The sequence below is a fragment of the Saccostrea cucullata genome, unplaced genomic scaffold, assembly GCF_032062105.1.
Source record: "Saccostrea cucullata isolate Sc308-1 unplaced genomic scaffold, CSIRO_AGI_Scuc_v1 ctg231, whole genome shotgun sequence".
In the NCBI taxonomy this organism is placed as follows: Eukaryota; Metazoa; Mollusca; class Bivalvia; order Ostreida; family Ostreidae; genus Saccostrea; species Saccostrea cuccullata.
In genome coordinates, this window is record NW_026926599.1 from 104646 (window position 1) to 165593 (window position 60948).

The window sequence follows — 60948 nt, forward strand, 5'->3', positions numbered from 1 at the left end:
AATCATGCAAACACTTTAACTGCTTGATGTCCAGGAGTAAAGAAGAAGATTTTTAAAGATTGCATTAATTTTAGAGGTTTTTGCCCCACCCCAAGGCCCCAGGGGACAGGGACCATGAAATTCACGATTTTTGTTACCCTTTACCCATAGATGCTTTGTGCTTTGGTTGAAATTGGTTCAGTGGTTGCAGAGAAAAAGCTGAAAATGTTCAAATGTTAACGGACGACGCGCAACGCACGACGAAGGACGAAAAAACAGATAGCTAAGATGTTAAAAACATGAACTCAAACTAAACGAATTTTATTTCAGAATTTATCTTTTTTAATTAATATGAGATAACATGATTACTAAACAAACACTTTCCTTTTATATGACAACCATATCTTAATATTACTGAGAATAGAACAATTCAATTAAAACAATGAATATTCATTTTTTATTATTAGTTATTGACAGAGTCAGGTGTGTAGGTTATTTTAAAAGAATAAAATAGTCATTGACTTAGCTAAATTTGAAAATAATAATCAGTGTCAATCACATTTTTTTTTTTCAAAATCCTAATTATTGATTGTAACAGTCTTAAAATGTTCGCTGGAAACACTTCCTGATACATGTATATTCCATGAAATTACTACCAAGAATTCAGCAACCCTGCAGTCATGCAGACGAACACAAACATAAATGCACAAATGTAACAAACTTTCTTTCAACAATTTCTAAAAAAAAATGTTTAAAAAAACATCCTATTCATATTATGTACCAATATTGGTTGAATTACGTTGGACCTCTACAAGATATTTCTTTTAACTTGCATACTGGTAATTTTACAATAAGGAAAATAATCTATTTTGCAGGTTCAATTGAAAAAAGGATCGATATCTTTTAAAACGTGAAATAGATAAATTACCAATAGGCCGTATCACTCAATGAGATCTTAGGTCTACTGGTGGAAGACCAGACGCGATTTTACGATGGTAAGTCGTCCGTTTGTTTCCCTGACTTTCTGTCTGTAAACAGTTTTTCAAAATGTTACTTATCCTGCAGTTTTGATCTGATTTCAATTTAACTCGGCAATCATCTAGATAACACTGAGATAGATGACTGTGCATCGGTTTTAGATTTTGATGAACAGTGTTGCCATGGTACCATTACATAAATTTTATGTATACTTTTAGAATCTGTATTCTCCTACAGTTCTGGTCTGCATGGTTTCAATTTTACTTGACACACGTGTAGACTACACTATAAAACATAATTCGGTATATTGGGTTTTGATATCCATGAGAGTTGAAGCCATGATTACAAAAAAGAACTTTCTTTGAAATATTTCTTAAATGCCAATCTTACTAAAAGTTTTGGTCTTATATTATTATGCATTGGCATGCAAGTAGCTAACACTTAGATACATAATTCTCTTATATGTTTTTTTTTTATTCTATGAGGCTTTTTCTGTGGTTATTAGGAATAAAAAAAACATGAGATATTTTCAAAATGCTTATCATCTTATAGTTTTAACGTTATTGCATTACACAGTGGCATAGAAGTAGTATACACTAAGATACATAATTCTGTGTATCGGTATTTGATATCAGTGAACGAAGTTTTTATGTAATTGAAAAAAATCTTTGAAATATTTTTTTTAAAAAAGCTTCTGTTTTCTTAAATTTTGTCTTAAATCAGTACATCGTAGCACACAATGAGACGATACTATTATTATTATTTGTTTTTGATTTGGATGAAGAGTGTTTCCGTGGCTACTAAAAGCAGAAATATCTTTGAAATATTTTCAAAATTCCTCTCCTCCTAAACTTTCTGTCTAATTTTAATCAAACGTTGTTTACAACTAGACAACATTAACAGCGAGCGTTCTGAAGCGATTCTTGCATAGCGAGCTCAATAGATTGGAATAGATAGAATATATTAGAGTGAAATCTGAACATGAGTCAGGCAATTATTTTGTGAAACAATCCCAGAATTCCTTTACTTCCCAATTTCCTTTGCACGAATAAATAATAAATAATAATAAAGTAAAGCATAAAAGGCTTCCAGTTTGTAAAAATATTTCAGAGAAACAAAATGTAACTCTCAACTTTTCAACCACCAGGTCTTTAGCTTCAATCAGACGCTCGGCTGTCTCTGTAAGCCCCAACTAGCTCTGTGACGTCGTATGACGTCACGAGATATCTCGTGCGGCTTGATGTTTGAAGTTGCTTATCAGTTTTCAAGTGTTGTTGATGGTACAACTGCGCTCGCCCCAACAGTTACACCGTAAAACATATCCATAATTCTTTGAAGTCGATGAACAGTTTTAACCATTGTTACAAACAATAGAATTGATTTGAAATATTCTCAAAATCCTAAATATAGGCAATAATTCTTGCCAAAAAGACTAGTTCGTCATATTTAAAAAAATTTGTTGTTCCAAAGTTTAATTAAAATGTTTTTGTTTAGAATATGAAGTAATCAAGCAGCAATGGAGTTGCACAGGGACAGGAAATGTAGAGATTATCGCTTCAACGATGAGTGTACTCTTGATTTACATAAAAAATGCAAGGGCATAGACATTTTGTTAACAATTTGTTATATTGTTAACAATATTCAATATTGATACAAGTCACGTGACAAAGAGCAGATACGTGCGACATAACTGTTAATAACTACGGCCTAGCTATATCACATTTTATACAGGTATTCAGTTGCTTCGTTAATTTTTTTTTTCAAGTAGTAATACATATTAAAGCAAATGTCACATTTTCCATATCGGTTCGTAACAAAGCCGAGAGCCCTTTTTTGACTAAACTTGCATGAATAATACATCTAAGGTTGTACACTACCAGATGTGCTTCGGATGCTGAATCTGACTAATATTTTCCAGTTGAGTGAAAAGGTTTATGTTTTGGTGCAGGTCTCATTTCCAAGTAACTGTAAGCCCTTTCTTGACAAAACGTGGATGATACATCCAAGGATGAACATTACCAGGTTTGCTTCGGATGCTGAATCTGACCTACATTTTCCGGTTCAGTAAACAGGTTAAAAGTTTTTGTGCAGGTTTCATTTCCAAGATACTATGAGCCTTCTTAGGATGCATACTACTAGATAAGTGAACAGATTAAATTTTTTGATACAGGATCTATTTCCAAATAACTATTACCTATTTAATGATTAAATTTGCATGAATGATACATCTATGGTTGCATTCTGCCAGGCTGGCTTTAGATGCTGAGTCTGACGTATATTTTTGTTGGGATGAGTTAAGAGGTGAATTTTTTACGCAAGTTTTATTTCTAAGTAATTATTAGTTCTATGTTGTGCAAACTTGCATGGCAAACTTGCCCAAATGATGCATCAAGGGAGAAAAAATCTCAATCAAGCTTCAGATGCCAGATTTTAATCACATTTTTGTGATAAAGATCTAGTTTGCAGCTTTTCTATATGCCTGTTCCAAAGTATCAGATCAACATTGTATACATATTGCATTTTTAATTATACACTTTTTGCTTGGTAATTGTGTGAATTTGCCTTATTTAAAGACAACATTTGTTGAGATAAACTCTGTAATCTCTAATTACCTATGTTAAATCCACGTTTGAATGCTTACTGTTTTAGTTGTAGAGTACCGTCCATGCTAAATTTTTAATGTGGGATCTAAATTAATTCTTATTTTGTCAATTGCATCTTTATTTCCGGTACTCTACAATGACTGTCATCTGACTGAAATGACTGTCTGCCCGAAATTTGAATTACTTATTTGTAAAAATGAATTTAAGTGACAAAAATGTTTTTCTTACATTTGTATGTTAAGTACTTTGAACCAACGTCATGTCCTCTAAACTTGTATTTTATTCGCTCTTTAGCTTATTGGTTAATATGAACGTTCCTTGCCATGATAGCACAACAACGTTGGACGAAAATTGGTTTTAGGTTCTTAGGGGAGCAAATTTGTTCATGCGCAACTTGATTTTTAAATAAGCTAAATTATGAACTCTACTCAAAATACTGAAAAATACTCTTCCTGTATCATCTCTCTAATCATGTTATGTGGAGAAATCCACTGAAATCCTGGACCTTCAAACGCCAACGTTACGTAAAATACTGACGGATTACACTTCCAGTGCTTCAATCAAAAAGGAATGTACATTGTGCATTTAAACATGAAGTCTTTTTTTTACCAAAAATTTCAGAACTACGAACTTTGCTACATAATCGAAGGCCACAGACATAGCAGTCAGTGAGTCAAGGCTAGATTATTTAGTATTTGATGTGGAAATTAATATTGAAAATTATCATTCTCCACGACGTTATCGGAATAGAACAGGGGGTTGATTTTTTATATATAAATAACAAGTAATCCTCCACCCAGCTGGAAGGTATAAACAACGATAAAAACCACGAGTCACTCTGGATTAATCTATTTCTACCAAAGACCAAACCAATTCATAATTGAGTGTGCTAAAGACAACCTTTCTTGTCCAGTTTTGTGGAGTATTTTGAATATAGTCTTTAAATGGTACATGTACGAGGTGACTGCGAAAACATTTTAACGAGATTATAACATACATTTTAGAATTTCAAATAAGAACAATATTCCTAAATCATATAAAGTTAAAGATGTTTTGTATCATTTTGACCTAAATCATTTTATAGATGAACCCATAAGAACAACAGACTGAACCTCAATTATATGATATAATTGACCTTATCATTACCTACAAATAAAGAAAACATTTCCCAGTGTGGAATCATACCCATTGATCTGAGTTAGTTCACGAGAATCTCAAAAGGTCAACTTTAATAACATCGACTAATTACTATACGGATTTAAAGCATGGAAGGCTTTTCAATATACATGTACTCTCAAAATGGTCTTAGATGAAGTAGCACCGGCCAAATATGTAAGACTAAAACAACGAACTGAACTGTGGATAACATCATCCATCCTCGAAGAGATACTTTCCGTTATTCATTCTGAAAAACAAAACAGGAAGAACATTACAAATGCTTCTGCAAAATCAGAAATGAAATACAAAGAAACGTTAGAGCGACAAGGTCTAGTAAAATCGAAGAAAATCAGACTAATTCGAAAATATTATGGCAGACTCTAGGAGAACTTGGTCTTAAAATGACAGGATAGCAGGAATGCTAATCCTTATTCTAACCCTTACCCTGCAGCTTTTTTCTCAATGTGTAAATTCTTAGAAACTTTCGATATTTAGTTTTGCCAAATATCCATTACATATTTTAAATTATTGTTTTCTTTCTTTTATTTATCTATTTATTTGCATCCTGCATTCAATAAACTATATAAAAATAGATGTAGATCGATACCACTCGTATTTGATAGGTTTCCTTTAAAATTTATTTTATTATGTACTAAAACATAAATGGATTAGCCAGGAGGCATAGCCTATATAATCTCTCTCCACAAGAATAAGACATGCAATATTTACATATATAATCAATAAGATATACTTAGATAACACTAAATTGATGGGAAATAAAGCAGATGTTAATGAATACCGGCTTATGAGCAAATGAGCGGGAACAAATGTTAAGTGGGGGAATACAGCACATTATATATGAAGATAGTTCGTCCTCTTATTGCTCAAGTGCTTCATTATCTGTAATTCTAAATGTTCCATGTGGTGTTTTGTACGAAAGCCCTGAAGGTTCATTCGAGATTCGAGTTTCAAAATATCGAAATTCGAGTTTCGAGATTCAAGATCCAAAGTTACCAATCAAAAGCGGGTTTAACATTTGATTACCCCCCCTTTATTACATTTATGTTTATTTTACTATCAAGAATTCGTTTAATATAATCATACCATATGGGTCGTTTGGTTGAATTATAATGGAAGAGAGAATGTTATTAATATAAAGAGGATATTTAAATGTTTACTGGATTTTGGATCGGCAAGATATACGTCAATTTATATTATAGCTTCTTGAATATTAAATAGATTACATATATCGGAGTATATATTTTTTTTGAATTATCTACCTACTGAACGTACATTTTATGTATTTTCTCTATAAGGAAATACACAGGTACTTGTGGATAGGACCCCCCCCCCTCGATATTAAACCTCAAGGCTTTATAACATTTAAGCATTTTTAAAAATCTTTTACAAAAAATTCATGTGTAAAATTAAAAAATATGCACGTGCCATTTTTAATTTAATTAAGTGTAATCAAACAGATTAAATAATTTCGTGTATAAGATATAAGATCGGGTATCCTCGCAAACTGTTGGTCCGGAGTTAACACGTGGCCCTTGGTCCAACAGCATCGTGTTTACCCCTTGCTTGCAAGGATGAAGATAGGGTAATATCTCATAGAATTATTGATTAAAATACGAGTGCCAAAAGTGTAAAAAAAAATGCTTTATTTTGAATGTCTGAATGCAGACAAAAAAGGACATGCAATATGATGATATTAACTAAAGCCTTTTTTCTTATACAAGTTAGGAGTTATTTTAGGTACTGTTATTCATATTCGGAGATTCAACTCAATACGTTTTGATTTCATATCTTATGCAAGCCCATCATGGGTGCAGTTCATGCTAACAACTTGTTGTAAAATCATAAATTAATAGATATCTGATTAGGAAAAAGCAGAAAATTAAAACCTACCAACAACCATTAACACAAAGTATAAAGTAAGTTTTTTAACCTTTATTCATGATTTTAATGTTATAAAGAACCACGCCTCAATTACCCATCTGCACATTCTAAAACAACCAACAGATTTTGATCTGACACCTATTTTGGGTCTCACAATCCAAAAAAAGGATTCTGACAATATCATCATGTGGAAGGCGGGGGTATCACTTAGTGAGCTCATAGCTCACGTAACTCTTGTTTTGAGTGTGTATGATTTGTAAAGAAGTTTTTACGTGTAATATTGTGCGAAGTATATATAATGGAAAGGACTGGTCTTACATTAATTTTTCATACTTGTATTTTTCTTCAGTATGACTGATTGATTGTATATTGTTTAATGTCACTCTGAAAAATTTTTTCACTCATATGGAGACGTCACCGTATGCCAGTGAAGGGCTTCAAATCTAGACTTATACATATGTACTAGGCACTTAGGACCATTGAGCAGTGAGGGTTCTTTATCATGCCAGAATGAACCATGACAAGGGACGTACGTTTTTAAGGTCATATCCGAAAGACCCGTGACTTTCACTTTTGGTGACGAACGCTTGGTGAAGTAACAGTCACTGCCTTTTGTTTACGTCCTAGGTATGAGGCGGCGCCGAGAACGAGAATCAAACCCGGGTCTCCCAACCACAAAGCGAACGCTCTACCACTAGGCTACCGTGACTGGTGCTTCGGTATAAAGAAATGTTACTAAAATAGAAAGCATTGTTCTGCTTTTGAAATTAAACTATCTAAAAAATATACACAGAGCTGAGTAAAAGGATGGAATGAAACAAGATTTAAACTGAGGTACAGTGAACACTGAGCAACCACGTTATAGCACGCCTCCCATATAATTATATTGATAAATGCTTTGTCTTGGAGACCAGGCAAAGAGCCGCAGATCAAAATGTGAAAGACGAGGTGCAAAATTGCATAATTTAAAAAAATCTGTTAAAACATCATTAAATTTTATCCAGAGGTATCGAATGAGTTGCAAAATAGTAATGGCGTTTTTTATGCCACTACAATCTCAACTTCAGTCCCTAAGGAGTCATTATTCTATGGGGGTCAGTTTTCTTCACTTTGAATAAACAAATAATATACAATTATTGCTGGTTTTTGAGGTCAATACAATGATTTAGCCATCTGAGGAGTACAATATTCACCGAGCCCGAAGGGCGAGGTGAATATTGTACTTCGAAGATGGCTAAATCATTGTATTGACCGAAAAAACAGCAATAATTGTTTTATTATATGATTCATTGATAAAATGATACAGCTCAGTAATTGTTTGCATTTTAATAATTCCTAGCCAAATACAATAGAGAAAAGGATTTTAAATGTTAATAAACCTTACCAGTCGAATCAACTTGAAATGTTTTTATAAATTTATTTTAGTATCCATGAAAGAAATATATAATGTCAGTCTTTTTTATAGATAAATTTTGAAAGGAATGAGTATTATCAGGGAAAACTGACTGCCAAAATATAAAAGAAAAACTTGTTGTTCAGTAAAAGTGTTGGGGGGGGGAGGGGGGCTTCCCTGCATCCCCTCTTTCCACCCGCACCTAAAATATATATTTGCTTATGTTTTGGTCACATGTAAATAAAAACCATAGTCGTTTAAATAGCTTTTTTAAACAATATGTTTCAATTTGGAATTTCCTAATCTATTTTTAGATCAATGTAGAGGAAATAAAGCCTTGTATTGACTTGGAACATCACATGCAGGTCAATACAATGTAATATTTTTCTAACATAGTTTGATCTCAGCCAATCAGAGAGATGGAAATTATTCAATCATATAATAATATGGATGATGACGTCTTTTCTATAGACCAAAGGGTAATTTTGGACGTCGAATTATGTCAAGAGGTAATATTTCGACCTTGAAAAAAGACCCACGGCCATTATCCTATTGGGGCCATTTTTTGTCTTTACACCGGCTTTTTGGTTGCAAACAGATAAACTGAGAGCCCATGGTGCAGTAGCTGGCACAAAAAAGAATCCCTCACTGCTTAATTACATGCCGTTAGTGCAAAGTGCAGAGTAAGTTTCGCTTAACTCTGCTGTAAAGTGGTTGCTTTACAGAATGAATGAAAAATTCTAGAAGTGTCATTACATTGTATAATTGTGTTCAGCAGTTGATCAAACAAGACTATCAACAGTCTTGTTTAAAGTCATCATTCCGTAAGTTCTGTGGTCGAAACCATTATCTTGTCAGCAAATTCAATTTATCATTGAGTCAAATGCTGGCTGAAGTTTTTCATACTTATTGTTAGTCCAGTATTTACACACGACGGATTTTTTTCGCTTATTTCCCGATCATGACAAGGAGAATACGGCAGATGTGACCTGTCGGCAGAAATGCTCACTCCTTCATGGCACCTAATCCCATATCTTTAGAAGGTCCGTGTTTTCTCTGCAAAATAAGAAGAAAATAAAAATGTAGGATATTGTTGATTACACGGCTGTATTCCATTTGAAGAACGCGTCCTGTCTTTGATTGGTGCAGATTAAAACGAAAACATTTAATTATGAGCTCATTTCCATTTCATTCCAGACTTTATACAAGTATTGACTTTTGATGAGGTCTTCAAGTGACCATACAGACCTGGTCCAGAATTGGTTGACCGAAGCCGAAGGCAGGTCTGTATAGTCACTAGTAGACCGAATTCAAATGTCAATAACCGTTTTATTAAATAATCAGGAATTTTATAACACTTTTGACACTTCAATCTTGTCTCCATAAAAAAAACGCCCATAATATAATTGTCACGACTTATTAATTAACTTCTAGTAGTTAAAAATTTAAAACAATATCATTTGACAATAAATACTCAACCATTTACTTTCAAAAGCAATTACTCTCCTTGGTACTGGCGTCTGACATGTTTACATTCACACTGACACACATCGTTCACGGAAGCTCAGTCGGTAGAGCGCTCGCTCTGTGATCGGGAGGTCGTGAGTTCGCATCTCAGCCGACCGACCTAATCGTTAAAATGGGTAGAAACTGTTCCTTCGCCATTCGCACGACACTTTGAAGTGAAAGTTGCGGGTCCTTCGGATGAGACCTTAAAAATCGAGGCCCCGTGTCAGCAGCAGGCGCTGGCACGATGAAGATCCCTCACTGCTCAATGGCCCTGAGTGCCGAGTAAAGGTCAAAATTTGAAGCCCTTCACCGGCATACGGTGACGTCCCCATATGAGTGAAAAATTCTCGAGAGGGACGTTAAACAATATACAAACAATCACACCGACACATGGTTTGAAACATTCAATCTGATTGGTCGAAAGAACTGTAAGCAAATCTAAGGTTGGTCATGAGGAAAAACCCGAATTAACCCCCAGAACGTCATATGAAGTGAACTCACTCTGAGATACATCTCAGGAACAGACGTCTACAGCAATCAGTGGGCACCAAAATTCCTGATCATTTAATCATAACTTATATTACATTTTTCAGGAATTTTTTTTTCTTCATCAACGAAACTTGTTAATTTTAAATCTTTCAATGACATTTTTATAATTGATTTTAATCCAAAATTATGCATACAATTTTATCAAGGAGCAATAAATTACAAGGGAATTGTCGACGCAATCGCTTGATATAACCCTCATTTCTTCTTTTATTTTATTTTTATCATTATTTTTTTTTTAAATCTTGATAGTTGAAGGTTATTGTTTGTCGTATGATAAAATGAGGTCATTTTTTCTGCAATATCTCAGACATATCTGTGGTGACCGAAATTGTACTTGAAATCTGTCATATATCAGTTTTTTTACCTGATATGTAAAAAAGGTAATGTCAGATATAATTTACATAACGTGAAAACATGATTACAGTTATAAGAAAAAAAATAAAAATAATATTACCGCAAAATTATTTTACAGTCTATCAAAAGATATATGAACGTGAATCAAATATTTTTAAAAAATGCTAATTGAATTCAATTTACATTTCCACTAATATGTGATATTGTTCATGTGCACAAAAATTGTTGTCGATTTGCAGTTGGACAGAAGACAGCTGGCGTAGTGTTGTGGTCGAGGACTTACTGATATGTCAGACAAGCAGAACATTAATCATTACTTTAATATTTTTGTCTGAAAATCTACTTTACATGAATAAAAAAGCATGTGGTGACTCCGTAGCATTTTGCTTGGAGCCACTTCAAGCGGACTTACCTCTTCAATTGAACAGACAGTAGTGTCGCTGAATTCGAATTTCTTAGAATTAATTACATTTACGGCCATGCTCCCTTTTTAAAGAGTACCTTGGAGTCTATTTGTACATTGTACATTGTACTCCTTCTTTCAAAAGATATTCAATAGAGTAACTCGATGGCAGAATTTCTATAATAATTTTGATAAGAAATAATTTCAAAATTTTCTCTGTGAAAAGTAGCTAAAACATTTTAGCATAGGAATCGATTTTGTTCAGGGGAAAACTATCACTGAAAATAAAGATCCCGGTTGTATAATATTATGAAGATGAAATATACAAAAAAATTATATAATATCAATTTAAAAATTAAATGAAGAGTTGGAGAACCTTACAATTAAGGTTTACATGTATAAACACTCCGCTCACTCATATGAAATGTTTATATTATTCTAAAGATGTTCCAAAAAGAACAGTATTTGTAAGGTATGAAATACAGAATTATACCATTGTTTGCAAGGCAATATTGGACAGCAAAGAAGGTTAAACTAAAATTAATTAATTAAATTAAATTAAATTTATTAAGGAATGCTAGATGATTTTAAGAGTTATCTTTCTTATCAGAGTATTGGAAAACCTCAAAATTTAAAGGTGCTGTATTAAATTGGCAATGAATATGTCACTCCCACTTGCCTACATATTTTCAAGGCAGTTACCTTCTAATTGATTGACGTTCGCTATCAGTCCCCTGTTGAGCTAAACATTTATAAAGGCTTGTTTTGTTGCAATACAATTCAAACCCTGCTCTCTGAAAAATAACATCAAAAAACTGTAAAGCCAATTGGTTAATTTTAGCATTCGAAAGGTATGTCTATTTCGTAAGTCTTATAATTTCAATTATTTAAATTGAATATAAATACTTGATTTTTTCATACAATTAAATTACCTCAATGCAGTGCACTATACATATGGAATTTCTTATTTTTTCCATTGACATGATATTGAGCGTGATTCAATTATTTATTATAAAGGCATGATAAGTTTTATAGCATTCTTTTCACAAAAAATACGACTGATATAAAATAGTATATTTCTAATTGTTTTAATATCGGTTTTCAGAAATATTTTTTATAACAATTTTCTATATCAATTACTATGTAAAAACTGTATTTGGCCATGGAAATTTATGGAGAAGCCTCTTCCCAACCGGGGTGTTCTACACCGCAAACTGACCGAGACGTTTTCGTAAAAGATTACAAGAATTTTAATTAAACCTTAGATGTCATCTCTTTGGCTTCAAGTATTTAAAAAAAAACAGTGAAATGTAACATTTTCTCCAGCTATTGCAAGCACATGAACTATTTTAAATGGAGGAGGAAGGGGTATAAGAATAGATGCTAGTTAGCTAAACAAAACACTTACTGAATATTCTTTAACGAATGTTCTTACTCGAAAATCCTACTTTGAGATGGGAAGGACAATTTTTTTTTTCGAGAAAAATATTTATTTGGAAAGATATGAAGATTGTCACTATATTGTAATAAAAAGTTTGAGAATAGGGGATGTGGATGAAAGCAGTCTTTCAGTGAAACTTTACTACAGTAAAATCTTATGTTTAAATAAATTAATAGGCCGGTCTTTCTAATGGAAAGTGCCTGCAACAATTCTTGTGAACATGTGTACGATTCATTTAAGATTTTTTATATGCTACTCAGAAGGAGAAATGAATAGATCTTTTTACTTTGGACTTTATGTCTGTTTGTTTGTTTGTCTGTGAGTGTGTCCGCATGTCTGTCCGTTGGATTTTTCGACGCAGTTTTCCTCGAAGCAATTACTTATCTCAGATGCTTGAAGTGTCAGCAAATTCTAAGTTAAGGCATATAATAATCATTATTAATTGACTCTGATGTCAATTTCCTTTTAATTCATGCCCCTGTTTGTACCTAATCCATACCACACTATCCTAAGCAAATACTTAGAGCAGTCATATTCAAAAATCGTAAGATAAATTTATAAAAAAAAAAAAAAAAAAATAGAGTGTCCAATATCTGTATAAAAAATTAAAGTGTCCAATATCCGTAAAAGTACTAAAGAGATTAAAACTTGTTTTTAAAATATAATAAAAGGCTTAGACACACAATTTATAAGTCATATGCATTTTTAAAAAGAAAAATTTCAAGCTTTTTCTTAAAACTTCCAACTGAATCATAATTTTTTTAGTACAAAGGCAGGGAGTTCCATAAAGTAGGCGCCGCTCTATCAAATCGTCTATTCCCATATCCCATAGTCCTCGTTGATGGCACCACTAAAGGACTTGATTATTCAGAGCGTATGCTACGAGAAGGTTTGTACGGCTCGATCAGTTCACTAATATAATTTTGTAGATTGTCTGTGGAGTGCTTTGAATACATAAACATGAGCCTTTAATCTAGTATCTCATTATGTTCGCTGTTTTGTTGTAAAAGTTCAAATTCCTTGAATTTCCGCATCTAAAAAATCGACAAATTTATCCGACAGATTTGATGCATTTTTACTTGTTGGTAAAACAGTTTTGGATTAATTTCTCATTAGTTTGCTTGCAAAGCTGATTACTGTTTAATCGTTTCCATACTATTAATTTGGATGAAAAATAGGCTGTTTGCTTGGCGAAAGTAAAGCGCTGTATTGTAAACACTTGTCTATGAATAACTCTTATGCACCGCAAAACTCGAAAATCTCCATATTCCAATTTGCGTTTTTCACGTTTTGTCTGTATCCATGCGTTTGAATATCACTTAGTATTCAGTCGCTAAACAGTGTTTGGGTGCGAGGCGGGGGAGGGAGGGGGGGGGCTAGTTCACAACAGAATTTCACACACGATCGTAATAAATATTCTTTACATCGATTAAAGGTGATGTACAGGGTGTCCCAAAACATATGTTACACTTTTAAACCGTTATAAAAATTTTATGCCTCAAGTTACAATTATGAAAATTAAAATATATAATAGCATTGTTATAATTTTTTTTGTAAAGCATACCGTTGCCACAATTTCCTTATTAATCAACAATATTTTTTTCTTTAGAATAACATATGTCATTTTACAACATGTTCCAAATGACGTCCATTGAAATGAAATTGTTTGAACTCAATTTCTGAAGTTTTTATTTACCAAGCTGAAAATATAACATATATTCTAGCAGTTTAACTTCAAATACCTTCACAAACATGTAAATTAGTATTCTGTTGAGGACTTTCATAACAAGATGTTGTTTTGTTATGTCACTAATGACTAAAGTATCAATTTAAGACCAATTGTAAAGTTTTACAATTTCTACCAGCTCTTCACAAGAAGGTTCCATATCAAAATATGATGACGTCATTAGGACATCATAATTACCTGACTCTTGAATAGAAAGTTCATTAAAGTTTGTCAGATAAAATGTATGCTGATACATTAGAATTTGACAAAATATTTTTGTGAATGCTATTAATTTGATAAAGTTATAAGTGATTAAAAGTGTAACATATGTTTTGGGACACCCTGTATGTAATACATGCTCAATTGAAAAATTCAGAGGACTTTAAAAATTGTAGACGTTCATTTTAAATTCTTATACCGTATAAGTAGAATTTTTAGCGAAGATCTTATTTTGGCATTATTAGCGAGGATGCAGAGATCGCTAAAAATGAATATCGCTAAAAATTAATTGCGTTTTATTTGCAATAGCTTATTTAATGTGCATTTTAAAATCGCTAAAATTACACCAAGCTAAAAATAAATTACCAGTTTTTAAGGACAAATCGCTAAATTTGCGTCTCGTTAAAGTTTCCACTTATACGGTAGTTCATTGATGGCATGGTTTTCCGTTTCCGTTGAGAAACAACACCGTATTGATTCTTTTATGATCACTATATGACATTCTTTTGGAATAACTAAATAAACTTTCATCGACCGCCGGAGGATGTTTTAAAATCTTTTTCGCCTCTTTGATTACGTTTAGAAAGCTTTCAAACTCCTCGCTACTTCGAAAAAGATTTACTGACCTCTTTATTGTTTACATGTAGTTGATACTCTACGAGTCCTTTATTATATACCTAATGTGTATCACCCAATTTTACTGTTGAATTTACGCTATCACGTGACGTCGTGATCCGATTTTCCAGATCACCAACATGTTGTTTTCTGAATCCATATCACCACTCTCTGAAACTGATGACGTAGTACGCAGAAATATGACGTTATTTTTCTTGCGCGTTAAAAAGTCCCTTGTTATTATGCTTTGTTTTATGGATAAATGTTATGCAATTGATCTCTGAGGTTTTCTTTTGCTATATTTTTCTAGTTATGATGTGGTATATAATAAATTTATCATTATAGCAGTAACTTGATCCGAAGAGCCGTATCACGTCTCGTTGACAGGCGCGGATCATCAGATCAAACTCGACGCTTCGCGTCTCGTTAGATCCGATGATCCGCGCCTGTCAACTCGACGTGATACGACCCTTCGGATCAAGTTACTGTTATAATAATATATATTTATCATCTAAAGTTTCGATATTTCTGCACTCGCAAGCATGATTCGTCTGTCGTTCGTTGTTTTCAAGTAAGATCGGACGCAAGCTTTTATTGACGTCAAGTTTATTCCGGTTCTTTCAAACCGCAACTGACGTTTTGAGAATCCTACGGTGAACCGTACGCGCATAATTTCCACGCATGTGGCATTGCTGTTGTGTTACCCGTTGTCACATGTGTCGCTAAGGCTGAGGGTAATAGAACAGATTGTTAACTGAGTCTAAACCAATCAGATTTTAGTACATTGCATTTAACTTGAAAGTATAATAATATATATTGTCAGTCTGTGCTAATTGATGTGTACAGACTTTAACAATTAAACACTCCCGATGAATCGTAAACATTGCTAATAACATAGCTCGTGTCCTGTTTACAAAAATGATTTATGTTTCACGGGTGTATTTAATTTGTAAAACTCTGTATTGAACACTGAGCACGGACTGACAATGCTAGTGAGGGTGTTTTACTTTCGAACATTTCTCCTTATTTTTTCTGGTTTTTTTTTCTGTTTCAATACACAGCAGAATTGTCATTTTTTTTTAAATATTAAGAATATTTTGTGAAAGTGCAAGGATGTGTCAATCCAACCCGTCCAAAAACTCGAATTTTCAATAACTTCCAGATAAGGATATATACATAACGAACAGTATTAAATCTCAGAATTCATTAAATAATACAAAATAGGAGCAGGGCAAACACTGACTTCCGAAACATAAGAGTTGGGATCGGGTGCCATGGAGGAATGAGCATCCCTTGCTGACCCGTCACACCCACCGTGTGCTCATTCCCATGATCAGGAAATGACGGAAGAATTCGTCTTCAATTCAGTGTATAAATAATGGACTAACAATTAGTATGAGATGACTCAATGATAAATTATATTTGCTGACAAGGTCATTGTATCGACCATAGATCTTACGAAATGATTACTTTAAACGAGACTTCTGATATTCTTTTTTCGTTAACAATTGCTTGTCAATAATTTACATCAATTTAGAAATTAAAAAGGTTTAAAAAGAAATTTATTATATGTTCGAGTGAAATGCTATTGCAATACATAAGTCTTAATATTAAAATATTAAACAGAAATATTGAGAAAATATGAATTTCAAATCTTTGTCTATGCACGTTAAAGATATATGACGTATGAGTTCAGATAACCAAGATTTTGCAAACAATTTTATCCAGAAGCAATTTTATACATTAAAATTATCTGCGCAATCGCCTAATCTATATTCTCTTTTTCTTTAATGATTATTTTTTTTTCATTTGAATTAACTGTTTTTCTTATGATTAAATGAGATCAGCCTTTTGCCTGAAATATGTCATGCACAACCTTATACAATATTTACTTAAACGGGTGATGTGGGATAGTATTTATCTAATTGGCATTAAATTACTTTCACTTCTATACAAAATATGCTTTTGTTGAAACAAAATACTATAAAAAAAAAATAGGGAAATATTTAGAATGTCGGTCAGTTTATCATTCCCTAAAAGCCCTACCTAGCCTTATCAAAAGTTTTCGACGTGTCAAGACATTCATACATGTACAAAATTCTTTCTCAATTTTTCAGTACATATTTTAGTCTGAATCTAAGTAGAACATTGTAGACTTCATGATTGCATGCATGCAATAATTTTTCTGATCTATCCTATTTCTATGGGTTGAAATATAAATTATCTCTATCCGTAAAATCATTTTGAATAATCAAAATATTTACATTATAAGTAAAATTTTTATTATATGTACATTTAGATAAAATTATAATGTGTCTTTTGAAACCTTCAACACAAGAAAAAATTAACCCCACTAATTGATAATTAAAAAAAATTGTGTTTTTTCAATAAATTTCTTTTGAAGGCCCTGAAACCACTCCCAGTCTCGTTTGAAGCAGATGGTAAATTGAAAAAAATTAAATAATCTTTGCTTATTTTCTTGATTACAGAAACTGACATGAAGCACCAAGGGATCTGCACGATCATAATCCCTATTATGATATCTTTTTTGGAAACTGAAAGATCGAGTGTTGCTGCATGCAAAATATCTGAAGTAGATGCTTTCATACATCATCAATTATTTAAGGACCTTATGCAGGAAGGAAGCGTCCAACTTGTTTATATTAATATAAGTTCATCTTCATTCCAAAATATGTCTCTAAGTGAAAAAGAATGGAACAGAGTTGTTGACTGGATATGGGTGACAAATGAATACAAACACTTTTTATCATATCCGATAGATATTGACATATTCACGTTAGGACTAATGGAAGATAATGACCGATCTTTAAAATTAAACATTAGTATAGATGATATATCAAATTGTATTAATCAGACATTGTGGATTCAAGTTTTTGAATATTTGTTCAAAACATGCAATGTTTCTGAAGGGTATTTTTGCCATAGATATTTTGAAAATCAAGATTGGAAATTAACTCTATTTTCTTTATCTCATGCTGCTATTGGTTATAGATTTCATTGCTACCAAAACAATAATACAGCTGTACCTATAATTGTTGAAAAGTCTGCTGTTATTTACATTACTATTGCAATTATTTTGCTTCTTTTTTCTTTCTATCCTTTGATTGTGTCGAAATCCTCACACGAGACTACAGTACAAAGACAACTAAGTGTATACACTGAAGCCGATTATCCATATACACCTCGTCGTATGTTACTTAATATCATGTTCAAAACTGGTGAAGTAGTACATGCAGAAAACATCTCACGAGGGCAAAAACGTGCGAATAATTTTTATAGTAGTGCTCGCTTATCTCTGTTGATTACTATAGTGATGGGTTGTGCATTTTTCGCCAAAATCATTGTAATCTGGAACTGCAGCAATTGTCTTCCACCAAATGCTCATATTTACAAGGAAGTATACGTTACGGATGGAGTTGTTGATGGCAACAAATTTTTATTTATATATCCCATTTTAATTTCTACATTTTTCAGCTTCATATTCTTAGTTTACTTTAACAACTATATATTATTAATTTCAGAATTTGATGATGAAATTCTTGTTATAGACTTTTTGTCGATTAAATTCATCCGTTGTATACCTGTATCAAATTATCTCAATCACAACGAAGAATCTGAATCGATAACGACGCAAGTTGTGCAAAGGTTTTCGTTGATGTGTTCTCTTTCTTTTTGGTGTAAAATTTACCTATTACCACTCATAAATGTATCGAAGCCTACATGCCTTTTCTATTTTAAGGTTCTATTTTCTCCTTTAATTTTTTTGTTTAATGTAGTTTTAGTAATTGTGTTTTCTTCACTTCCAACATTTAATCATATGTATTGTCTTGCTTTATCGTATGTTGTTCTCTTCTTCCCAAACCGTTGTAAGGGTTATATTAAAAACCATGTGTATGCTTTATCAATAGCTATCACTTTGATTACATTACTTTTGAGATTTGGGAGTGTGATATAGATTGGAATGAGTTTTTTTGTGCAGTTTTTAATTTATTTCATTATTGTTGGAATACCACACTTTTACTCAACACAACTTCACATTTTCCTTTTTCTAACAGCTATGTTTTCTTATATGAGCAAATTTTTCCTCGAATTCTTTGAACTTTACCGTTTGTTGCTTAAAAAGATCATAGAATTAAAAGGGACTAAAGAAATATCTATCAGAGATTTTGATGCAATTATAAGATATTGTTGTCCTGTTAAAACTGAATTGTTTTTTCTGTTTGCAAAGGTATTACTGACTTCATCTCTCCTTGTTATTATGTATCTTACGTTAACCGAAGTTAATTTTCTCGACAGTCAAAATTCCTTTGATTTAAACACATTCTTTATGTATGTATTTATACTACTTACCCCGGGAATACTCGAAATTTTGTTTTTTGAAAATAATGCTGATAAAGTAGAAAGAATGCATTATGACTTGGACGAACAAGTTAGATTGTTAATAAATGTACAGGAATCCGAGGAGAATGAACAGAACACTCAAGATAGAAATGAAGAGCTAGACGATGATAATTGTTCCTGTGATATAAAGTCCTGGTGCAAACAATTATGCCTTTGTTTTTGTGGATGTTTTGAAAGTCCGTATGATGGAGATGGAAAATGTACATATTGCTATAGCTTAAAAGAGGTATTAGACAAGGATAATCATACTTCATACCAAAAAATCCATTTTGACCTATGTAACAGACAAATGAATCATCAGGATGAATATACGCCCATATCACGAGTTATGTAAAATTCCGAGCATTGGCTATGGTACTTTTCTTTTTTTCTTATACAATATTTCTCGTTAAAAATTATCAATACGGCTATGTTTATCTTTTAAGATTTGCAATTATTTTACATTCTAAATATTTTTTAGCATTCTTCAAATATTTTTTACCTTTGTGATTTTTCTAAGTATTCTATCAATATATTGGGAAATATTCCTCAGAAATTGTATAATTTAATTTATTTTTCTTTAATGAAATGGTTCGTTGCAAATTTGGGTTTCCATTATAAATCGACCAACTAGACATTGAATCAATCCATAGAATGAAAAAAAAAAGCATTTATCACGGCGGTTACAAAAGCTACAAGCATTTTGTAAACATTAGAGATTCTTTTTTTTTTTTGTTAACGCAAGTGACATTGTTTGATTTTTTTGTTATTTATTTAAAATGATTAAAAATTATGTAATCTGTATGTAAAATGATGATTATTATAATGATAAAAACAATAAGATGACGCTGTTTTTATTGTAAAAGGATTTCAGAAAAATAAAAGTGATTTTATGCATGCTTTGTATTATGTAATATCTTTTGGATAGATTGTGCGTTTCAATATTGTATCCTGAATGAAACAGTTGAGCTTTAGTTAATTGGTGTTGTAATGACAATAAAGACTTATTATTCTAAATACCTCCTTTTTATTCATATGTACATAAAATATTTAAATTACAATTAAATAGATTTTTACCTCTTTTCAAACTTTGAAAAATGTGACTCAGTGAACAAGCCTATGTAAATTCAGCTCTAAGAAAAGTTACATATGGCAATACTTGGTTCACAGTTCAATTTTTTCAATACAACCCAAAAGTCTCTGTCGAGATTGTATCTCTACTCTGTCGAGATTGTATTTCTACTGGTTGTTACTAAAAACAAAGGATCGGAAAGGAAGCCATTGTCATCAAACCAAAACTGTAGAAGGAGTAGGGTTTTAAAAGAATTTTATAGTCATTTTTATTTTTAGCAGCACTGTCCATCGAATTAAAAAAACATGCAGCCACTCAATAACTAGTATGTATCACAGTGTAGTCTACTTGTGTGCAAGTTTCATTGAAATCAGATCAAAACTCGAGAAGTAGCTTTTAAAATGAATTTTACATAAAATACTATTTTGGTAATCATGGCAACACCGTTGACACACTCTTTTATATATCTTAATGAGGTTTACGTATATGGCATGTTATATTGAAATCAGACCGAAATTCTAGGAATATCCAAAAAAAAAGAATAAAAAAGTTTCACATAAAATATAATATAATAATGATATAAAATAATGTAATAAAATAATAATAATACAATAAAAAAACAATAATATATTTTTGCAATCATTGCAACACCGTTCATCGAAATGAAAGACCGATGCATTCTTTTATGTAAATTGGTGTGGTCTACTTGTGTGGCATGTTATATTCAAATCAGACCAAAATTGTAGGAAAACCCTAACAAAAAATATTATATTTTAATGCAATTATTCTGTAAAACACTTTTTGATTGGCTAATGACTGATGTTTGAAGCAGTTAAACGAGCATTAACGAGCGAGAAAGCTTTTTCATTGTGACGTCATAATAGAGCGACGCAAAAACACAATGTTCCGTGACGTATTTATTGTAACAAAATTCATCAAAATCAGAAAATAAGACGTAAACAACCATCAAAATGCATGGATTGCATTAGAATAGGAATAACAGATCTTTTAATTTGGTATTTGCGACGGTTAATGCTGATTTAACGGTCGCAAATATCCGTTTTACCGGCTTCGCTTACGCGTCGCCGGTAAACTCAGTTTGCGACCGTTAAATCAGCATTAACCGTCGCAAATACCATATTAGAAGATAGTTATTCCCTATGTTAACTATAGTTAACAAAAGCTTACTATATATAGTTAACTATAGTAAATCAAAGTGTCAAAGTTTTCGTCAAAGTTTTTTAAAGTGTTACTCAGGGCCTATGAGTAGCGAGGGATCTTTTACGTGCCAGCACCTACGGCGACACAGGCCCTCGGTTTATACAGTCTCATCCGAAAGACCGGTCTCCACGTCCCAAAGTGATTCAAACCCGTGACGTAATGATTGACTCTTGACTTCGCGACTCTAGAGCAGACGCTCTAACCACTGCGCCACGCGGGCGACTAATTTCATATATGAAGGAATAAGTTTGTATAAAGTTTTCATTTGAATTCAAAATATAATTTCTTCGAAAAGCAGTCACTTTGACATATTCCAAAATATACATACTATCATTATTTTAAGGCTGTATATTTGGTATCAAAATTGGAAAGTGGTTAAATGTCAATAAATGTCAATAGATGCCAGATTTAAAGGTCTGAGAGTGTATGTTTTTGACGACGGTTTCCATGGCAACGGAACGCCTGATCAAATCAAATTATATATTTTTAGATTATATTTTTAGATTATATATTTTGCCTTATTCCTCTCCATAGTAAAGATAAGCAGTTTCTGAGAAGGGGCCTTAAATGGCTCTTACCATTGTATACTTCTTTTTGATAAAGTTTTTCAAAGTGTTAACTTTTTCGCCAAAGTTTTTTAAAGTGTCACAATTATCACTACAGTAAATCAAAGTTTTCAAAGTGTCAAAGTTATTACTATAGTTAATTATAGTAAATTATAGTTTACTAGAGTTAACTATAGTATTTGCATTTGTTAGTGTATATAGGAATTTCACAGAAATTCCTACAACGACAACGAACAGTATCCAATATCAAAGTCCATAAAACAATACAAATTTATAGTAGCCTGTAAATAAATTGTATTTGCTGACAAGGTAATTGAATCGACCCTAGATCTTACGAAATGATGACTTTAAACGAAACTGCTGATATTCTTGTTTCATCAACTTGTTTGTCAATAAATGACATCGTTTTAGAAATTGTTCATACGTAGAACGTGCTCTTACGTGTCGAATCAACTGATATATACACTCTCCGTATGCAGGTGATGAAGGTATATTGCTGCATAAGTAAAGGAAATTCGCGATTGAAAAGTAAAAATCGTCACATGCACGTTTTTCATATAGCTTGGTTGTTAGGTTACCATTAACGTCTCTTTCAAGTAAAATATCCAAGTATGAAACAGATGTGTCAGAACTCTGTGGTATCGATCTTTTACCTCAAGCTCTTCTGGACATATCGTATCGATGTAGAAACTTAAGGTAAATTACCATTGTTAATTAACAATACGTCGTCGAATACCGTCGATATATCTAAAAGTCGAGTTGAAGTCACAAAAAGTGCTTTCTTCTTTTCACACATAAGATTTTGCATCAATTCTGCTTCATTTGAACACAAAAATAGGATCTTTTTCTTGCCAGAGCCTACTTCGACACGGGACCTCTGTTTATACGATCTCACCCGAAGGACCGGTCTCCACTTCCCACAGTGGGATTCATACACGTGACGTAAGGATCAACTCTTAACTTTACAACTCTAGATCAGATGCATTGACCATTGCGCCACACGGGCGAGTTTAGACCTTGAGACCTTAAGGCTAATGTTTCGCTATCAAGAATATGTTCAGAGATAATTTCCGGTACCGTATAGTCTTGCACATTTCACTATTTTCCACATGTCAAAATTTTTCGTTGCACTTTATCCCATGTTTCCCCTTTCTCGCATGTGACATCTTTTTGTATCCCACAGTTTTACGTCAGAATGGGTTTTGAGATAGCGTAATGAAGTACAAATATAGTAAAAAGTGGAATCCTATTATAAAAAAGTTAAAAACAGTGTAAAACATTATTTGTGGTGTATAAAACAAAATATAAAACATAAGATGAAAAGAATGTCACATGACTTGTTATTGGATGTGATTAAATTGCAACCAACTCATGTGCTGTTATCTTCTTGCCAAGGCTCGGGGATATTTAAAATATACAACACAGGTTTGGCTTTCCAGAAAGCCTGAAATGTCATCTCTTTGGCGTCTTTAATGACACAGAATAAACAGTGAAGTATAACTTTTTTTCAGCTATTTTTTTCTATTTATTTAGAGAAGGGTGACAGTTTACCTGAACAATTTTAGATAAAGAAAAATAGTATAATCATCAAACTTCAAAATTCTATGTTGCGTATATTATAAGCTAGAAAGGAAAAAAAATATTTTAACAAATTTATTTGGGGAGTACATGACTATACAGTGTGGATAACGGAGGGGGCTTGTAGTAGACAAATATAACAGAAACATTTGATTGAAATTCTAGTTTAAAATTCATTTTTAATCCACATGAGCTGTTTTCAAAAACTAAGTGTAAATGTATGATCCAAAAGAAAAATAATTTTAATTTCCAAATACATGTTAATTGAAATTTATTTTGATATAATCTTACCCCTACTATATAATCTTATGACACTGGTAAAAGAAATATGTAGAAGACATTTTTTTTCAGGAAACGTCCATCTTTTTCAAAAGGGGGATGTCGAGTCAGATCATGCTTGGTACCAATTAATTTTAGAATGACGAGAGATTCCTTTGTTTTGTCTTCAAGGAAAAATGTTTGACAACTTCCTTATTCATTTACGACATCATTAAGCCCCCCCCCCCCTCACCGCACACATATAAATTATATTATATAAATTATTCCAAACAGAAATCAGACATTGACTCCTTCATATTCCCTTTAAAGGCTGAACAGAAAATTCTGATTCATACATTAATTTCAAATTGATATTGAAATAGTTTGCCTTCTGTGTCAATTAGTACATGTATAATAACGTATATTCTAGAGAAGGCGAAGTGGATTTAAAATGAATTTCAGACAAGATTCAATCCAATGTTTTCTCGGCCGTTAGTGCCGAATTGTACCCGCCAATTCCATTGTATTTCATTAAAGTTTTGATTGTAACAGATAGAAATGACATACCGGTAAGTTGCATATCTCCAATCTTGTCAGTTAATGTTCTGCGGTCTTGAAATATAAAATGTTCTTTTACTCACTTAGCTTATCCAAGGAAATAAAGCACACATGCTTTTGATATTAGGTCATGTAAGTAGTAACATTTATAGATGCTATCAACTAAAACTAAGTGTTTACAAATTATCTGGAAAAAGTTCTCATTTGGAAACCCCGAACTTACAGCTGTTTTCGGAATATTCAGTTTTATGTCATTAGTGATCCTCCGAATTCACGTGCAGTGCGTATCTAGAAACATCATGTATATACAATTAATTCCCGATAAACCACCACCTTTTGATATTTAGAAATCATGGCGGTATCACGAATTTGGCAAGGAATTGGATTTTCCATCTTCTGGAAAACCAGAAGTAGAGGTACCGTTCTTAGAAAAACCATTAAACGTTTCTGTTCTTATTATTACATGTACATGTATATAAAACTTATTTCTGATTAAAAATACTTCAATTTTTTCATCAATTCGCTATAAAACAATATGTGCAGTTATGGAAAAAAGACAAGTACATGAGTATGCATTTAAATCTTCAGTTTTGCTATTGAAAAAAAAACCATGCTGGGTCGATCGTGGCGGTATAGCTAAAATGGCGATGAATCGAATGGCGATAATTCGAGAATTGACTGTATATTTTTTTGCTTTGTCATTAAAACTTTTCTGCATATTAAATAAAAACAATCTCGTATAATTATAATTTTAGCATTATGTTTCAATAGTATTATAGGAGAATTGATTTGATGTCTTTCTTTTGCCATTAATGCAATTCATACTGCCTACGGAAAATGATTGCAAGTTCTTTAATTATAAACATGAAAACTAATTAAAAAGAATTGATTAGACATGCAAGAAAATAGTCATAAAGATTCTTTGTGATCTTATATTAACTTTAATCTTCCAATGTCTGGATTTTTTTATGGATATTGATGTATAAGTATCCGCTAATAAGATGTGCTTTTAATTTCTGACGTTGCTTTACTCTTTTAAAATACATTCAATCGCTTAATCAGACTTGTATCATTTAAAAAATATTAAAGAGCCAAATAATTTAAGTTTTTATCATCAATCCATATCAATCAATGTGATTACTTCTACATGAATAAATGTTTTAAAATTTGACATTGTTTTAATTTCTGTGAATTCTTGGATCCACGCCTCGGCCGCAGAGGATCTTTACAGTCGCTCTGACCAAGTTAGAAGATTTTATCGAATATCTGATCATCATTTATGTATAGCCAAGAAGAACATATAGTGTACATGTATATTTTTATGAACCCTTACCACCTAGGCGACGTGTGTCTGAATATCTATGATTTCTGTGCAGCTGTTCTTTCTCAATAAAAAGGCAGATCAGTTCATTGTTTTCATCTCGATCTATATGTAGAAAATCGCATCATCATCAAACTGACCAGACGGTAATCCTCGGGTGGCCTTGCGCTTTTTGTATGATGGAGTCATGCAGCCGAGGATTGCCGATTGATAACTGGCAGCTTCTACTGCATGCACTGCGAAGTCACATCCGGAAAGCAAACTTAATGCGTCATCTCGTGAGAGATGACAAATATGTTAACAACTTCCAGTAATTTTTTGACAATTGTTTTTTATCTCTCTGACTGAAGAGCTCATAATTTTCAAAGGGAGATAATTCAGTTTTAAAATGAATGTCTGCTATTCCTCATATTCATAGACTGAATACCAACAAGCTAGGTTTAGAAACACCTTTTACAATTAGATATCTTTATTTCTGTAAGTAACATGAATTGATGTAGTGCATTTTCTTAAAACATTCCCAATTTCTTTTTAAAGAAAAATTCAATTTTAGACACCGTTTCCGTGGTAACTGCTCATCCTTCATATGATCTCACTATATTTTTTGAAGTTGTTTATCATGTTTATGTGGTTAATATTCCAGCTAAATATGAAGAAAAGCTGTGACTATACATGCCAAAAAAGTTTAATGGTGACAGAGAATGGGTATTACCACTTAAATACATGTAATAAATAAATAGCAAATCACAGGTCAAGACTATAAACGTGCCAAGCTAGAATTGAAGACAAGAATATGCAATTTCAAAGACGTTTTAATTAGATTACATAAAGTCACAAAGTTTACAATAAATCAAAATGACCGTGTAGTTTTATTTCCAAATAAAACTAAGTTTGAAAAAAAAAGTTAATTTTCAAAGTTTAGGAGTGACATTTTCTTACAGTTGGTCTGCGTCTCTGTTATGAGATTTACTACTCTGAGGTTGGTACCATTCTTCTATTTTAGTCAGCTCCTCTTTCTTTCACATATGTCCATTTTCAAAGGCACTGGTGTATGGCAACACCCGTGCCAATGCAAACTGATGAGTGCTGGTCATATGTGTATTATATACCTAATGTACATATGCATGTATATCACTCACTTTCACTGTTGAATTTACGTAATAACCTGACGACGTGACTTTCCGGATCAGCACACTGTAGTTTTCTGAACCAAATCACCACTCTCTGAAACGTCTTATGTAGTACGCAGAAACGTTATTTTTCTTGTGCGTGAAATGACCATTGTTGATAACTTAAACTATTATACAATTGATGTTTAAAGTTTTATTTTGGTGCATTTAGATAGATATAAGGGGGTATATAAAAAAATTATTGTAATAGTAACTTGATCACGTCGAGTTAACAGGCGATATCACCCAGAAATTATAATGTATTCTTGGAGATAAACAGATTGTCTTCTGTTCAAAAGGATAATCCAATAATCCATTTTCGGGTTTGATTGGTTTAATGTTTGGAATTTTTGACCAAATTCCATTACCCGCATTTACAGAATCATCACATTTAAATATATTGGTCCTTAAGACGCTATGTCCTCGGAAACATATGTCATAAAAACAATATCACTATGAAAGAACGCAGATATAGAGACATAATTAATAAATATACACATGGAGAATATAAAATTGATAATGCGTACAATGTCATATTGCATATCACATATAAATTAAGATTAGTGTATACGTCAATTTTGCTATAAGACATGGCTATAAACAATCTCATAAATATATATATACTTATTGTTTTTCATCTAACATATTTTTTCTTTGGAAAAAAACTCTTTAAGATTTTATGATAGTTGATCGTTTCACATGTGGACAAATATGATAATTCTTTTTAAAACTCTTCAAAAAGCTAGAAGAGTAAATGATTTTTTTTTGTGATTTTAGATAAAAGATATTTAATCATCTCAATTCTGAAGGATTTTTTCTTGCATAATTTATCATCATATTCAAAGTAAATGAACTTCATATCAAATATAGTTGTTAAGGTCATATCGCAAATTTTCCTGAACAATATGAAGATTAACATTGAAGAAATATAAAAGATGACTAACCTGACATTATTCTCAGACACAGAAAGTTCATTCCAAAAGATATTTTTAGTAACAACCGTCATTCATCATTTAGTTCTGAATAAAAAGTTTATTTTTGATATCAAAAATATATTCCTGGCGGACAAGATGAGCAGGTATTATTCAACACCCGCAAGTAAATATCAGATCTTTTTCTCAAACTAATTATATCTTTTTCAAGTCTTCCATTTCTAAGTCTTATAATTGCCTGTAAAAGAAACAAAAAAGATTTATATCAACATGAATACATGTTTGCTATCGGGTATATATTTGAAATAGAAGTAAAGATTAAAAGTAATAGTATGTATCTTAAGCTCAATTCAGATGATTTTCTAACATTCAATTAACTGAAATAAAGTTCTTTTCAACTACAGAAACCGTTCACGGTAGCTCAGTCGGTAGAGAGTTCACTCCGTGATCGGGAGGTCGTGAGTTCGTGACTGACCCAGTCGATAAAAAAAGGTAGCAACTGTTCCTTCGCAATGCGCTCGGCACTTTGAAGTGAAAGTTGTGGGTCCTTCGGATGAGACCTTAAAATCCGAGGCCCCGTGTCAGCGCCAGGCGCAGTGCTCAATAGCCCTGAGTACCGAGTAAAGGTCAAATTTTGAAGCCTTTTACCGGCATACGGTGACGTCTCCATATGAGTAAAAAATTCTCGAGAGGGACTTTAAAGAATATACAATTAATCTATTAATCAACCTCAGAAAGGTCTTTCCAATTATAATCCAGTGCTATTTTCTCCATTAGCATGGCATTTGGCTTTTCCCATAGAACATAATTTCTGTAGAAACGGATTCTTTCTAGGTCATCAGCTGGTCTTTTCCCAAGATCAGGTTTTCTGCCCCATCCGTTTGTTGGAGGTTTGATGTTAATTGCATGATTTCTCAGAATACTGTACATCGTGTTCACGTCAAATTTAGATGTGGCAACTGAATCATCTACAAAAATATTGTATCAGGGTTGTTTGTAATATTTGTTTCATGCATTAATCCTATCTGTTTTAAATTATTTCCGTATACATTTTTTCCTCGTATCATTTAACACAAAATAATGATTAAATGGAAATGACTTTAGCCGTGCATATTAACGTGATGTAGTTTTTTTTAATAGAACCTTTATGAAATTGTTTATCAAATTAAATTTGGAAATAGAAAAAAAAATAATCATAAATATTGGAAATAAGTGGCCCATGGACCACATCGCTCACCTGATTAGCTTTGACCATGCAGTTCTTTTCTAAATCCTACTTTGTTATACATATTCAGACCCAACCCTACCACATGTGGAATGATTTGGACCATTTAAAATTTACACTACACACGGATGTTTCCACATAAAGTTCAGCTTTACTCACCCAATAATTCCTGTGAAGAAGATTTTTAAAGTATTTTCCTAAATATTTCAATTTCAACACGCTCTAATCTCAGTGTCATGATTTCAACAATTTAGAATCTACATTACGACAGAATGCCTCCGCGTAAAATTAAGGTTTTCTTATCCAGTGGTTCCTGAGATCAAAATTAAAAAAAAGATTTCCTATATAATATCTTTGTAACACTTTAATTCCCTTTTGTGTCCCCGTTCTACCCCTGGGGGTTATGATTTGAATAATTTAGAATCAAAATAACCACAGAATGCCAGTTTCAGCTTTTCTGGCTCAGTGGTTCTTAAGGGAAAAAATGACCTCACCCAATTTTTGTTTTTTCTTGATTATCGCCCCATGTGAATGCACTTGGCCTTTGGTTTTAACAATTTAAACTTTTCTCTATCCAAGGATGCTTTGTATTAAGTTTGATTAAAATTGGCCAAGTGTTCTTTAGAAGAAGTCGTAAATGTAAAAAGTATAGAGACGGATGGACGAATAAATTGTGATCAGAAAAGCTCACTTGAGCGTTTGGCTTAGGTAAGCTAAAAAAGGGAAAAATTGGGTCAATATTAAAATAAATCCATAAACACAGAATATATATTTCTCTAGCACAGAAAATTTATTTTCTAAATGAAAATAGGTGTTTATTGATGAATTTATACTACCTGGACACAGCAAACCCATTCCTTGGCATTGTTTGGACGTTTCATTTTGGAAACTGATTTTTAAAAAAAAAATTGCATCCTATCCGATCAAAGTGAGCTCTTCGAACAAACGACAGATAACTTGTGGTTCCGACAATTCAGGAACATACTCGCAGGTAGTATCGCCTGTAAGTATGACCAAAATATTTCAAGCATGAAATTCATATACAACTAAACAATTTTTATTTATTATACAATTATGGACTCTTTTAGTGTGGAATATGGTTTGTTATTCACCAGAAAAATATTCATATTGACCGAGGCGAAGCCGAGGTCAATATGGATATTTTTCTGGTGAATAACAAACCATATTCAACACCAAAAGAGTCCATAATTGTTTTATTATATAGTCGGGATTTGTATAGATAAGACATTGAAGGCTGTATGACGACACCATTTTCATTTGCGATCTTCCATTGTTGAAAATAAAAAAATCTCCAGATTACTGTTTGTAACCTCCGTGTTTTCCTTTCCGAGTTTGGCTATGTGTAAGACGTCCAAATGTTAAAAAATAATCCTGAAAAAGGTTTGAATAATCGTTTTCCTGCTCGGATACGTAGCTCGCTGCGGCCGTTGCAACCATTGTTTACAACGTTGTTTGATATTTTGATTGTGACGTCACAATGACGTTGCACGCGAATTGACCCTCCGGTGAATACGGCCTAAAATCCGGTGAATATGTAGTGTTATGAACTGTTTGCGTTTGTATAGATTATATAGGGACTATAAATAGACTATATAATAATTACATTTATTTATTGTTTATAAACTTGAATTAATTTTAATAATGTAAAAGTAATAGTTCTGATGAAAACTTCCAGAGTAAAAACATCATCTTACGTCATTCCTTTCAGAGAAATTAGAATATAACTGAGTTTGTTTGAAGTTGGTCTCTATTTTTTTATATACACTTTTGCCTTACCAGGAATGTCAACTGGATCATCCTTTTAAAAAAACAAGATAAATTTTAAAATCAATGAATGATTTTGAATTTTTATAACAAACATTCTGCAGGAGAATAATAAACTAAATATGAATTTTACCCGCTCTCTTTCTTTCTTTTTCTCTCTGAGTAGTATTTACCTATTTCCAGTAATGCAAAAGGACAGATGCATCCAATAAATGGTTATGGGGTATTTCATGTCGTGGACATGATACATCCTTTCTTCCGGAAATATAAGTTTCTTCAACAAAACAATCGTCATGTTCACAAAACACCTCCTGCTTAGAGCACTGGTATCCTACGCTGTACGCCGTTTCCTTCTGATAGCTCCTCGTGAGATCTCGATAGTGTCCCTTATTTTAAGACAGACTTCTTTAATAATGACATTACTGCTGGGTTGAAATATCCAATTAATCATAAATATTGATTTAAAAAGATAATACATACGTATATTTCATTCTCAAGGGATATATTGCAAGAAATAGAAATAGGCTGATGTATCAGATATCTCAAGTATTGCGGTATCCAAATACAGCATAGTGATGTTTGTCTCTCTCTTTGTGTGCGCATGCGTGTTTGTCAATCTTTCTTTTTTTCTCTAATTAATTGCCCATGAAACATTATATCGATATCTGTGTATACCGACTTTGACTGCACATACCGCCGCTGACAATAATGTTTGTCTGTACTTGACTCAATTTTTGTCCCTTATTTAGGAAGGAAATAAGGCTTGTTTCGGTACATATTGCCATCGGCAAAAATATTACTAATTGACGACAATATGTGCAGTGAAGGAAGGTTCACATTGACACGTACGACAATCCTTATACTCATCTTAGCTGGAAGTCAAAATACATTTCTGCATTAAAATGGTACCTGATCCAACCTCTATTCTTATGGAGGAACGTGTTTGTTCCACCCCTATTTCATATGCACTTTTCAATGGATTTCCTAAGGAAACAATGTCATCATTCTATTTAATGTACATTGAACTTTGATTCAGTATTCTTTAGCATTTCTATATATCAGAAGAGAATGAACTGTCAAATGAATCATCAGGGATTTCCAGAGGCCGTTCATTGCTGTGCCCCGCCACAGATAAAATCCTTAGCGCCACAATAAAAAAATTCAGCGCCACAGTAAGACCGTCGTTGTTAAAACAATAAATGTAATTATTTTCATTAAATTGAATAAACTTCCTAACCTCACATTTTCCTGACTAAAGGATAAGATCCAATTTTGGCCCCCTACAAATCAAAATTTTAGAATGACATATAGATAATATGTTTTATTTATATTTGGGATTATATAAGAAATATTTCCAATATATTTTTTCACATCTATATGCACTCACTAGCTGTAAATGACATGAGAAATAATGCTAGTTTTGCTATCTAACAAAAAAGCAAAACTAAATCCTTTTTACTTAATGTTTGTTTTCTTATGGGAAACATAGAGCGCAGGGTAGAACGTACATAATTTTTCTATCACTAATAAGTATTGAATATAAACATCTTTGGTTAAAATATAAATTTTGTTCTAGGCTGCACTCTATATTTTCTGAAAGAAAAACTGCTTGAAAATAAGCAGTATTTAAAAAAAAAAATTGGTTAAATTGGCGGGGGAACGTGATTTTTATGATGTTATAATTCTAAAATAACTGCATTTTGATCAAAATTAAAATGACCAATAAAGATGGCATATATAGCTGAACAAATTAAAACTATATACATGTATAAAGTAAAATTAAGATATCCATTTTAAGGGGCCAATTGACACTTACCATATATCGCTTTTTCTAATATTTGTTGTTAATTTACTCAAATTAGGGCCCATTGTTTGGCTTCACAATCAATTATCTTCTAGACAACGCTGGACACCTGCCCTTTTTCCTAGTCAGGAAATACAATTTATCATTGAATGAAATGCTGACTGACGTTTTTCATAGCAATTGTTAGTCCATTCATTTATACACTGAATTGACCACGGATTTTTTCCGTTATTTCCTGATTATGACAACGAGCACACGGCGAGTGTGACCGGTCGGTAGGGGATGCTCACTCCTCCATGGCACCTGATCCCTCCTCTGATGTTTCGGAGGTCCGTGTTTGCTCTGCTCTTATTTCGTATATTTGTTTAACAGACGTTGAGATTGAATACTGTTCGTTATTTCCATTTACTTGTGAAGGAGGGTCTTTTTTCAAAGTATATATTGTGGAAACAATATAATCTTTGTTCTACGTTATATTAAATCGATATCAATTTTAAAATCATAATTCTTAAATTTCGTCTTACATTGTACCAGAAAATGAATGCTACTTGTATTGAAATATTGAATCATAGGTTCTATGTGTTTTTTTCAATTGTGTATATTGGGGATATCTTCGTGAATAAGTCGCGAATTGACAACGAATATTGGTACTTTTTGCAATTCTTGCGACACAGCTAAAGTTGAAATGATGGAGAACCCTTTAACATTAATTAATCATATCCTGTACTCAGCCAGGAAGGATAACTCCGAAAATTAATATCTAATTTGAAATGCATCAAATGAAACTTGAAAATTTTCATTAAAAAATTCTCATCTAATTCCTCTTCATAAGAAAAGGTTTTTGGAAGTCTTAGAAAAGGTCTTTTAAAAGGTGACATTCGTATCCTATTAAAGAAAAAACAAGAAATCTGTGAGCCAATGCTCACTAGTAATACCCCTGCTTTGATGTAAATAAGCACTATCATGTTAATATGTCTACACAAGTTCAATTACAGGCAGATGCACAGAAAAATATGAAGTTGACACAGATTCATATCAAAATTACTCCCACCATATGGCATGCCTCAACAAAGGGTGTAATAAAATTTCAAGCATCTGCTATGAATAGCTAATGAGAAAACTGCAATGAAAATTTGTTATGTGTGAAAGAGACAGACGCACAAAAAAGGAAGTTGAAATCCGATTTGAAAAAAAAAATGTATCCCAAGATATGGCATACCTCAGAGAAGATTTTGTTAAAATTTTGAGCACCTATAACGAGTAGTTGCAGAGAAAACTGTGACAAAAATTTGTGATGTATGAAACAGACAGACGCACAGACAAACAGGAAGTTGACATCGGATTTGAGTGAAAATGCATCCCACCATATGACATTTCTCAGAGAAGATTGTGTTGAAATTTCAAGCATCTAAGATGAGTAGTTGCTGAGTAAACTGCGATGAAAATTTGTTGTGTATGAAACGGACAGATGAACAGACAAACAGGAAGTTGATATCCGATTTGAAAGAAAATGTATCCCACCATATGGCATGTCTCAGAGAAGATTGTATTAAAGTTTTAAGCATCTACGATGAGTAGTTGCTGAGAAAACTGCGACGAAAATTTGTAATGTTTGAAACGGACAGACGCAGAGACAAACAGAAAGTTAATATCCGATTTGAGCGAAAATGTATCCCACCATATGGCGTGCCTCAGAAAAGATTGTGTTAAAATTTCAAGCATTTGTGATGTGTAGTTACTGAAAAAATTGCGACTAAATATCTTTTTTGGACAGAGAAACAGACGGACGGACAGACACACAAGGGCAAAACAGTATACCCCCCTCTCCTTCGGAGCAGGGGTATAAAAATAATAATACATTCTAAGAGAAATAAGATTTTCTTAAACCAAGGCTTAGATACATCTTCCAAGGCTTATGAGCATGATATGAACTGAGAATGGTTTGTGATATCTTTTAATGATAGTAAAAGCCTTTAAACACTATGTATATATAGGATCTCCCATGGTTTGTGGTTTGATATGATTTTTATACAACAAGTTGTGTGTTTTCTATCCCCGAGCCTTGACGAGGGGATAGAAAACACACAACGAGTTGGATAAAAATCATATCAAACCACAAACCATGGGAGATTCTTTTTATTACATATTTTTGTTCACTATAAATGTGTATTTTTGTCGTTATTTCTAATTCAAAGTTCCTTTTCGTGTACCTCAGACCAAATTACGTAGAAAATAAAATTTCGCTTTATGAAATAGTTCGTACAAATACAAAAGAAAAAAAATATTTCAGCGCGTATTTTTTTTAAATTCATGAATGAATTTTTATTAAAATACATCAAATAAAGTGAAATTTGACAATAAAGTCATTCTCTCCATCATACACATGTATTTGTTTATTTACATTACGTCACACGGCGAAGGAGTACATAGTGTTGATACGAAAACGATATCACATGAGTTATATCAACGGGATAAAGGGGAAAATGTGTGATAATATAGGATATATGACGGGAATAGAAGGTAAAAAATACCAAATATGTATAAAACCATGAAAATCCCTCTGAATGTCTGAATACCTATCGTTTTTTCAATCTAAAATATAATTTTGATCAATATGCAATGAGTAAATATATTGCTAATATTCCAATGAAAAATATATTGCTAATTATCCAATTCGCTTCTGCTGCCAAAAAAAAATGAAGATTCGACCATTTTTTCTTCCGAATATGATCAACTTTAATATTTAACTTAAAAGAAATACTGTGGATTTACGAAACTGGATTTAAATAACTTTGGTAGCTTCATAGATCCTTTTATGAGCCTTGTTGATTACTCAACTGATTATTTTATGATTCAAGTGGAATAATTAATAAAAGAACAATTGACAACGTTAGGAACTACTTTGAATTGACTTTGGAATGATTTTACTTCAACATTATCTCTGCCCAAACTGTATTATGAGTACAATACAAAAAATGATGTCACATTACTGCTAGCCTTTTTTTCACAACGATGTATATTTGAGTCGTTCCAAGAAAAAAAACCCCTTATGTCAAAAATTTTCGAAAATGACTTTTTTCTTGAAAATTGATGTAGAACCTTATTTAAATATAACCTGTAAATATTACAGGTGTATCTTGCTCCGTTACGGATTTACAGGCATTCAAAGTATGCATTATTTTACAGCTGACGTCGTATTTTATAAATTTTCTCTTGTAGCGACGTCGACGTTATATAGCGACGTAATAAAAACATGAATTACTTATACATGTACGCAATAACTCGGTATAACTTTTATATACATGTATGTGCTTAATTTGTTGTAAAATATAATTATTTTTATGAAAAGGTTCAGTTCATTCTATCCTGATATTTATTAAAAATATGCCAATGGAATTCAAATAGCCCTATGATTCGCTGACTTAGAGAAAACATCACCAATAATTGAAAGGTCTTTTATAAAGAAAAATTCACTTTTAATTTTAATCTTAAGATCAGCCCAAATCTTTTAAAACCAGCAACAACAAAAAATATTTTAGTCCCCATTAATTTATATTTTTTGACAATTTATGTTAATTACTTGTCCAACCTTCACCTTCAAAACAGCGACCAAGAGACAGCATTAAGGAGCAGGGGTTTACGTTTTTATCAATGAACACGCCGAAAGGATTTGGTAAAGTATTGTATTTCAATGTAAAAAAAAAATGAGTACCATTAATTATCCTCTTTTTTTATAAATGCTCAACTACATATGCATTTTCTTTTCTTTATTATGTCCTAATTTGTTAAAATATAATAGAAGGAAAGGGGGAAGGACAATGAAAGAATAAATATAAGAGTACTGGTATAAAGGCAATTTAGACTAGATATATAAATGTTAAATCTGTAATTTATGAATAGTAAAAGTGTGTACTTTTCAGATTTCAAATTATGAAATAAATAATAAAAACATGACCTGAAATACTGAGAAAAAGGGTAAGGCATATAATTCAGCTTTTTAATGTATATTTTCTACAGTACAATCACGTACACGTAGTCTTATAGATTGCCAAATGAAATAATGAGAGAAGAACCTTTTGTGTTTAACGTATAGATCTATGAATTTCAAAGTGAAAGTTAGACTTAAAATTTCTCAATATTTAAAGATATGTATGCCGTATTTTCGCACAACTGAAACCAAACAAAAATTTCTGAAGTATGATAAGCTATCAAAATTGAAGAATTCTCTCAAATTCGACGAAATATTATTCGGTATTAACAAAGTACTTGTCAGGAAAAGAACACAATATTCTCATGCATATTTATAAAGGATTGACGTTTATGTGGATCTGCGCATGTGTGCGGGAAAAGCATCACGAGAATCATCAGGTCGAGGAAACTATTTTGTGTGAAGTTTGTTCAGCGAGGAACCAACAAGACTGAAAAATTGACCAATCAGCTCAATGAGTTGTATTTAATGCATTTATAGGTTACTACTCATGATCAGTATTATATATAAATACTTCATGTGTTTTTCGAACAGGCTAATTTTTTTAATCGCTCTCAGAAAGACGTGTAACATTTCCCAAGCATTTACAAGCTTTATGCATTATGTACATTATCATCTACAAATCCCATGCTAACATTTGAATACAAATGAACAATGCAAAAAATAAGAGTTGCCACACTGTAATATACAGGTCTGTTTGTTTACAGTTTCCCCGTGCTCTACTGACAGTGAGAAGACAATTTCACGTGACTATATTCCTCGGTACAAAAAGCAACAAACTCTGAGGTGTGCTCACGTATTGACATTGTTTACAATGCATACAACTTCGAAACATAAAGCAAGCTAACAAGAAAAAATGCATTTGTTTGTTAATTTGAGCATTGGAATTCTCAATTAGTAACTACCCTTCCTATTCTGAAACAGGTTTTAAAGAAAATGTAAATTGGCTTTTCAGCCGTCAATTGAACTCGCACCGTACAATTTCCTAAACCACGTGTTTGTAGTGAAAACGTAGTAGACCATCATGCTTTTCGGCTCATTCACAAGATTGGACCATTGTTTGCTGTGAGCATGCGAGACCACATGTTCATGAATTTTTCAATAAGAGGCGGTTTAATATCCGATTCGGAGAGAAAATAATTTTTACAAAATACTATTTCATAACTTTTAAACGTGATGGAGTGGAATTGTCTTAATTGCAGAAATTACATAACTTATGAAACTTGATGAGACACAATACATATTTATTTCTTAAGCAATAAAACACTCATACGGCATATATATCTTTAAGTCAGTTATGCGATCCGATCTGTAGTTTAAAATACATAAATGTCTCAGTTTAAAAACAACAACAAAACAACAGCTTTTTATGAGGCTAATTTCACAGGTAAACACTTATATTTACCATGAGGATCCACTGAAAGTGTACCAGTTAGTCAAAAGCAAAAAAAAAAAAAAAAAAAAAAATTAGAGACAAAGAAAAACGTGTAAGAAGGGGCCTATTTAGAGCAGCTTTTAAAGTCCTCGAACCATTCAGAAACAAATGTAAACATTAATTTGATTACCGTCTTCATAAAAAAATAAACACATTAAGAAAATTATAGAAAAGAGAACATGTTACACGAATTCAGCACATTAGACTGTCTTCCTAATAAAATGCTTCTCATATATTAATTAGTAATATATATATATATATATATACTATCCCAGTTTACTTAACATTTTACACACATACAAAGAAGTTCCGTTGTGTGCAGAAGCTGGACGATTCTTTGGCCATTCTCTGTCACCTACAGTAACATCAAATAGTCGAACATATGACCATCCTTACAAACTAACAAGGACTCCAAGTGTTCTGAAAGTGGGAGGGCCGGGTTAAGTAGGTTACTTTAGTGTCCTATTCTTCTAGTTAGATTTACATGGAGACCGGTCAATCGCATGAAAACGCGGTCCAATGTCGCAGTATAAGTGCTGGCACGAAAAAGATCCCTCACTGCTCAAAAGCCTGAAGTACTGGTTATAGGAATATCTGCAGCTCTTCAGGCACCGGCAAATGGCGGCGTCTCCTCATGAGTTAAAAAAATTCTCGAGATGGACGTTTAACAACATACACACTTAATCTATTTAAATTTAAAAATTGAGAAAGACTCATCACCTTAAGTTTCACTTCTAAGGATAAAAGAGGACAAGTTATCTAGAAACATTTTTTATATATATATATTTCCGAAGTTTGAGTTTGACATCTGTGACGGACAGTAAACTAGCAGTGGCGGATTTAAGGGGGGGGCGCACCCGCCCCCCCCCCCCCCCCCCACCCCGCCCCCCCCCCCCGTTAGCGTAAATCAAATATGTCTACATGGTAGACTTCATTTTAACCCTTCAAAATCTCTAGAATCCAGGAGCTTCCGGGGGCTTCGCCCCCGGGAGCCCCACCAAGGCTTTGGTAGACTTCATTTTAACCCTTCAAATCTCTAGAATCCTGGAGCTCCCGAGGTTTCGCCCCCTGTTCCCCCATCAGGTCTTTGTCCTGAACCCCTTGCCCAATTTTGGGCCCCTAACTCAAAATCCTGGATCCGCGCCTGACTAATACAGGGAACTTACACGTATATATACTTTATACTGCATGGTGCACTAGCTTTTCTAGTGATGCGGTCGAGTCTCTCTCTTAGTCTCTCTTTCAGGTAAGTTAAGCACCGACGAGCCTGTTTAACCCTTGGATGGGTGACCGCTCAAAAACATTGAAAGTAATAAGATACAGGCCTACATCACCGCAATACTAAAGGACATGCAAAAATTTAGGAGTTTTTCAGACTTACATAATTATGTATAGTGTCAACAACATTCATTTAATGATTTGTTTGTATCTTTCATTAAGCACTTTAAACCGACACTCTGTTTCATTTATTACTACAAACGTTGTTAAAGGATAATTATTTGAACAGCTAATTAAAATTGCATTTTTTTATACAACGCTTTTCATCATCATATTCTCTCCTGGTGGAATTTCAATATATTAACAAAATAAACTTAACTATTATTTCTCTATTTTTCACATTTGCATCTACAGTGCCAAAGAGTTGTCTTGATCCAGGTCTAATAAAATGATAACGGGTTAACTATTTTCTCATGTACATACGTTTATAAAAACATGTCAGAACGTTTTTTCAATGTTTATAATATAATACATACTCCTAGCTCTCTCATTTCCAAGATCTAGCGTTTTGTGAAAAAATCAGGATATGTTCACCTACATGTTATCTTCCTGGTGAAAATTACAAGCGTGCATTTACTTCTTGCTACGTTAGATTAAAGGTGACCTTGGAGATTGCAACAACTGGCGAGGGATTACACTTCTCTCTCTCACCAGCAAGGTCTTTAGCCACATCATACTACAACGTATCACAGCTGCTGTAGATGACATTCTTCGGCAGGAGCAGGCTGGTTTCAGAAAAGGAAAGTCTTGTATTGACCATATTTTTGTCCTACGACAGATATTGGAACAGTCATGTGAGTGGAATAGTACACTCTATGCCGTATTTGTTGACTTTGAGAAGGCCTTTGACAGTCTACACCGTGAATCTCTCTGGAAGATCCTGCGCCACTACGGCATCCCACAGAAACTGGTTAACATCCAGTCCCTCTACAACAACTTTGAGTGCCGAGTGATACATAACAGCCAACTCACGGAGCCTTTCGCAGTGAACACCGGAGTGAAACAAGGATGTATTCTGTCACCAGTGCTATTCTCACTTGCAATTGACTGGGTCATGAAGAACACCACACAAGGCAAAAGACAGGGATTGCAATGAACGCTGACTTCAATACTAGAGGACCTTGATTATGCTGATGACCTCGGACTCCTTTCGAACAGACACCGAGATATTCAGCAGAAGACAGAGCTCCTCAGTGAAACATCTAACAAAATAGGATTGAAGGTGAATACCAAAAAGACACAGGTTTTACGAGTAAACGCCACTAACAACAACCCAGTACTGATCAACGGTAAGCCACTAGAGGATGTTGAGGAGTTCACATACCTGGGAAGCAAGGTCATCACAACGGGCGACTGCGACAAGGAAGTTGACACCAGGATTAGTAAGGCAAATCAGGCTTTTGCAATGTTGAAACCCATATTGAGATCCTCATCACTCAACATCAACACCAAGATCAGGATCTTCAACAGCAATGTCCTCAGTGTCCTCTTGTATGGATCAGAATGCTGGAAAACATCCCTGGCGATTGAAAGAAAACTAGAAGTCTTCCAAACCAAGTCCCTCAGACGCATCCTTAAGATCTTCTGGCCTAACACCATCACCAATGAAGATCTACTGGAAAGAACTGGGATGTCTCCAATATCACAGACCATCCAAATAAGACGCTGGCGATGGCTTTGTCATGTCCTGCGCATGCCTTCCAACTCACTGCCTAGGGTTGCCCTTAGATGGACACCCCAGGGAAAAAGAAGCAGGGGCCGGCCAAAGGAGACGTGAAGAAGAACTGTCCTGAAAGACCTGAAGACCAGAGGTCTATCCATGGAGACAGCACCACGAGCAGCTGAAGACCGAGCCAGGTGGAAATACCTTGTAGCCGCCTCAAGCACCTGACGGCGCAGAGAGGATTAAGTGAGTGATATATTCAATAGTACAGAACATTTCTTCTGAAAGAATTTAAAAATTTTATTTTGGTTTAATCTTAAAGATTTTAATTATATACTAATTAATCATAATAACGCATTTTAATAGCAAAATAATTTTCTCAAAAACACAGCTCATATTGCTTTGTTGTTGGTATATGTTTTGGCTTCCGTTCCATTCCGTTCAGAAAAACCGTTGTATGAAAAAGAAAAATGTGACTTGCCATCTACTAGTTGACGTCTTCGGCAGATATAGGACCATTTGAAATACATATTTTTACTGGTTTAAAAATCTACAATACATCAAGTGTGCGAGGCCAATATAAATACCTGCTTGAACATTATATAATAATTATGTATTTTCCAGTAGAATAAAAAGGGTGAAAAAATCTAACAGTTATCGATCTAAAAAATCTTTGAACAATACAAATATGTTAAAAAAGGAAATTAAAAGGAACCCCTGGACATTCTTGATGAGGTCAGGTGCCGAGGAGGTTACTTACGAATGCTTATTGTCACTAGTTTATCGCAATTCCTGTTAAATTGAATTATATGCGAGAAGCTTGCCTGAATTAAAAACAGAGAAAGGTAGAAGAAGACCATCAAGATCTAAACACTCATGGGCCCCGAACAATTTATGGAATGCATGGTCCTATTATAGCCCCGGCGCATTCCCAAGAAGAGGATTTGAATAGACACTATTTATTGATCCTACAAAGCACTTGTTTGCGACCTCAGCTATATCTTTAGATACATAAACATAGGTTTGCCAGAAAAGGTTCAAGATGCCCTCGTTTTTGCAAATTCGAAATTTTTTCGAATAATGGCTCCTTTTTTAATAGTTCTGCTTTCTAGCCACCAAGTCACCCGCGTGGCGCAGTGGTTAGAGCGTCTGCTCTAGAGTCGCGAAGTAAGGAGTTGATCCTTACCTCGTTGGCTTGAATCCCATTGTTGGACGTGGAGACCGGTCCTTCGGATGAGACTGTATATAAACCGAGGTCCCGTGTCGCAGTAGGTACTGGCATGAAAAATATCCCTCCATGCACAATGACCCTAGGTGCCGAGTATAAGACAAAATTTGCAGCTCTCCACCGGCAAGTCATGAGTGAAGAATTCTCGAGAGGGACGTTTAACAATATGCAATCAATTGATCAATCTATCCACTATGTTTACGGACTGATATACTTTACACGCCAGTGCATACAAAACCGATTTACTCAACTGTGCAGAATTTGCATATGAGTAAATCAGTTCATACGACAAAAATTGCACATGTGAGTAAATTTACACGTGTAAAATATACTGAGGTATGTAAATCATGTCGTATGAATGGGGTATAAATAACTTTTGCCTTTGGTGAAACAAGATTTTCACACCTGCACTGTATCGAATGATTTTGATTGACAGGACAACCACGTGGTCTTCATTTGAATCGTGTGGATTTGAATAGGGAATATACAACGATGACTGCCAAATGGATTTGTTAATTTTCAAAAAAAAAGAATACAAATACATACTTTCACTGCCTAAAATAAAAAAAAATAATCAGAATGTTTATGTAATACATGTACATCAGATATCTGAGAAAGGAGGAGGGCCTGAAATCTCTCTCTCTCTCTCTCTCTCTCTCTCTCTCTCTCTCTCTCTCTCTCTCTCTCTCTCTCTCTCTCAAACACATGTATTCAATATAATAAAAACTATGACAGCAAATTACTTTATTTATTATGAAAATCTTATCTATAAAAAATAATATGAATACCTCTTTTCCTGATCTTGGAATGTCGAGTATAATCACGGCCGGAAAATGTCAACAGATGCTTTTAGAAGTTTGACAAAAAATCATTATAAAGAATGGAAATGATATGTAAGCCAATGGATACACTTCGGTTGATTTTCAAAAGTTTATCAAATAAATCCAATTTACAATATTTTCGTGATCGAAAAGATTTTTATAGTTTTCGAAATTTGAAATTTGATCCATATAAACCAATGCACATAAATTTTCAAAGGATCCGTCCATAATATAAAGAGTTTAAGACCGAACTCCAAATAAATAAATAAATAAATAAATAAACAAACAAAAGTCCAAAAGAATTATTCCTTAAATTAGAATGAGAGAAAGTTAGTAATTTACGAATAAAACCGGGAATAAGAGCGGCAATGCTCTTTTCTGACCAAAACAGGGTATTTTGTGTGCTAAGTGGGTATCCATGGTACCGGATATAAAAATGCATTTCATTGGATAATTCACCATCACCAACCACCTACGCTTTGTACGTAGGTTTGTCCGTTGACCCATGAACCCCTAACATGGCACCATCCCCAAATGCAGGTAAATACATATTACTAATATTTATGCGCTCAGTCCCCATCTCTGCACCACAGGAGTTCTAGCCATAATAAGCTATTTTACTTATTTACTTCAAAGTTCCCATAATAATACCCTAGCATTTTCCTTCAAATTTTATCACTTACTATCGATGGGCTTGATCGATCTATTCGAATCAATTTCATTACAAAATGATCTACCAAATTATAGTGCATTGGAACAACAACATAATCCAAATTGTTTTGACAAGATAATAATTGTTTACAAAATTTAAGTCCTTTTTTCGAATTATTAAGTCACCGAATTTGCGTCATGAATAATAAACATTCTGATTTGATAAACGTTTATATCATTTTACTTTCACTGCTAATAACTACAAAATTATTATGATATTAATATTGTCTTAGTTTAAAATGTTCAAACAATATGTCTGTGCTAAACCCTCTAGGTTTATAGATACATGATAATATAATATAACTGCATTAGAATTTAAAATACGAGTTCATTTATACATGTACAATAAGTAAGCAAACCTTTGAAATTTATCTTTTCATTATTTTACACGAAATCGCATTTATATCGTTCGTACATCCGTGATAATTCATTCTAAAAGTTGTAGCTTTCACTTCTAAAATCCGCATTATTTAATAAGCTGAAAGAGCATATTTATATTATCAGTAGATTTATTTTATTTGTTATACTACACGATTTCTTTAACGATTACACGTTTAACAGCAATGTAAATCGTGTTATTAAAATGCTGTAAGATACGTAATTTAATAATTCTATTAAATGTGCATGTATCGATTTTCATAGGACAATTCTGTACATTTGTTTTTTAAATTGTTTTTTATTTATTTATTTATCAATTTATTTTTTATGTATATTTTGACACCTGATGGAATAGATTAATTTCAATGCAAGAAAAAGATCGGAGGCATTACGAATAATTCGTTCATCTTGCGTTCACCGTTCTTTCACCGTTCTTTCACCGTTCACTTTGCGCTCGCATTTGTGCTCCGTTCGAGTTCTGCGTTCACTCACCATTCACCGTTCAAACATCGTTCATCAAGTTGCGTTCACCGTTCACACATCGTTCACTGACGGTTCGTTCTGCATTCGTTCATCGTTCAGTTGGGAAAGTAGAACGTTTCAGGGAGTGTATGTAAAAGTCAAGATAATTATAGATCTAAATTTTGACTTGTCTGTTTGGTTTTTGGCCTAATCATATCTTCTTTTTTAGAATTTCATACAACATTTTATCACCATACATCTGACTTTGAGTGCTTGGTTAATCAAGGTTTATTGAATCTCCAGACCTGAACAAGTTCCTGCATGTATTCCGAGACTTTTTTCTGTAAGGCCTTAAAAGTATATAACAGAATTTTATATTTTGTAGGATATGCCACAGGTAACCAGTGAAGAGTAATGAGAATTGATTCCATATGCTCATGTTTTCTCATACGTGTCACTAGTCTGGCAGCAGTGTTTTGAAATCTCTGCAACTTTTGCAGGGATGTGGAATTAAGGCCAAACAGTAGTGCATTGTCATAAAAAAGTCGAGATGTAACTGTAACTGTAACAAGTGTCTTGCACGCATCTTTTATGAGTGATCTTTTTCGATGGGACTGATTAGTATATCATGATCAATCACATCAAATGCAGCCGAGAGATCGATCGAAAAATATTAAAATGCAATGCTATTGAAATGCATACATAAATAACTACTTACAAGTTTTTATAGTTCATCGTTGAAAATTTTGTCGGACTTCATTTCTGTTTTTACACTTTATCATTAATATATATATTATTTGAGCGTAGACCTTACATATCATCAAATTCACAAGGCCCGTAGAAATGGTTTTAAAAGTCGAAATGGGGATTTTCCACAAAAAAATTGACAATCAAATGTGCATCTACATTCATGCAAGTAGTACATGTAAAATAAAAGCTTTCAATACAAAAATGTTTGTTTTTTCAGAGTACAAAAACATGCGAAATATATTGGACATCCTACAATTAATCAAACAAGGTTGATAATAACGGACAAGGTTCCCATTGAATATATATTGTAAATATAGTATGATTTTTCACAATTACGTCGGCAAGGAATGTATGAGCAAATGGAAATATTAATCAATTGATATATCTAATACATTTGAAATCGCTCTCTTAACAAATTATTTTTTATACTGATTTTAGTTCTGTTGGGAGGAAATCAAGGTCTCCAAGGTATATTTGCCCTGAGATAGGGGTTTTTGTCTGATGTAATTTCATTTGAAATGTGTTTTGCTTGCCCTCTGATTGTGACTATCTGCCGTATTTCGTTCATTGATTTAATAGCGGTGAAAAAAAATACAATCTAACAAGACGAGGAGCAATAGAAAAATTCTGACCCCGGCTAAACGCCCACCTCCACGGCAATTAAAATCGTTGATTCGTGCTTAAAAGAAATTAAATCTGCATTGGTTATTTGAACAGACAGAATGTATTAAATTACATGGGAACATATAAACATGCAAAAGGTCCATGTCGTTTATTGCAGAAATACGAGTCATTATTAAATATTTACATCCGCTGAATATTTTCTCCTTTATTTCTTAAGAAAACCCATTGCGTTAATCACTTCATGAACTACAGTCGACATGTCGTCTGTACTGAGTTCTTGATCAGTGGCTGTTCCATTAATAAAACGTTTAAAGACGTTCGTATCATTTATACAATAATTTATCTTTTTAATCCAACATTAAATGATTGTTCAAACAGATGTACTCTTCAAAAATAGAAACGCACATTAGAATTTTAGTGACACATTGAACATAAAGATTATTTAGAAAAATGATGCATTGATAAAACAGATATGTGGAAAGCAACAGGAATACTATCTAAATGTCAAAATTACTCAACAATTTTAAAATTTTAGTCAGTTTAAGACCATTAAGGATGAATATCTGGTATGCCCCCCGCAGACACAAATGATAACCACAAACGGCATCAAATTGAAGCAAATGTGTTTTATAAAAACTGTATAGGAATACTCTCCAAACTTAGAACTTTGGCCAGCTGTTGTGGAGTCTGGGGATGCGATTGTTTTTGGAAAATCATGTCAATCCATTTTGTCCAATGCTGCTTAATTTGGATTAAATCTAGCAATTAAGATGACTGCGGCTGAAACAGATTGTAGGTGTGTCAAACGAGCCATATGTGGCTGTGAATTGTGAGATTGCAATACGGCTCTAGGATGCTGCAAAATTGAATGGGTATATGTAGGAAGAACATGGTTAGAGTACCTTCTTCCATCAAAGTCCATTAAATTCGAACCAAATCAATCTTACTTTCTTATAATACCGTTTTCCATATCATTACACTACCACCACCAACTTTTTTAACGTCCTGGAGGCAGTTATCTGTCTAACATTCATTACAGAGCATAAGCACTCTGAAACTTATAAGAGGCTTTCAGATAAACATTCTGGACTAGTAGGTTAACCAAAATGTTCAGCAGTGATGTTGTGGTCATACTCTATTGATCTGATATCTTTGAAGTCGACATTTTGGGTGTTGTGGAGTCGGAACAATAGCATGAATAATTCTCTTGCAATAATTCTTAGACAACTGAAAACGGTCTTGTTAGATAATCTGTGCAGTTTAGGGATAGTTGATATATAGCTTTATATGACGGCCTTGCCTTGCATTCATGCAATTTACGTAATCCTCGGAAGTGATGCTGTGCTGCTGATGTCACATGTAGTCTACCATATTTTTTGCGAACATTGTGTGTTCGTTGTTAATGGTTTATGTTTTATAGGTTAGATATGTTCTGTGCGTAACATTAAAACATCTTGCAATTGTGATTGCGGTACCCCTGCTTCCAGTCGCCCATTTTCCTTTGTATGCTACGCAACATTCAGATGTAGAATGTTTAGGAAGCGTCATTTTTCAGAAAAAATAAGATTCAAAATATCGAGAACCCCCATTTTTGATGGCCCCTTTGTACCTAAAGGAATTGCATCGGAATTCAACAAATGAAAATTGAAATCAAAATTTTGGGGGAAATTTTGCAAAATCGGGTCTTTATGTCTGTGAAACTTGTAGAATAGCTGTAAAGCTAACAATTGTTTTAAAAAGTCATGCATTTCACTCAAATACATCGTATCCAAACAAAAATATAAGGTATGACAAAACAATCATTTTCAGGGAATCGTTCCTACTATGCGTTTCTTTTTTTTTGAATAGTATATAAATATAAGCAAAAAATGTCTTTCTTTGTTTGTTATTGCTTGAATTAACGGTCGCAGCTATTGCAAAAAAAAAAAATTACATACCCCGATTTTGCAGGTTATGTATTTTTTTCTGCAATAGATGATTCCGTTTATTCCAGAAATAACAAACAAAGAAATAATTGTATTGTTTTATCAATGCACACACAGTCTTTCCCGGTAATTGCCACTGGCGATTTTATGTACTGACTACATTGAAGGATCAGCAGTTTTTCCTAGTCTCATTGTTTTTTTTTTTTTTTTTTTTTTTTTTTTTTTTTTTTTTTATGTGACATAAATAAAGTAGACCCTCAAACAACTTACGGAAATTTCGTGATCAAAAGAGTGAATATAAATTATTCCGTAGTGAAGATAAACAAATAATTTCCCGATGGAACTTTGATTGTTTGTAGAGGGCAGATAAGAATAGAAAATGTTGATAAATTATTTAATGCTAAAAATTCAGAATAAATTGCTTTCAATTTTAAGTTGAAGACCATGATAAATGTAAATAAATGGTTAAATTCGTCATCAAGTAATTACAAAAAAAATGTTTATGTTCTAGAGTTAAAATACAAGGTCGTTACAACTTTCAGTCAGAATTTCAATTAATGTAAAGCTCCAGCAACTGTCACAAAATGTTTTCAAAGACACAGATAGTAAAAACTTTATATTTTGAACATGGTCTATTTTTTCCTAGGCATGGTAACATCAACGGTGCTGCGTCATCAAGTTATACGTCATCAATTTGAATTAAGCAATCATTCATGTAGTTTTGCAGAGGAAATCTCAAAGTTTTGTTAAAATGAAAATTGTATGAGATGAATAGAACATATATAGTTGTGTGGTTTGAAATGGTGTTTATTCGCCCAGCAAGCCTCGCGATTACATACACCATTTCAACTCGTTGGATAAAGCCAATATCAAATTACACAATATAGATGTCCTCTATTTCTAATATACTAATCGAAAATATATGGTCTAAAATTGACGTCATCTCGCCTATAAAAACGTCATAATATTTCACTGATTTGGTCAAGGTAGAATATTCTGTATGCATCCTTATAACCCCTGCAGTGTAGGGGTAGAAATTCGATGAATGATTTCTTAAATGCTTCAATATAATTATACCATAGTAACGTGTATGTAATAGTTAGTATACAAATTATTTTTATCAAGCATTCATGAAATCAGGCCTGAATCTTTACGAAACAGTCATTGACAACAGTTTGCTTTGCCGAAAATGTTATCTATAGGGTTCTTAACATGTTAAAATATAACAACCAATTTTCCACTGAAAATAATTTAGGGTATCAAAGACTTATCATTGAAAGTTTGAAGACATTCTGTGACTATGCGTTCCACAGCTCCAATATAAGCTTTCAAGTCATTACAAAGAATGGTTCTTAATAAGTAAAGGATCTGTTAAAAACACCTTAACATGTTCCTGCATCAGCAAAATACAGGTCAAATCAAACAATTCTGTAGAGTGCATCCTTAATTAGATATATCATCTATGCAATTTTGTTCAATCTATGTGTTATAAAGTTGCCTGACACCATCAATTATGTTTTTAACCTGCTTCAAAACTTTAACCTGGTCTACAACCATGAACTTTGATATTCTTAAGCTGAATTAACACTACATTTGTAGTATGCAACATCTGAAACCTGGGATGGTTTGAAAAATCATACTAGAGGACTTTTCCTGTATCAATAGGGTGAATAAAAATACTTGAAAATAATTCTTTATAACACGAAATTTGAACGCACATATGATGTAAACTCCACCAACTTCAATGAAATAAACAAAAATGATTTTATAACTTATTTTATTATATACAGAAACATCAATGGATTTGGTGGTAGGCATAGCCTTTTTAGCACACTCCATAGGTACAAGGTTCATTTAAATTATTTATAATACTACACAGATTGAAAGGCTAATATCATAAATAAGTTATATTTGAGAAACAGAAAATTAACTTGAAATAAGGCGGGGATAAACATTGTAAGTGATTACCTGTTCCATGTAAGAAAAATAAGGGGAAAATTATTACAATGAAAAACATCAAATTATACAAAATACAATGAATATGCATTTTATTAAAATCACACTTTCATTGTCTCTATGAAACCTCTCAGTTTGTTAAATATAATTCATGAACATAATCACACAATTTAAAACTTTTTGCATAAGAAATATTAATGTCATCAGATAACAATAGGTTAAGAGATACATGATGTTGTAGGTCTATACTATTTACATGTACAAGCTCAGGTGAGCTGAAATGAATAAATATTCTTTCTAACAATGACTCCAAACTAAACTTCAGCAACCTAATGTCTTTTATTTTGACAAAAATCAGTAAATGTAAACATAATAACAAGCATATGAAATCATTCTTGTTTGGTTGTGATTTCAATACAGTTTAAGAATTAAACAGTTTCACTTTGTGTCTGAAAATTTAAATCAGAATCATATTTTGTTTCAGGCTTTAACATTTTCATAATAAATTCTTGAACACTTGACATTGCCTCCTTCATCATTTTGTGAGGTTTTTTCGTTTTATTTATTTTCATAATAGCATCTTCTTTCTCCTTTGAAGTTAATTTTTCAAGATCATCCATATACATTTTTATAGTGAATGTTTTTAGTTTTCTGCAGATGTCCGACAAAATCAACCAAGTCTCATCGAGTTCTGTCTGAGGGTTTGAGGCTGAGCTCACGTGTACAGCCAATGAGTTTCGGATCATCCTTATTCTCTCTAAATCATCACCCACCCTTATCTCTCCTGGTGATGGCATACTGTTTCCATCCCATCTTCCTTTTCTTAACCTTTGGTTCTTCGAACCAAGGTTTCTGATCAACATGTACATTACTTGAATATCAAAACTTTTATATCCAACATTTTTAGTCTTTTTCAAGATATCTTCTTGATCTGAGAGAAATGTTTTATGAATTGATGATGTCTTCACTTCGTTATATAGAAGGAGAGACTGTAGTTGCCACTCAATCATGTCTATGTAGCCTTGGTTTACCACGATTTTAGTTGCCATTTTGCCTTTTGGAAACCTAAATCGATCAACTCTATTTTCTTTAGTTCCAGAAATGTCTGCCTTACTCTGAAACAATATCAATAATAATTTATTTATTGCATCCTATCAAACATAATGTATATATAAGGCAAATGCATAAACACTGCTTATATTATTTTAGAAAAAAAATAGTTTAAGAGAATATCTAACAGTTTGTAAAAGTAATACTAAGTTGAATTTTATTCTTATTAAAAAGACAAAACAAAATTGGCTGATAGTGGATGCTCACTCTAATGAACAACTTATTTCCGTATTGTTTGCTTCTACAGGTCCTTGTTTTTTTTTCTTATTCAAATTTTGTTTTGTTAACAGGGTTTATAAAATCGCACATGTTTAGCGATCTTAGTCCTTTACAACAGAAAAGAGAGGGCTGTGAGTAATTAGAGAAGGTCTGTAGAAAATCTCGATACAATAAAAGCATCACCTTGAAACTACTGAGATGAAGACATTGCAAAGTGCTCTGCAAGGTCTTCTAAATGTCAATACTTATAACTGTCAGTTATTCATATATTAAAAAAAAAAATTCTTAAAGCTTTTATGCATTTTAAATACATGTATATGACTAATTAACCAAAATCCGTGTACCTAACCGATAACCACGATGTCCTAATTGTAGTACAGAGGTGGGTGTCACCTTAAAAAACCACTTATGTTTTTAGAATATATATACTTCAGTCTGGAACCTGGAACAAGGGGGTTATGATTTCATGTGTTTTGTAAAGAAGAAATTGCTCATGTAATTATATGACCAGTCAATCAAGTGTCTCTAACAAAAAAAGATACTCAATGATTTAATTACTACATAATATAAAAAAACCCTTTCCTTTCCCTTCACTCAAGTACTTGGAGAATATGTCCATGTATCCCATAATAATATCTTTATTTTGGATTATTTATTTATTTAATAATATTTTTATATTTATCATGAAGCGCTTACGCGCTTCATGAATTATGCCGTTGTGAAGCATCGTAGTTCATTATCTCATGCATCTTCAAACATTAAATTCATTTCTTAAATAGACCTTGATCATAACAAGCATGAAAAAGATGTTTAAGTGGAACACTGATGCCCCTGTAAAGCAGCATTGCAATAATAAACTTTTATTTAAATGCAAATTAAAAATATCAGTACCCAAAATAGGGTCTTCTAACGATAAATATAATTGTGAAATATGAAAGCGCAAGCACTACCTAGTCTAAAGTTGGCAAAGGATATAGGATAAGCTTTTGAAATGTATAGGTCAAACTCCAGGGTCAAGGTCAAGAGTCAATATTGTTGGTTTTGGTAGAAAGGTCTTGTCGTAGTTTTACGTATGTGAAATATTTGAGTTTTAATCACAACAGTTCAAAAGATATGACCAAGGTAATTTTTTTTAAAAAGGTCAAACTCCAAGATCAAAGTCAAAGTTCTTGATATCCAATAAAGGTCTTGTCACAAGGATTAAATATGTGAAGTATGAAAATCTAACCCCTAGCTTTTTAAATTTTATAATTTTGAGTCCAAGTCCAAGATCAAAGTGTCAAAGGTACTTCTGTTCAATGAATGGACACTTCACAAGGTTTACACATGTGAAGTTTAAACATCCTTACCCTTACCGTTCAAAAGTTAAAGCCAATGTTAAAGTTTTTCATAAGTTCAGAATCTCCTAGTCCTAGGTCTAGGTCAAAAAATCAATGTTCTTGGAATCCAATAAAAGGTCAGGCAACAAAATTACAATTGTGAAATCTGAAAGTGATAGTATCTATTATTCAGAAGTTATGGCCAAAGTAAAGATATTAAATTTGTAAGAATATTTCAATAAGTTCAAGGTTAATAGCACAAATATGGTGGTACCTAAAGAAATCTCCTGTCAAAAGGAATGCCCATGTGAAATGTGAAAGTCATACTTCCACTAAATCAAAATTTATGGGCAAGGTTAATGATTTTTTTGTGGACAAACAGACAATTAGACAGCTAGACACACGAATGGACACGACACACACTATATAACCCCGAATCTCTGATTACGGGTCATAAAATGATAGGGAGGCAATGTGATTCCTATTTTCCCTTATAATAAATAAATCTTATTGGTGGGGGAACAAATTATGTGGATACGGAACAATTACCTTTTCCCAGAAACCCAGATTTCTGTTTACACTTATCAAACGTTTTTTCTGAAGTTGAGAATAGGACTGCAGTTCTTCAGCGTTGATTTTGGACAGCTCACTTTCAAGAATTAAAGATAGTTCTTTATTCCCAAAAAAATTGGATTTCCTTTGGAATAATTTTGCGTCAATAAATGGATCTGAAAAGGTTTCTTTATAATATATCACGGAATTAGCAATTTCATTCGCTACTTCGTTATATACGTGCAACTGTGTGTCCTTTTTACATATGAGAGCCACAACAGTGTGTTCTTTGTTGCTGTTTGTTTGATAGACACACGGACACCCTTCTTTATCTGTGTTTATTGAAACACCCCATCTAAGCACAGAATGGAGGAGAATTCGAGCGTTTCCCCGCGTTTCCTCGCACAAGTTGGCTTTAAACTGTTTTTTGTTCATACCTGGGACATACCGAAACATGCAATGTTCCGATCCAATCTCAAAAGATGCAAGCATCCGAAACGCTTCTATGTGAGGCACAATTTTCTTTTTATGTTTCTGGTATGAACGTTCATCTTTCCATAGACCGTCTATCAATATGTCATGAAGTTCCCCTGTTTTGTTAAAAGACTTCCATGCTCTTAATAATCCCCCTTTACAATCTTTCTTGATGTGATTTTCAGCAGCAATGTCCAGTACTACATGTTCCCTCAATTTCCTTTCTTTAAACTCCAAACGAATTCCAATATCATGGAAGCATTCCAAAAACGTATACATTTCTACGTCACGTTTAAATTGGTTCGACAAATTCATCCACGCTGAATCAAGCAATAACCTTTTCACAAAATCCAACAGAAAACGCAATACTATTTTTGAATTGTTTTCGTCAGAAAACGGTTCCGATTTAGACTTTCTCATTGCCTCCAGTATTATCATTGATTCACAATCAGGTTCCACCAGACACAGTGCATTTTCCCGATAATTCACAAACTTATTTAGCCAATATCTGTCCGAAAACTCCTTTCCTATTTCCTGAAGAGAAAAACAAAAAAAATGTGTATTTAATAGAAAACTGAATGTGAAGATGTGCTTTATGAAAGCCCATTTAGGACTTATCAAAAATATTTTTGAATTTCTTATAACAATGTTTAGAATTCTTTTTAACGAATTTAATTTGTTATAACAGATCCATTGGATTCGTTTTTATTAATTTGATTTGTTATAAAATATTCATTGAATTAGTTATAACGAATTTAATTTGTTATTACAGATTTATTAATTTATCATAACGAATTATATCTGTTATTACAGATTTGTTGAATTCGTTATAACACATTTAATCTGTTATGACAGATTACTTGAATTCGTTATAACAAATTTAATCTGTTATTACAGATTTGTTGAATTCGTTATAACCAAATTCTTGAATTGGTTATAACGAATTCAACAAATATGTAATAACTACGGAAACGTATAACCGCCTCGTGTTTTTGTATTAGAACAAGGTATTATGATAAAAAATGTTGTCAAATACAATTGGTTCAAGGTTTGGCGATTTAAATATTACAACAATCTCTTGATGAATAATACTTTTCTGATATATTTTAGACACTTTGATATATCCAAATTGAATTCTTAATTGTCTCACTTAAATAATGCCTAAAAAGTATGTTTCTAAAATTAAATATCGAAGAAATTATTGCAATACAACATATATGAAGATTTCGCTAAGACAACTCGATTTAATCAAAAAGCAAAATTCACCAAAATAAGAACGTCTTGTAACATCAGATTTTTTAATAATAACTATTGTATGAAATGGATGAGTTGGTGCTTTTTAAGGACCCTGGCCATTCTTTGAAAACCGTAGCTACGGGCCTGATTTCCATTCTCCGAAATTGATTTAATTTAAAAAAAATCTAAAATTTAACACTGTCACAATGATTTAATTTTTCTCAAAATAAATTAAAAATAAATTAGCAGTTTTTACAGTGTTATAATTGTTTATATATATTGTTTATATATCTGCTTTTTAAATGTACTCAAAAAACAACTTCACAATGTATGTTTGTATAAATTATAACATAAATCTTAATTTATCAAATAAATGAAAGCACGATTTTTTTTTTGGGGGGGGGGGGGTTGCGCCGGGGACATTGCTATCTATGAGCTTGTGTGCTATCTTTAGAAAGAAGAGGACAAAATGCAAATCGTTTCGTTCATTTCATCAATCTACACATCAAGTTAAAAGAAAATACATAGGAGTATATGGAGACGTACGCTCGATTTTTTCTAATCGAATTATCAAAGAAAATATACAACTTTCTCTTTTTGAATTTTTAATAGTTTGAGGTCATACTTAATAATGCATGACATCACATCAGACGAAAATATTTCATGCATATATTTCTGCGCATGTTCTCCAAGCTAAGAGCATGATTAAAGATTTCGTTATCATAGTTTGAATAGTAAAAGTATTACCAAAAATAATGACTGTCCTTTGAAGCAACATTCATGAGATTTATTATTTAGGGAAGGGCCTACAAGGATACTATAACTATTTGAATTTATTTATTAAATCAGACATTAATTCAGTGTAATACGTTTTATTAAGGATGAATTCATTTTCTCCTTGTATGTCCTCATCGTACTGTACAAAGACTTGATCTTATAAATATACGTATACTAAATGTAAAAATACTCAGTCTTTATCTTATGATAATCAATTTTATTGGCTTATGACTAATGAAGACTCTGGCATCCTTAGATCACTTGTTAGTATAATGTACTTTTTTCCCAGTTTCTTGTCTTTAACTATGATTTTATTATAACATATACAGTAATTCATGAATTGTCTTCGTTTCTAAGGCTCATTATATAAATTTCATTTTAGAAGAACTTGGATTTAATTCTACAAGTGGTAATCCTACTTACGCATATACTACTCTTTCTAAGGAAGAAATTCTTCAAAATCACCTGTGTAACAAACTAAATTTAATCCAGTAGGATACCCCTAGTGCGTTAGTGTAAATATTGTTATTTATCCTGTGGGGAGCCCCTCGATGTGTAATTTTATCTACCTGAGAGCTCGTGTTCGGGTAGTACCCGGGAAGTCACAGCCGAGATAAGACCTGTTTGGCTTGTTGTTATGATGAAGTAGCCTGGGCGGGTACTCAAACTACATCAGGTATTTGAAAATACAATTTGTAAAATATGGTTTCTTGTGTGAGTCTGCACGTTTAGTATGGTTGTTTTATTATATTTTTCCCCAGGGTCCTATTTCCTCGGGCTTTTGTCCCGTTTCGTAATTATCAGGTCTTGGGCGGGGTACTACAGCTAATTACATTGACAATAGCCAGTCGGCAGTCCAGGGAGCCAGGGAGAGGCTTGCAATGGGTAATGGTTTTGCAGTAACAGCGGCAATTGTGTGAGAGAGTACGAAAGAGTACGGCAGCCCTGACGGACACATCCGAACCAGCAATTTCAAGTTATGTGTTATAATGAAATCTCCTGTTTAAAATAATATAAATTCAAACCAAAGTTAATCTAGACGGCGTTGTGAAAGTTGATTATGTGATATATGTGATACTTGTGAAAGTTATAATATTCAATTTAATTTGTGAAAGAAAACCCGTTTATCAGAGGAAATTCAAAAACCGGAACTCAAACCTCCAGCAAGGGTGTGGTGATTAATTGACTACGTCTTAAAGAACATTCTTCCAGGACTGACGTGCTGCTGATAGACAATTCATTTCTATATTCTTTAATTTGTTTCTTTTGTTGTACAATTTACTTTTGTTTTGTTTATTAAATTTTGTTAAAATTTCATTTTGTTTTGTTTCCTTCATTTATTCAAGTTCTTAAAGTGTATAACCCACATCTCAACAACCTGTCAGTTTTAAATACTTCTAATATTCCACAGAGCCAAAATGAATTTGAACTACCTTATATATATTGGATTACGAAACTTCATAAGAATCCTTACAAACAAAGATACATTGCAGGTTCAAGTAAATGTTCAACCAAGCCTCTTTCGTTACTTCTCACTAAAATATTGACAGTAGTGAAGGAAAAACTTTAAGAGTACTGTACAACTATATATTCAAGAAGTGGTGTAAATCAGATGTGGATACTTAAAAATTCTAAAGAACTTTTGGAAAATTTGAAATCACAAGACTTTACAAGAATCAACAGCATTAAAACTTACGACTTTTCAACTTTATACACAACAATTCCGCACGACAAATTAAAATCCAGGCTTTTTGATATCATTGACAGCTGCTTCTTAAACAAAAATGGAACTCGTAAGTTTACCTACCTGGTTATTGGTCATTTGAAAAATTATTTTGTTAAAACAGATTCTGATTGCACACATAAGTACTCTGAAGTTGACATCAAGAATATGCTTGAGTTTCTGATTGACAATATATATGTGGTTTTTGGAGACCAGGTATTCCAACAATCTATTGGAATTCCCATAGGTACAAATTGCGCTCCGTTATTAGCATACTTATTTTTATATTCATATGAAGCAGAATTTATGCAAAATCTTTTACGTGAAAAGAAAAAAAACATTTGCTGTGGCCTTCAACTCGACATTTAGATATATCGACGACGTATTGTCAATTAATAATGACAATTTCCATTCCTACGTCGACACGATATATCCTGGTGAGCTTGAGATAAAAGATACTACAGAGTCCGACACTCCTGCCTCATACTTGGATATTTAACTTGAAAAAGACACTAATGGTAATATAACAACCAAGCTATATAATAAACGTGATGACTTTAACTTTTCTATCGTCAACTTCCCTTACTTATGCAGCAATATACCTTCATCACCTGCATACGGAGTATTTATATCTCAGTTGATTCGATACGCAAGAGCATGCTCTACGTATGAACAATTTCTAAAACGAGGTAAATTATTGACAAGCAAGTTGATGAAACAAGAATATCAACAGTCTCGTTTAAAGTCATCATTTCGTAAATTCTATGGTCGATACAATGACCTTGTCAGCAAATACAATTTATCATTGAATGAAATGCTGACTGACGTTTTTCATACCAATTGTAAGTCCATTATTTATACACTGAATTGACCACGGATTTTTTCCCGTTATTTCCTGATTATGACAACGAGCACACGGCGGGTGTGACCGGTCGGCAGGGGATGCTCACTCCTCCATGGCACCTGATCCCACCTCTGATGTTTTGGAGGTCCGTGTTTGCTCTGCTCTTATTTTGTATATTTGTTTAATGGACGTTGAGATTGAATACTGTTCGTTATTTCTATATCCTTTTCTCATTATCATGAATGCTCAATAAATTGGATCCTTCTCCTTCTTTTGTTTGTAAATCTTTTTTACTCTCTTTCAGGGGCCCAAATTGGACTGACAAAATCTTGTATCTTGTTTAAATCTTATTTTACATGTCGTTCAAAATTTGTTGAGTTTTGTTCTTTGATTAAATCGAATCGTCTTAGCGAAATATTCATATATGGTAAATTGCACTAGTTTCTGCTATATTTGATTTAAGCGGCATAATGTTTACAAATTGTTTTAGTGCGACATGTAGGAATTTAACTTGGGTATGTCAAAATGTATAAGTCGTCCAAAACATGTCAGAAAAGTATTATTCATCGGAGATTGTTGTCATAATTTTAATAAAATAGACAAATAGACAAAATTGAAGTAATTCTATTTGGCAACATCTTTATATTATCAAATCGTGTCCTTAAACAACAACACGAGGCGGTTATACGTTTCCGTAAATAACAGATAAAATTTGCTATAACGAAATAATAAATATAGACAAGTTTTTTGAAATATGCCGGCTTACGTTTCTCAAACAAATTGCAAGACCTTTAATTCGTCAATTCTAAAAAATAAATTGCATCAAATGCATCATCCAAAACAAGTCATCCCCAAAACATCCCCAAAGACATTACCTATGCAAGTTTCAGAATGTATTTAGAGTTATTATTTTCAAATAAATTAAAATTTTCTAAATGATTTTAAATGTTCACTCTTCGGATAAAGGAAAGTCAGGTACAGAACAAAAGCAGTCTATTATAATAATTTCCTGAATGATTTGTTCACTGACAAGTTGTCGGGACAACTATGCCAAAGAGTCATGATCATAAAGAATTTTTTTATACAAACAATAATGCATTCTCTTGGTATTAACTATCAAAATCTGGAGATGTTTAAAGACAAACAGATTTTTTTTCTAGAGGAATAATCATTTACAGAACATAACAATAGTCTAAATCTTACTTCTGTAGATATTGTTGCTGTGGTGGTGACAAGAATCAATGGTGCTTCAGTGTCTCCAAATGTCTTGAGTGATGTTTCTAAAAACTTTGCATCATCTACAAGAAAACAAATCATTATTATAATATATATATATATATATATATATATATATATATATATATATATATATATATATATATATATATGATTATAGATAGTAATTATGTATAATGTGTAAGGTAATGTAATGATTCCTTTATTTCCAAAGTCTACTTTTGCATGTTTATTTTTTATACAAAAGACCTATGTGAATAATTAGTATGTATGGTTATCTTACACGTTAACTCTTTCACATAGTTGAATTTTAAGACAGAGCAGAGCCTGCCATTTCTGTTTCATATTAGAATGTTTATGTAGTACAGTAGAACTTGTATATGGAGTGTTAAAAATTTATATTTACCTCTATAGGTAAATTTTGTAACCCTCTATTAACTTATAGGCCAACTTTGTCCATAGAAGCATATCCTACATGTAAGCATATGTTGGAAAGCTTTTTCCAATTACCATGGGTATTGTTACTTAGGATAAGGTATGAACTGTTTGAAGATTTTTCAGAAAGACACCCAGCCGACATGTTGAAGACCGGTAAAATTTCTTTCAGTGAGATTGGATTAGGCAGGATGAAATCATTGTTATCATAATTAAAATAACAAGAGATTTAATCAAACTTTTGTTACAGTATTAAATAAATCTTTGCCCTATTAATTTTAAGTTCAAAGACAGAATTTTACTACAATTGTAATACATTGAGTTTGATATTGCCAAAAGTACTTTGAGGTGGGGCCAGAGCTTTATTTTCTGTCAAAAGCAACCTTTGTATCGTATATAAGCTTTACAAAAATTAATGGCTATGAATCATTTGTAAGAACAGTCATATAACAAAACAAACCATTCCAAAACTTTGATAAGGTGCCCCTTTTGATCGTTCACACTGTACGTGACCCTTTGTATGTAGAAGTTAAACAAATTTATCTATAGAGAATATAGTATAGTAGCAAAAACTTACAATTTGTAGAAACATGTCGGTCAAAATACGATCAACTGAAAGACTGTTAGATTTAAATTGCTTTGGACATTTGTACGAAAAAAAGTCCACGCGCAGTGCCGAACATTGATTTCCAACATCAACGACAAAATAGGGATATGCATCTATTGTCGACGTTCGCGAATAACACTTAACTGTAGTTTACCGAATTTCAATCATTTCAAACTTTGAAATCTCTAATAAATTTAGCAGTTTAGATTCATAAAAATCAAAACATCAAGGTTAAAACATTGATAACCATTGTTAGTGTTTCATAAGAAAAGAATCGTGCCCCATCTCAACTCATCGAATTTTCTTTTTTTCACATCGTTTAACAAGATGTGTTTGTGAAGAACTATGCACCCGATGGCAACAGACTTCCAAAAAGCTATTTTTAGCATATAGGTCACAGTCAGAGTCACAAGGTCCTTATCCTTGGTGTCACTTGAGAGAACTCAATTAGTGGAATATGCATACCATACATAAAGTT

General features: G+C 32.8%; 3 protein-coding genes and 1 long non-coding RNA gene across 4 annotated transcripts; 1 reads left to right on the plus strand and 3 right to left on the minus strand.

Annotated features, from left to right (window-relative positions):
* Window positions 1-11625: 11625 nt before the first annotated feature.
* LOC134272200 (uncharacterized) lies at window positions 11626-19589 on the plus strand. Its single transcript, XM_062754448.1, has 2 exons — window positions 11626-11679; window positions 17319-19589. The coding sequence occupies exon 2, from the start codon at window positions 17327-17329 to the stop codon at window positions 18803-18805; it is 1479 nt and encodes a 492-aa protein (XP_062610432.1). The 5' UTR covers window positions 11626-11679; window positions 17319-17326; the 3' UTR covers window positions 18806-19589.
* An 8337-nt stretch (window positions 19590-27926) lies between these two features.
* LOC134272201 (uncharacterized) lies at window positions 27927-30030 on the minus strand. The gene is made up of 3 exons (XM_062754449.1): window positions 29967-30030; window positions 28635-28873; window positions 27927-28143 (listed from the first exon to the last, which is right to left on the minus strand). Exons 1-3 carry the CDS (start codon window positions 29983-29985, stop codon window positions 28018-28020), a joined length of 384 nt encoding a protein of 127 aa, XP_062610433.1. The 5' UTR covers window positions 29986-30030; the 3' UTR covers window positions 27927-28017.
* Window positions 30031-30037: 7 nt separating this feature from the next.
* On the minus strand, window positions 30038-31284 carry LOC134272202 (uncharacterized). Its single transcript, XR_009993147.1, has 3 exons — window positions 31089-31284; window positions 30928-30949; window positions 30038-30131 (listed from the first exon to the last, which is right to left on the minus strand). It is a non-coding gene; the product is annotated as an uncharacterized LOC134272202 (long non-coding RNA).
* A 19058-nt stretch (window positions 31285-50342) lies between these two features.
* LOC134272203 (uncharacterized) lies at window positions 50343-53580 on the minus strand. The gene is made up of 3 exons (XM_062754450.1): window positions 53576-53580; window positions 53136-53235; window positions 50343-51053 (listed from the first exon to the last, which is right to left on the minus strand). Exon 3 carries the CDS (start codon window positions 50985-50987, stop codon window positions 50367-50369), a length of 621 nt encoding a protein of 206 aa, XP_062610434.1. The 5' UTR covers window positions 50988-51053; window positions 53136-53235; window positions 53576-53580; the 3' UTR covers window positions 50343-50366.
* Window positions 53581-60948: the final 7368 nt, after the last annotated feature.

Excerpts from the sequence above, each read along its gene's own strand:
- LOC134272201 (XM_062754449.1), bottom strand. Across the intron at positions 28,144-28,634 it reads ATTGGAAAGACCTTTCTGAG|GCAATTATAAGACTTAGAAA; the intron begins GTTGATTAATAG and ends TTTCTTTTACAG.
- LOC134272200 (XM_062754448.1), top strand. The coding sequence starts at position 17,327 with ATGAAGCACCAAGGGATCTGCACGATCATAATCCCTATTATGATATCT.
- LOC134272203 (XM_062754450.1), bottom strand. The coding sequence starts at position 50,987 with ATGGCAACTAAAATCGTGGTAAACCAAGGCTACATAGACATGATTGAG.